The 72,089-nt window shown below is 31.9% G+C and overlaps 1 protein-coding gene across 1 annotated transcript; it reads right to left on the bottom strand.

Annotated features, from left to right (window-relative positions):
* Window positions 1–43,119: 43,119 nt before the first annotated feature.
* LOC127737602 (uncharacterized) lies at window positions 43,120–71,773 on the bottom strand. The gene is made up of 11 exons (XM_052248441.1): window positions 71,723–71,773; window positions 67,867–67,922; window positions 64,264–64,444; window positions 63,556–63,861; window positions 62,158–62,221; window positions 61,863–61,933; window positions 60,729–60,776; window positions 56,046–56,078; window positions 54,263–54,307; window positions 50,175–50,195; window positions 43,120–46,386 (listed from the first exon to the last, which is right to left on the bottom strand). The coding sequence occupies exons 2-11, from the start codon at window positions 67,891–67,893 to the stop codon at window positions 44,303–44,305; spliced, it is 2,880 nt and encodes a 959-aa protein (XP_052104401.1). The 5' UTR covers window positions 67,894–67,922; window positions 71,723–71,773; the 3' UTR covers window positions 43,120–44,302.
* Between the last annotated feature and the right edge of the window lie 316 nt (window positions 71,774–72,089).

The following is a 72,089-nucleotide window of genomic DNA, read 5'->3' as shown; positions in this document are numbered from 1 at the left end:
TTTGCGTCCATGTCAGAATAACCGTGACGAATAATAAAAAGTTTACTCTTACTCCTCAATGCAGCATGCGTTTAGCAAGAACTATGTAGAAAAAAATAGCGGACGTCTTTTAGTTATACACGAGTTGCTGTTCATTTACATAAGTCACATATAACATTTTATTCATAGATGGCTAAAATGACTTTCCAATTTACCTCGACGTCAAATGGCAAAGAATAAAACGAATAATAACTGGAGTTGAAAAACATCGCATGACCATTTACATTGAGGGCATACGATACAGAAAAGATCTCTCGTTGAATTCTCCTTAACATTTAGACACACAATCAATTTTAATAAGCATTCTTGAAAAATGCAAAGTACAATACACCTTAATGACTTACTTTTCGAGATACTTGCATACTTCATGTAACGAAACACTATTTTATGCTTCAATACTTACACCAAGATGTACTTAAATGAAATTGGATAACCCGGCACTAATCATGCTTTTAAATAACATATGGTAAAAAAAAACAAAAAACATATAGTCAAATCGCTGAAAGACCCCCTCCTAAATTATTGAAAACTATCATTCTGCATTGACAATAATATCTTGGTGTAAATAAGATACACCGATAACACGTTCGTTTTCCTTTGCAAATACTTTTAAATTCACGTAACCGATTTGATGACGTTTGGTCATTTTTCAGTGGATTATGGATGCTTATCATTAGCAACGTTGCGAAAACAACGCGTTAAATTTGGATGCATTATCATCATTCTTTCCTTACAATTGTATTGAATTCCCTTATATTTAAGCAGTGGCTTTGAATTGTTCTCATATGACAAGCAACTTTTTTGTCATTATTGTTATACTTCTTTGTTAGTAAGAGTGTTGTCTTGAATTTTTTTAGAGATGGCCGTTTGTAAATAAACATTAGCTGAATTCCAATATTTTTTAAACGTTCTTTTCCATCTTGTCAAGACTGCTGTATTTTAATCAAAATCCTTGTTAACCAAAACTTACCTTCATTATGGATGGTTGACCAGGATTCTATTGAGTAATAGGTAACATATGCATGTACAGCGAGAGAAAAAAAACTTCTAATCCAAGCAAGACACAAGTCTAAAAACAAGTACAACAATAAATAAGATAGTTAATAAACATTTAAACTAAAATATAACAATTTATTTTCTGATTAAGCCTAAATATCAATCACATAAATATGTCAACTAAATTGATATGAACCAGATTTCTTTCCCCGTGCCTACAGTTTGTTAGAAATCTTTCAATGTTGAAAGTATGATGATCTCCATGATAATAACATGGTATTGCATAGTTGCTTTTCCAGAAATGGTTTAGACGTTTGTGTGAGTATAATTTTGGATATACGAAATCCTACCAGAGTCAGTTTCTCATGAAGTGGATATGATGGTTTGATGAATATATTGTTAATAAATTATCTTTTGCTTAAGTTCTAACTAGATAATATACCACTACTTAAATACATGTAAATAACAGATCTGGGTTAACCACATTGGTACTATCAGAATGTTTTCTCTTCAAATAATTAATCAATGTATTTATGCAGCGAACAATTAACCTGAAAGGAAGATAACTCAAAATCTTATCTTATTCATATAACAACGACTATCTTGATTATTAAAAATTAGTTCATCTTGTAGACCGTCTTTCAAATCTTTAGATTTTAAATATCGAGGAAAGCTCTCACATTTTGATTTGTTCGTATATCCTTGTATTTCATGAAATTTTTATCAGACGTTTATCAGCTAAATATATTTTGTTGTTTTCTTTTAATATGAAAAAAGGTATAAACTCCCCCCTCCCCATTCACACACTATAAAACAAATTTGTATTCACAAATACAGTAATGACTATATAATGTTATGAGATTACTGTTAAAAGTTTATTCACAGAGGAAATTTTTAACACGAATATAACAGTTGTTTTCCATTCGTTAGATGTGTTTGAGCTTTTGATTTTGCCATTTTATAAAGAACTTTCCGTTTTGAATTTCCCTTGGAGTTCGGTATTTTTGTTATTTTACCTTTTAAAACATTAGAATTGTTGTTTATTTGTATTTAATGCCACTGTCAGCAACACTGGCTATTACATGATGACCAATTTTATTGGTGGAGGAGGTCGTAGTGCCTGAGAATCACTGACTTCGACAGAAAAACTAACAATCCTTAAGATCGGATAAGAACACCCCTCGACACGACCGTGGTCCGAACTCACATTATCAGAGCTAGTGATCACTATAGATAAACTACTTGGATCACTCAGCCGCCGAGGCCTTTTACGCAGGTCAGTATACTTGATATAACATATTTGATTGATTATTATTGTCGAAGTCATAGCCATTCTTTCTTCAAGGTTGTGTTTCGCAGTTTTAAAACCAACAAAAAAAGTGTTGATGCCAATATAATTTTTTAAACATTTATCATGATAAAAGATAGTTATATGATCAATGTGTCAAATATAATAATGTCTTTCAAGAAATCCTTTTTTATGTGAATGTTTTTTGTTTATTCTGTGATGTAAAAGTTTGAAATAAATTAGCCTCACCAAAACATTTGAATGTGGGAACGTTAGAATAACGGAGACGAACAATATGTTTTTAAATCTTACCCCTCAGTGCAGCATGTATTTAGGAGCAATTATGTAGAAAGAAGAACAAGAATGTTTTTTTGGTTATTCACGAGTTGCTGTTCCATTTACATAAATCACATATAACACTTAATTCATGGATGGCTAAAATCATTTTTCCTTTTGTTTTGGAATCAAATGGCACATAATAAATCAAATAGTTAGAAATCAAAGTGCGCCTTTAACCTATGATGGTGCAAAAAATAATTTTACGAAAACAAAACATGACTTTTGAATAGAATGAAATATTTTCACCCTGTTAAAGTGTTCCTTAATTTATGGGCCATTTAGAAAGTCCCTACATGAAGGGCAAACTCGATGAAATTTTATAAAATCATAAAACTATTGGTAATAAAAAGCCTTAATATAGACAAAACTGCCTTTCCAATATAAACATTTGTAAGGGTTCCGTGGAACCCAGTGTCTCGCCTACTTTTGCTGTTAATCGCAGGCTCAACAAAAATGAGGAAGCAAATTAATAAAAATATTCCTCTCTATACTATCTTTTGATTGTAAGTAGCTTCTGTCTAAGTTTGGTAAAAATCCAGGATAGTTTATGAATCTAATAAATGTTTTAAAAACTTAAACTGCAGACTGTATATAATGTTAACTGGAAGAAAAACTAAGTCCATTTATAAGTAAAATACGGAAAAAATGGAACAAAATTTAAAAAAATTTCCTTCTAGATACTAGCTTTTAATCATAAACAAGCTACTGTCCAAGTTTGGTACAAATCCAGGATAGTTTAAGAAAGTTGTTAAAATTTAAAAAACAACTTTAACCACAGAGTGAATGTAATGAAAACTGGCAGAAAAACTAAGTCCATTTATAAGTTAAATACGGATAAACTGGATCTTTTTTACAAAATATACTTCTGGATACTATCTTATGATCATAAACAAGCTTCTGTCCAAGTTTGGTAGAAATCCAGGATAGTTTAAGAAAGTTGTTAAAATTTTAAAAACTTTAACCACAGAGTGAATGTAATGTTAACTGGCAGAAAAACTAAGTCCATTTATAAGTAAAATACGGAAAAAATGGAATTTTTTTTTTACAAAATTTACTTCTGGATACTATCTTATGATCATAAACAAGCTTCTTTCCAAGTTTGGTAGAAATCCAGGATAGTTTAAGAAAGTTATTAAAATTTCAAAAACTTTAACCACAGAGTGAATGTAATGTTTCCTTGCAGAAAAACTAAGTCCATTTATAAGTAAAATACGGAAAAAATGGATTTTTTTTTTACAAAATTTACTTTTGAATATTATCTTATGATCATAAACAAGCTTCTGTCCAAGTTTGGTAGAAATCCAGGATAGTTTAAGAAAGTTGATAAAATTTCAAAAACTTTAACCACAGAGTGAATGTAATGTTTCCTTGCAGAAAAACTAAGTCCATTTATAAGTAAAATACGGAAAAAATGGATTTTTTTTTTCAAAATTTACTTTTGAATATTATCTTATGATCATAAACAAGCTTCTGTCCAAGTTTGGTAGAAATCCAGGATAGTTTAAGAAAGTTATTAAAATTTCAAAAACTTTAACCACAGAGTGAATATTTGTGGACGCCGCCGACGACGACGACGACGCCGACGGAATGTAGGATCGCTATGTCTCGCTTTTTCGACAAAAGTCGAAGGCTCGACAAAAACAGAAATAATTCCACCGCTGTTTTTTTTTCTTACAATTTCAATAACATTATTGAAGGAGTACATAGTCAACTGTAAAGAAATAGGGGTCCATGTGCTCATTGTTTAGCTACAAATAGAAAACCTAATTTTGTTAATGCTGGAAATATAATTCCCCTTTTTTTTTGACTCATTAAAAGGTCAGTTTATTCTAAATAGAACATCGTCAAGCAGCTTTTTTACGAATTACTGTCATATACGAATTTATTGATGATAGAAAACCTATTGCCACGAATTTTATGCCCCGCAGTAGATTTCGCGTGATTTAATATACATCATGTTCGTTTCCCTTAGCTAATACTTTTAAACTCACGTAACAAATTTGACTGTTTGGTCATTTTTTAGTGGATTATGAATGCTTATTATTAGCAACGTTGCAAAAACAAGGCGATTTGAATGCATTATTATCTGTCCTTGCAACTGTATTGTATGCCAGTAAGCAGTGACTTTGAATTGTTCTCAGTATTACAAACAACTTTGTTAGAGATTGCCTTTTGAGCATCTTATTCATTCTTCTAAATAAACATTAGAATAATTAAAATATTTTGTGACATTCTTTTTTCATCTCGTCAAGACTGCTCGACTTTTAATCAAAATCCTAGTTTAACCGAAACTTACCTTCATTGTCGATGGTTGAACTAGATTCTATTGAGCAAAGCGAGAAAAACTTCGAAACAAAACAAGAAACAAGTCCAAAAACAAACGTGCTTAAATGAATAATAATATTAATAGTAAATAAACAATAAAACTAAAATATAATTTTGTCTCGCCTGCGACGAAACTCGCATTATGCGAGACAAAGGTATGACTATCCGGCGCATGCGGCGGTGGCGATATAAACTTTTTGTATAAAGCTTTATATTTCAGAAAGTAGAAGACATTGATGTTTTGTACCTTGTATGCAGATACCTTATGTTACGAAGTTTCTGGCTCTCATTTGCCCATTGTCCTTGACCTCATTTTCATGGTTCAGCAACTTCTTGAAAAAAAATTGCAGTTTTTTTGTCATGTGTATTTTTCACTTATTATGAGTAATATGATAGCTAAAATTGGTATATATGTTCCTTGCAACGACCACATGTCCGTCAGACAGGGATCACCTGACCTCGACATCATTTCATTGATCCGTGATCAAGGTTAAAGTTACGTGATTAGGTCCACATTTCTCAGATACTATAAGCAGTAGGTCAACTATATGTAGTGTATAGAATGCTTGTAAGGATACATCCCAGTCTGGCAGGTTTCATCTGACCTTTACCTCATTTTCATGGTTCATTGGTTAATGTTAATTTTTTGTGTTTTGGTCTGTTTTTCACGTCTGTTTTTCAAGTACTATAAGCAATAGGTCAACTATATGTGGTATATTGAATGATTGTAAGGTGAACATGTCTGTCTGGCAGGTATTATCTGACCTTGACCTCATTTTCATGGTTTGTTGGTCAATGGTACGTTTTCATAATTTTGTCAGTTTCTCCGATACTATTAGCAATAGATCAACTATATTTGGTGTATGGAATGATTGTAAGGTGTACATGTGTGTCTGGCCTGGTTCATCTGACCATACCATCATTATCATAGAACATTGATAATGTTAAATGTGTGTGATTCTTGTAGTAAAACCTTAATGTTACAGACTTTCAACATAAATTCAATGATAAGTAAAACAGGCGAGACAGGCGTCGGGGTTAAACATGTTTAGTGAGATCTCAACCCTCCCCATATCTCTAGCCAATGTAGAATAAACAAACACACAGCAATACGCACAGCAAAACTCAGTTTAAAAGAAGTCCGAGTCCGGTGTCAGAATAGGTAACAAAAGAAACTAAGCAAAATGACAATGATACATAAATTAACAAAGGACTACTATCAGTTACTGACATGCCAGCTTCAGAACTCAATTAAAATGATTGAAAGATTGTGTCTTCATCATATGAAAATCAAGCATAATCCCTCCCGTTAGGGGTTTAGTATTATACCATTATAAAATATATGAGAAGAACATAACCCGTATTATGCCAACAACTGGTTTTAGAATAAATGTGTTTATTTCCGATGCAAAGACCCTATGAGTGAATCAATATTAATACCTTAATATGCAATCTTAAATGACCTGAAAACATTATCGTAACTATATCCCTTCTGAATAAGTCTGTTTAAAGGTTTGGTTAGCTTTTGAGGTGAATCTCGACATTTTTGTGCTTTGTATAGAATATTACCATAAAAGATTGGATGTGAAATACCTGAACGTATAAGATGTCTGCATGTTGATTTATATTTACGAATGATATCCTTGTATCGATGATAAAATTTAGTAAATGTTTTGACTAGTTTGTGATATCGAAAACCCTGGTGTACTAATTTTTCAGTAATACAGAGGTTTCTTTTGTTAAAATAAAATACGTTATTACATACACGAGAGAATCGAACAAGTTGAGATATATAAACATCATAAGATGGTGACATGGGAACGTCACCATCTAAAAATAGATAATTAACAATAGGAAATGAAAAATCTCTTTTATCATAAATTTTGGTATTAAGCTTCCCGTTAAAGATATAGATATCATGATCCAGGAAAGGGCAGTGTTCATTGTTAGTATTAGCTTTATTTAAAGTCAGTTCAGCAGGATAAATCTATTTGGTGTGCATACTGAAGTCGTCATTATTGAGAGCCAATATATCATCCAAATATCTAAAAGTGTTATCAAATTTTTGTATCAGATGCTGTTTCGATAGGCCTTTGCTGATTTTAGTCATAAATTGTAACTCATAACAATACAGAAACAGGTCCGCAATAAGTGGTGCACAGTTAGTTCCCATTGGAATTCTGATAATTTGACAATATACGCAATCTCCATAGCGAACAAAAATGTTATCTAGTAAAATTTTAAGGGCAGTTATCGTATTAAAGCAGGTCCAATTGATATACTTCTTTTGTCTGTTGTTACTATAAATGACCTAAAAGAATTAGAACATATATATTTGCATTCTGACTTTTTAAATGTCCATCTAATTAGGTGTGTGAATTTTTTCTTAATAAGATTATGAGGCAAATTGGTATATAGGGTAGAAAAATCAAAACTTTGAACAGATTCGAAATCACCAATATAAGCATGCAATTTTTTAAGTACTTCCAACGAATTTTTAACACACCAAAAGTAATTAATTCCACTATTTTCAAAGGCCTTATTTGAACAATTTATTACCAGGTTTTTGATAATACCAAGTGTACTATTAAGTAGAATAGACAGTTGAGTAGTGGAACAATGGCTTGAAGACGAAATAAATATATATGTTTAAGGTGTTTTGTGCAGCTTCGGAAGCCAGTTAATAGTTGAAACTTTCATTGTATTTGGTTCTGCTTGTAAAGAGGTAGCTAAAAGTTTATGTTTGTTACAGATGTAATTTTCCGAAAATGGAGTCAGTTTGAATGTTGGTGAATTCGTGATTTCCTTTTGCAGAACCTCAATGTAAAATTTACGTCTAACAGTGATTATTATTAGCAACTTTATCAGACGGGACAAAAACAAATTCCTTGGCGAGTTCTTTTAGCTTATGTTTGATCGAGAAATAGGGCTATTATGGTTGTTGTTAGGAGTAAAATGTTGTATACGAATATCAACTATATTCATTACTGAATTAAAAAAAGAATCTGAGGATTTTTTGTCAGCTTTTTCTCGTTTTATCCATTTCAAGCAGTAAGTACGGAGTGAGCCTTTGATGTTACGACTCTCATTGCAATTAATAATTGACGGGGAACGATATTTAGGTCCTTAACTGAGGAATGATTTCAACTCTCGGTGATGAACGATGTTAATGTCTCCTGTTATAACATTGGAACTGGGGTCATAAGTGTATTCGGAATTACTGCAATTTCATGACGTAGGTTTATTGTCACTGGTATTAACATCTTTACACACTTTGCTATAATTAAACACATATTTCCGGGTAGATTTTTTGTAAACATAACAAAAGAGGGAGATCAGTATTATAGAATAGCCAGGAATTAGTTCTTTAACAGAATTATCATTAAAAATACCGGCCATATATACAAAAACAAAACTTTATTGACATATTTGATTTTAATAAAATGTTTTTTATGATCTTCAAGGCGATCAATTTTGTGAAACAGTTTAGAATAACAATATGCAATTATAATTTGGACGATTTAATACTTAGGACTGCAATATGGAATTGTGCTGCAATTCTCTAAAATTTGATGTAATTTATTAACAGATTAATAACAGAGCTTGGTTATTATATAAATGACACATAGCTGAGAGGGTGATAGAGCAGACTGTTACCCCGAAAAAACATTGTCAACTGAGACGAAGCCAAGGTTGACAATGTCTTTTCGAGGGGGAAAAAGTAAAATCACAAAAATACTGAACTCTGAGGAAAATTCAAAAAGGAAAGTCCCTAATCAAATGGCAAAATCAAAAGCTCAAACACATCAAACGAATGGATAACAACTGTCATATCCTTGACTTGGTACAGGCATTTTCTTATGTAGAAAATGGTGGATTGAACCTGGTTTTATAGCTAGCTAAACCTCTCACTTGGATGACAGTCACATCAAATTCCATTGTATTGACAACGATGCGTGAACAAAACAAACAGACACAAGAGGTAAAAATGTCAAAAATAGGGGTACAGCAGTCAATATTGTGTTATCATCTTAATCACAATAACAATCGGCTCTATCACCCTCTCAGACAATGTGTTATTTAATTTATTATACTGAATGTTCTTTTATTACTGTCTATTAAATTTCAAATTCATACTGTCTATTAAATTTCAAATTCAAAGTAAGAAACTATGTCGTCTTGTATATAACAATAATCAGTATTTATTAAAGCGCACACTTGAGCAAGCGTCTCCGTGAAGGGTAATAGAGTATTTGTCATAGGATAGAATAAATTGTCTCCCACGTATTAACCAATCAAAATCTGGCATTTTGACATGAAGTATAATAACAGATAATGTCTGCCGTTATTTTTTGAAATAGGAATTAGGTCCGAAATATTTGTATTGTTGGTACAAAATTTCTCTGATTGCGATTTATTCTACGTCCATGAGAACGGTTTTTACGAAAAGTTTTAGAAACTATATCCATAATGTTAACAGAATCGGTTCTTGATATATTACCAATTCCCATGATATTATCATAAAGACCGAGAGGTTAGACTGTCGGTAATTTTTTAATCTAATTTAATTCAATTATTTTCCGTGATCTTACAAACTTTGAATGAGATTCCGCAGACTGCTTATTTACTACTTCTGAAGGTTAAACTGTTAAATATTCAATAGGATGATTGTGCTTTTTAATGTGTTGATAAGTGATACTTTTGAATTTATGGGGTTTTTAAAACGATAAAGGTGTTCTTGCGTGAGTGCAGATAAATAGCGTCCAGTTTCACCTACGTACTGAATACCGCATCCAGGTTTGTTTCATGTGAGTAAATAGATAATACTGTTAGTTTTTGAAATGTGCGACCATTAAACGTAGACCTTACCGTATTATTGGTGGAAAGACGCCGGGGACATATAGATTGTTTTATGCTTGAATTATAACTAGATAAGCTACCACAACTTAAATAGTTGTGAATATCAGATCTGGGTTTGCCACAAAATAATTTGGCCAAAAATGAGATTTTCAAAACAAAGAATGCCTCTAGGAATTGGGCAGAAAGTTTGCAGCATCAAGACATAATCAATGCAACTGCAGAGGGATGTTTCATACTTGCATAAATATTGATTTATCATGGATTTTATATCAACTCGATAAGTTGTTACGGAGAATCATTTCTACATCATTGCGTCAAACATAATCTTGCGAAAATGAAGAAAACCTGTGTTTTGCGCGTTTTCTGTTAAATGAAGGAGTGTATGTTCTTTATAAAAATTTGGAAGAACGGCATTATATTATGCTGAACGAAATGGATTACAGAAAAAAGCAAAAGAAATAAAGCATGTTCTACAAAACAGTGGTTTAAGAAAAAAATGTTTTACATAATATTGAGACAAATGAGCGTCATTTTCTACAAAAGTAGATTCGAAAGAACTGCTTTTAATTATGATGTAGAAAAATATTGAATAAAGTACTAAAACACTTGGATTAGAAAATAATAATTGGATTAGAAACCACCGTTGGTGAACATAAATGTACTCAATGATTGTACAAAGTACTAAAACAAATATAGCATATTAAATGAATAAAAATTCTTAAATTTAGATATCTTCTTACAACAATATAATCCAAGCGCTTTAATTTATCTCAAATGCATTACCACTCACCAAACATCTAAAAAGGTATTTTTTAAAGCAATGATAGTTTTTTCAAAAACAAAAATAAGGAGATGAAATTTGATTGCCAATCAGAAACTATACACATTATTAACTATGAATATAAACAACACTCAGAAGCTAACCGTTTAAGTCCCTTTAGATTATATAGCTCCTAACGTTCCACGTATTTATACATCACTGGCTTTCAAATGATAAGGTTTTTTTGAGCCCATCAAAGTTAGATCTGAAATTAGCAGAACTATATTCTATTCGATTTCGTAGCTGAATTTGAAACCAAGCTTCTATGACATGGTTTTAACTCGGCAAAAAAAGCTTCATTTAAAGAAGGCTTTTAAAACAAGTAGCCGAGTTTATGTATTTTCGCATCGGATTTATCTACGGTAGCAACACAGTATCAGATGTATTGTGACATGTAGATGGAATGCCTTGCTGATGTTTTTCCTTGTAGTAAAGGATGATGAACTGTGTGTAGATATAACACTATACATTACATATACTTAAAAGTTGTCTAGACAGAAGGCTAGATCAGTAAATTATAATTAGCGGTTCGTGTTATTCAAGTTCAAATGTGTGACAACTTTACGACAGACGGTTTCTATCAGACAATCCCTGGCTATGCAGGGCTAACATGCCAAAAGAGGGGCAAAAGATACCAGGGGTACAGTCAAACTCATAGATCGAAAATAAACTGACAACGCCATGGCTAAAAAATAAAAAGACAAACAGACAAATGATAGTACACAAGACACAACATAGAAAACTAAAGACTAAGCAAAACGAACCCCACCAAAAACTGGGGGTGATCTCACGTGCTCCGGAAGAGTAAGCAGATCCTGCTCCACATGTGGCACGCGTCGTATTGCTCATGTTATCACAAATCCGGTAAATAGTCTTATTCGGTAGGTCACATTCGTGGTGAAAAAGGAAGTGGATTGTACTTACGACATAAGGAACATATCCGATATCATCTGTGAAACGGTTATTCCATAACGGTCAACCAACTCGTATGGTGTCCGTAAAATTTACGAAGAGATGATTTAAAATTCCCCATTTGGAACTCTTAGTTTCATAGCTTCCTTGTGAGCAGCAACCCTCTACCAAGGAAATCATGAAAGGTCTGTGCCAGTTCTAATATAGTGTTACCTTGTCGATATCTATCCGTCTTACTTTATAATTATTCCACGAAAACCCGAAAGCATCAACACCACGTGTATCAGGACACCAATATGCCGAAAAGAAAATAGGTAATTTGTGATTGTTGTAGTCGGCGAAAACATCGCAATCGAACGGACCCCATAAAGAATTAAAATACTTGAAATACACATCATTCACAAACCAGTCATCAAAGTCAAACAATTTGCTGTAAAAATCAGCAGAGGTGTTAAGCTCCCGGGGAACCCATTCTACTTCAAGGGATATGCAATTGTGAATACACAAATTTAATATTTTCAAAGCGATTTCTTGTAATTCTGATCTCATGCTCCCAGCCTGCACAATTTCAACTACATTTTGATTGTCTGTATAAATTTTCACCAAATGATTTTGAAAGTCAGGCAATAAGGAAAATAGGATTATAAATACTGCTGAAAGTTCTCTGAATGTAGAGCTTTTCTTCGCCTCGTCGGGAGTCCACATTTTATGCACAATTGTATTTGACGTTTGAACAGCAAACCCCTCACAAGCGAAGCCGCTTGCATCAGTAAAGACAATTCTATCCGTCAAAAATGAGACGGGAAAGAGACTTCCCGGGAAGTGATCTGCAATTATTCTTCCAAAAATTTAATTCTAGGATTGCTTCGTTGGTTAACTGAATACGAAAATCCCAATAATCGCTAACGGCGATAAGGATGAGCATATTCCTGTAAATTATCCTGCAAATTTTGCCAAAACTGGGAATAAAAGAAATTATCTTGCCAGTAACTCGTGCTAATTGTCTAGCGGTGATATTATTGATGTTGCTAAAAATATCATCTATAGAAATGTTAAAGCGCTCAATCTTATCTTCAGGTATCTCCAAATTAAAAGTGTCCAAATGCCAACGGAACCCAAGCCAAGTTAAAACTTTTGTGGGGTACCAAATACTTTTTTCATGATTCGGGAAAAAACCCGCCGAAAATAAATCACGCTTTACGACCTTAGAAAGCTTCACACAATCCTCAAAAGAGGACTCAATCCCCCAACCATCATCTAAATATATGATCATACGGTAACCTTGTGATCTCCAGTGCTTAACTAGTGGCCTCAAAACTTTAGAAAACACATGACCAGCTGTAGATAAACCAAACGGTAAACATCTAAAAACGAAATACCGAATGCCGGTTTGAAAAACCCAACAAAAACCTAAAAACTCTTAATGATCTTCATGTATAATAATATGATGATATCCACATTTTATATCAAATTTTATCATAAATCCTGGATTTGATACAAATTGGAAAGCCTCAGTAACACCTTCGTATTTAAATTTCCTTTTTTCATTAAACTTATTAACGTGCCTCAAGTCCAAAATCAATCTCTTTTTATCTGAGTCGTTAACTGACACCGATAACGGATTAACAATAAAAGGAATGTGATCTTTCACCTCACGAATCACACCTGTTGACAATAATTCTATAATTGACGACTCAACAAAAGATGTGTGTTTTATAGCTGAACTGTTGTTCTTTAAAAAAGCTGACGTAGACAATTTGTAAAAAGGTATAAGGTATCCAAATTCGACAACGTTAAGAACAAAAGTATTAGCATTTAAAGTATATTTCCAAAAGTCTAAATTTCTTCGTAAGTTATCTACTCTAAACGAGCTAGCTGAGGAGCACTCAAATTCAAAATCTTGATCGTGACTTATAAAAGGAGATAAATTGTACTTAACTGCTTCATCACTTTGCTCCTGAAGAACCACTGGTCTCGGCTGGTTGGAACCTACGTCTCTTTGGGCAGTGATAGGCCCAGTGATCCTCGCCATTGCAGTAGTAGCACCTGTCTGTTGGTTGTGAACTGGTGAAGTAGTCATTCTGGTTGTAGATACCGGTGCGAGGTCTTGTGCGGGTTTGTGTTCCTTGTCCAATCGGGTATTTGTAGTTTCTAGGTACTTCTCTTGTAGATGCTGATGAAGTTTTACGAAAAGGCTCATCTTGAGTCACTTGAGGGCTCTCTGGTTCTGGAATATAAGGAGCAGGACGGGTCCTTACTTTGTCACGTCTCTTAGCTTTAGTCCGGTAGTCGGCTTGTCTTAACTTAGTTGCGTCGTCGGTCCCCTCTGTAATTGGGTCGTCTATGTATTCGTCCACGACGTCCCAACCGTATTTGTCGGCTATTCGAAGAATCTTATTTCTTTCCTTTAGGGCTTTGATGCTTTTTTCTAAGTACTGAATGGCTAAAGCCGGAGAGTCTTTCTCTATGAGTTTAAGGGTCTTTTCAAGTTCTACTAAACGTTCACCGTTAAAACTAAATTGTTTTTCATTACCGTCGTACCTGAATTTAGGAGTCTGTTTTACTGGAGGTTCACTTTCAGCTTCTTTAACACCAATTATCGTGTCAATCTGCTTGAATAGCTCTTCTTTGTGCTTTCTCAAAGTCAAATCAAGGCTCTGGGTAAACAGCGATAAAGCATCCTCAGGTGAAAATCGAGTAGACCCTTCACGTTCTTCACTGCTTTCAATTCGTATATGCGATACCGGTTCAGGTTCACTCATATTAACAAGGTCAGTATACGTGTCGATCTGATCAGTGAATTTTCTCGACAAGAGAAAAGGCGCGAAATCAAGATATATATGTATGAAAACCGAATTACCGAGTCTAAGCGTATGCGAATATTTATACGCCAAATTAAGAAATGAATTTATAGAGACTCCGCCTAACTTATCTTGATTGACAATATGAACAGTTACACGTGCTTAAAGTTCATTGACTTTATCTATATATAACACACTGTGGTTTTATATCATGCGCAGTTCTATATCATGTAGTCTTACAATAAACATGTATTAATTATATGGATTAACACTATTGGCCTCTAACGAAGGTAACATAACAATGGCATTGTCAGTATATTTTCGACATGAGTTTGAATGTTCCTTTTTCCTCTCTTCTATACTACTGAACGACACATTTTGGCGGAAATGCGCAGATACAGCACTGTCAAAGTCGTTAAAGTACTTTTTGTGTATAGGATTTTTGTTTCTATTATTACTTTATTTGAACTTTTGTGTAACGTAAATGCATTACTAAGTCACACTGTAACCTGGCGAAATATTGTGTATTCAGTCGGAAAAACCTAGGCGCTACTCAAAAAGTTCTAATATTTTATTTTTAAAATTATTTGTTCTTTTCAAACAAACGTTTTTTTTTTTCACATGTTTTATCTTTTCAACATCTGACTATTTTGCACAGCCTGTTGCTTGAAGAAAAATGCTCCATAACCAATATCTGTCATGATGATATAAACAATATTCAGGCAATGTAAAACAAAATATATAGTTTTCATTATGACTCTTTTAATTGTAAAGTTGTAAACTGTAAATGTATTTCTCACTCGTAGCTAGTTTTAACAGAAAATATAAAAAAAACAACGGAACAATTTAAGGATTGTAAATGCTAATATCCATATAACTGTTTGTTTTGTCTCGTAAATTGCAATCGTAATTTTATTCCAAAATGTGTTAATATATTAAATTAATGAACAAATAAACTGAAGGTCGCCAATGCACCTTTGACCACTGTATATTCACTGTGGAACATGTAGGATGTGTTAATTGGAAGTCATTACTACTGTGTATAATAACTAAGACTCTAGATTATTTTATTTAAAAAAGGCTACTAACAAAATGCCTTTCCTGAAATATTTTCGCAACAAAATGAGAGCTTCAAAACAGAATAATGCATCTAGGAATCGGGCAGAAAGTTTGCAGCATCAAGACATATTCAATGCTGTTGCGGAGGGATGTTTCATGCTGGCAAAAATATTGATTAATCATGGATTTGATATCAACTCGATAAGTTGTTACGGAGAACCTTTACTTACTACATTGTGTCGAACATCATCTTGCGAAAATGAAGAAAACCTGTGTTTTGCGCGTTTTTTGTTGAATGAAGGAGCGTGTGTTCTTTATAAAGACAAATTTGGAAGAACTGCATTATATTATGCTGAACGAAATGGATTACAGAAGATAGCAAAAGAAATAATGCATGCTTTACAAAGCAGTGGTATAAGAATAAATAGTATACTTAATATTGGAACAAAGGAGCGTCCGTTTTCCACAAATATTGATTCGAAAGAACTGTCTTAAATTAAGCTGTACAAAACAATAAAACATTTGGATTAGAAAGCAGTGATGTAATGACATAAATGTACTTAATGGTTGTACAATGTAGTGAAAATATTTATAACATATTAAATGATTAAAATTCAAAACTTTAGATGTCTTCTAACAACAATAAGGTAAATTTGAAATGTAAGCTACGGACTTCAATTTATCTCAAATGTATTGCCTCTGACCAAACTTTTCAAAAGGCATCACTCATAGCAATGATAGTTTTTGAAATATAAGATTAAAGATATGTGGTGTGATTGCCAATTAGACAACTATCCACGTGTAAGCATGCTCTAGTATAACAATAAACAACAATCAGAAGCTAACCTTTTAAGTCCCTTTAGATTATATAGCTTATATCGTTGCTACGTATTTATACATCCCTGGCTTTCAAATATAAAGGTTTTTGCCTATCAAATATATCAGCAAATTAGCAGTAGTCAACTCTAGTCATTTTCGTAGCTGTATTTGAATCCATGCTTCTATTACATGCTTTAAATTTGGCCAACAAGGCTATTTTCAAAGAAGGCTGTTAAAACTAGTAGTTGAGTTTATTTATTTTCTCATCGACTTTGTCAAGGGTTGCAACATAGTAACTGATGTATTGTGGTATAAATATGAAATGCCGTGCAGATGTTTTTGCCTGTAGTAAAGGATGATGAAACTTTCGTAGGGATAACACAATAAATAACATATAGTGAAATTTCGACAAAACATAATGCTAGATCTGTAAATTATAATCAGCGGTTTGCGTTATGCAAGTCTAAATGTGTGACAACTTAACGACAGACGTTCTCCATCAGACAATCCCGGGCTATACAGGGCTTACATGACAACTTTTACATACTTCGTCTGAAATTTGGTCCATAAATATTGGATCTGCAAACTTGCAGAAGCATATTTCTGTCCTCAGGGGGAGTTGAACACTTGCTTTTCTTACATCGCGGCAACTCCATATAAACTATATAAAGAACCCTCGCCTACTTTGCCAATTATGCTATATTAAAATATAGCTGTTGAAAATCGAGTAATTCTTTTCCTCTTCGGTTCAGTTTAGGCGTGTACCATAGTACATGATAAAATGTGATATATAGATGGAATACCTTGCACATCATCTGCGTTTAGTCTGTCGTAAAGGATGATAAAACTAGACATGAAGTATATAAATCGTTTGTTGCTGTTGGTCATATGTGTTTTTCATTAATTGTGTTGTAGTGTTTTGCTGTTGTGCCATTGTCCCAGGTGTTGGGCGCCCGCTAACATGCTTAGCCCCGCCACATTCTGTATGTGTCATGAATCCTGTATTTCAGTGGTTGTCGTTTGTTGTTGTAAATCATATTTGCTTTTCGTTTAGTGCTTTGTACAAATATCATGCCGTTATCTTTCTCATTTCAATTGTTTCACATTTGTCTTTTCGGAGCTTCGGTATGAGTTTTGCTCATTGTTGAAGACCGTTCGGTGACTTATAGTTGCTTACTTCTACGTCCTTTGGCCTCTGGTGGAGAGTTGTCTCATTGGCAATCATACCACATTTTTTTATTTTTATACTTCCTTTCGTTTTAATATAAAAGTATTAGAGGAAATTTAATTTGGATTTCGAACGCTATGGTATTTTGTAACGTAATCTATTTTTGTTCAAACCTACAGCGATTTTTTTTACTGATTGAGATTTGACTGTTTTCAAAAGACATTATCCATTGCTGTTATCAACAAAGTTATTATTGATTTCGGAATTGCAAACAATATTACGTCTTTACCAAATCACATAAGGTCCTTCACCTTTCTTGTATACTGTAGGAAGTTTTAAATTGATACCAACGCAATTGATTAACAGCGTGAAGGTCAAAATATCTTCATTGGCCAAGATAGTATTAAGATATGTAATTTCAAAAATATCGTCTTTAAAAAGATTGTAAAAAGAAAAAGAAATCAGAGCATTGCATTGCATATAAAGACACACAAATACTCCATTGGACATAATTGTTTAACTGCCTATTTGATACATGTACAATGATAACACAATACTTTAAATCAACTTTGCGAAACTTTTTTTTTCTAACCCTTCCTAATGAATTTCCCTGCGATTAATTTCGCGAATTTCAAACTTTGATGAAGGACCTATATAAGATAAGATCAAAGAAGTTTGAAAATGCCAGATAAAGAATCTTTTTGTATTTCATTTGAAGATGACTTTTAAAGCCCTTAAATATATGTCCATGGAATACACTGCTAATAGATCAGCACAATAAATTTGGAGCAGACAAAATGTGGCTGATGACCCCTGAGGGTTTTCAAGAGATTCTACATTTAGTAGCTTTTGGAAAGACATTTGTCTTAACTAGAATTTTTAGCATAGTGTTTATCTACTACTTATGAGTTTTTAATGCTCACTTTTGATCTTCCGTCTCTTTTCTATAGACCTGGGACGATTTATAGCTTGATACGTTGTATAGACACAACTTTCTATTAGTAATGACTATTTGTTGTTCACTAAGTGTTTGTTTTTTAAATAATTTATGTCGTTGGGTTATTGTTTTATTGACTTATTCCTTACATTTCTTATTATTCATAGCTAAGTATCAGTGAATACTTCAACAAGAAAAGCGATAAACTAAACTTTGAAGGAACATGGATGTCATGCCATGCAAATATTAACTTATGATTTTAAACTTAGTCTAGTATCGTTACGCATATGTATAAACGAGATATGAACATCGATAAAACTCATAAATGTAACTGTTCTTACTAGTGAATTGTTGTGCCGAAATTTTGGACAGCAAAATGCATGTGGTTTAACTGTTTAATTTTCAATAGCATGTCTATATCTAATTACTACAAAGACGACTGGTTGCCAGCAAGAGTTGGTCAATGAATATTTTAAATGATGTAGTGAATAAAAAACTGTAATACATCATGGTCATAAATAAGTACCAAAAAGGGCCTATAGAGGTTAGAGAATTTGTGTGCCAACTATACTGTTCTATGAAATATGTCATATCTGTTAGGAGAAACGTTTACATGACAAAATAATATTTCATCTTAGATCAACTATATATTTGTCTTGGTGTAAAATTTTATATTAAAGTTAATATTATGAACAGTAAATTGCTGACAAAGCGTACATTATTCACAAATCTAAATACGAGACACAGACATTAGAGGAATGTTTTAATAAAATTAAACAATATGCAAAGTCAACATACTTTTAATCGATTAATAGATTATCGTTTGTTGAGTTACTTGTAGCATTTGTGTAATTTTATTGTTGTAAGTTTTACTGATGGATGGGATAGGAGATAATGAATTAACTACCAAGATTCTGATAAATAGGTCCCTTTTAGTCATCATATAGCTCAAACGTTGCTACGAATTTAAACATCCTTGGCTTTCAAATGTTTAGGTTTGAGTGTTCCTGATGAAGATAAATCTGGCATTTCGGACGCACGAATTTATAAAGTGTTATTTTGAAGAAAACTGTCCCATTCATTATCTATACCACAAAATGGAACACAATTTTCTCTTTTATACAGGAGTAAGATCATAATGTTGGTTGCTTCGCTGAGGTTATTGTTTGAAAAATTTATACTTGTTAGACGTCCTGCACACTTTTTATTAATTAATCCAAATAAACCATTTTACTAGTAGTTCGGAATTATACAACAATATCGATATTTTCTATAACAGTTTTGATAAATTCGTGCTGTGAAAATTCTATAAAAAATGGAGATACCAAGTTTTCAGTAAAATTGGGACAGACATGACCAAACGAAAATAAAACACAAACAGACACAATCAACCAATTCCACTTAACATCCCGATAAAACTTTAAGCAGAACATTCCCAACAAAACAGTTGGCGAATTATTTCGCCACACCAAAATTATAATAGTACAGCAAGGAACAATTTTCAAATGCTATAAAAATCTATGTATGAGGATTATAAAATAAATTTAAATTAAATGTCGGATTTAGTTCTACAAAATGTCAAGGATTGAATGTAGCTTATTATAACCAATACTTATATGTATATTAGGAACATCCTTAACACTTACAAAAGCAAACATCAAACCAACGCACTAACAGACTAATTTTGATAAAGAGTTTCAACTAGAAAAAACGTTCGTTACGTAGAATGATGGGTAATTGGTAATCAGTTTTGAGTAGTTTGAGTGGGCTCAAAACGTGACATTTTACCAAAAAATGTACATCGTTCTTGAGCAGTTGTGAAACATTGGATTATTCGATATGAATGTAAAGATGTCAATCTGTCCGAATTTTTTATCTGATTGTCGTCCGTATATAAAACATAGAATTTCAAAACCTTCAATCAAAATGTAATTCAAATATTTTAAACATAAAAATATAATAAATGAACACCCTTACAATGATATTGACCTCACAGATGCATTTTACTTCATAAAAGGCAAACTGATTTTTCCTTATGGGGCATTATAATGACTAATATTAAAAATCCTAACATTTGTAAAAACAAAATGAAGGAAATCAAATTTTTAATAACATACACAATGTGAATATATGTAGAAAAACTCTGCATGATATTAAAGTTATAGCTTGAACATTGTAGGATAACTCAGTCTGACAAACTACATACCACGTATATATACTTTCACCAAAAAATGACCAAGTTGACCTTCTTGTCATTTGCAGAAAAATTACTAATATAAAAATCATGATTATAAGCGTTAATGTGGTAAACAGTATGTTGTGAGCTAGAATAGCCATTTAACAAACATATGACCGGTCATCGAAGTGACTATGACTGTAAGCAAGACCATCCTCTCAGTCGACATTAAAATCTCCTCACTATACTAAGGCAGATCTCAATCGACAGACTATTAAAATAATTGACAACAACATAGCTAGGTCTAGGAAGAAAATAATCACTCGGGTTGATTTTTTGATAAGAAAGTTAGAAACGTTGGCACCAAATGTAATCAATAAAAAGGTGTAGATCAAATCGTGCAGTGTCGACCACAAAAGCTGGATGTGATGTTTTATTTTGAATTGATGCATACTCAGCCCTGTGTATTGTAAATACTTAGTTTGCATGAGCTTCCATGTTATAGAATGATACAAGTAACATGTTTTCAAGCGTATGTTGGTCTTTACTTTGTATTACGTTGAAGATTGTTGTGATGATCATCATGGTTTAATAAGGCTGCATTCAACATCTGGCTATTCACACTGATGAAGAATCTATGTTTTTATAATTTTATTTTGGTGTTGTACATTCGAAAAAATTGCCTTATATTATGCTGTAGGAAACAAATCGCAAAAAGAAATAAGTGACAAAACAAAAAGTTTTAGAAACCAGTGATGTTGAACATAAATGTACTTAATAGATGCACAATGCACTGAAAATAATGATATCATTCAAAACATTAGATGTCTTCTTACAACAATAAGGTAAATTTGAAATGTAATCTTAGGGCTTCAATTTATCTCAAATTCATTGCCACTGACCAAACTTTTCAAAAGGCATCACTCATAGCAATGATAAATATTAAAATAAGGAGATGTGGTGTGGTTGTCAATTAGACAAGTATCCACTTGTAAGCGTGCTATACTATAACTATAAACAGCAATCAAAAGCTAACCTTATAAATCCTTTCAGATTATATAGTGTTCATAACGTTGCTACGTATTTATACATCCCTAGCATGTACATGGAATGCCTTTAAGATGTTTTGCCTGTAGTGAAGGAATAACACCATAAATTATAATACTGAAAATTTAACAAAACATAATGCTAGATCTGCATGTAATTTAGCGGTCCGTGTTATGCAAGCCTAAATGTGTAACAATTTTACGACAGACGTTCTCCATCGGACAATATGTCCTTCTCCAAGCGAGAGTTGAACACTTGCTTCGTTGACATCGTGACAACTCCGTTTACAATGTATAAAGTGCCTTCGACCACTTTGCAAATTAGGCTATATTAAAATATAGCTGTCGAAAGTACTACCTTTCTTCTTCGGCTTAATCAAGGGTTGTAGCATAGTACATGACGAAATGTGATATGTAGATGGAATATCTTGCACATTATCTGCTTTTAGTCTGTCGTAAAGGATGATAAAACTTGCAATGCAGTCACATCCTTTCATTTGGTTATAAACATATGAAAGGAAATTTAATTTGGACCTCGGAAGTGATGTGATTTTGTAATGTAAACCTGTTTTTCCTGATGAATAATACAAACGAAACAAAGACTGTACCTAGGCATTCCATGCAAGGTCCGCGGAAATTGAGTGCAATTTTAACACAGCTGCAATGTTCAGCCTCATCTAAATAACGACCTTTTTTAATCAAATATAATACCCATATTGTGCTTATGGCGCACGACATGAGGATGCATTTCATTTCTTCTTTGATTTCAATAAATACACCAATATAAGGAACAATCTATTAAGTAACATTCATCGCGACAACTGAGGGTAGCTGAAACTTAACATACGAGGAAAACTGTAAAGTCTTATAAGAAGTCTTTCGATTAAAAAAATGAATAAAAAGATTCCTCGTAGTATAATCAAATAAGATAAAAAAAAAACAAAAAAAACAAAAAAAAACCAACGTGTCCACAGAATTTCATTTATTGATTATCACTTATTTATTTTTTCTTATTCTATCTTTTTTTTCATTTTGTTAATTGTGTTTGTTTGTTTTTTTGTTTTTTTTAGACTGTGTGCAGTGCAAAAGCCTCATTTTACTAATACTTTTAAGATGGATTTACTGAAATGTGCATGCTCTGTATAATTGTAATTGTTATATTATGTAACGGAAAAGACTTCATAAGTTTGTTAAACTTGACTGTGTCCAATCCTATTTGTCTCTGAGCAAATAAAATAGTTATAAATTAAACTAAACATTTTTTCTAGTCAATATTTAATTGTTTTCCACATACATTATTCTTAACAAAATCATTTTGAACTTCCGAGTTGAGAACCATGTTGAATCTCTACTAAAACACATAAGGTTTTTCACCTTTCTGGTAACCTGTAGCTAGATGTGTGAAGTGTTAAATTGAAACCCACGCATTTAATCAACGGCGTGTAGGGTCAAACTATCTTCCGAGGCCAAAGATGTCATAATAATAATAAGTATTTTAGATATCTTTGTTGGAAAATTGTAAAAAGAAAAAGAAATCGGATGATTGAACTCACATGAAGACATAACGAATAACTAAAAAATACACTACTGGATACTAATGTTCTACTGGTTTATTGATACATGTACAATGATAACACAATACTGTAAATCAACTTATTGTCGCAGCAACTTTTTTTCGCGTTCACCACGTCCAAATATATTTCCCTGCGATTAATCATGGCGATTGTTAAACTTTGATAAAGTATCTACATAAGATAATATCAAAGAAGTTTGAAAAAGTGCTACAATTGATATTCTTAATGTGGTTCTATTCACAAAAGTCACGACAATAAATCTCTCGCGGAAATAATTTGGTTTACAGTATATTAACAAGCTATATACATATAGGTAACAGAAATTCCTTTGCTGAATATAATCAATTTTATGTCACCCTACGACCCTCAACAACGAACAAAACCATACCGTGTAGTCAGTTATGAAAGATCCCGACATTACAAAATGTAAACATTTTAAACGAGAAAACAAATGACATGAGTTATGACAAACAATAGTTAAAAATAAAATATGAGAGACAGCAACCAACGACTGATCTAATATGGCGGGATGAAACATGTTTGTGACCGTTCAACTCTCCCCTCGACCCGAGTCAGTACTGTAAGAGCATAACAAAAGAATAAACTGTAAAATTCAGTTGGAATGTCTTGACTCGTCAGATTGGCAAAAAACTTAAAAAACACAAAAGACATACCGATCTAAAGTATACTCAGTACGGAAATCTAGTCCGAAGCTAATAAGACTAAAATCAATCGGTAAACTTCCAACTGATTTAGTCTAAAAAATCATAAACAGTCTGAGATAATCATGCCCTGTGCAATGTCAAAACACATTGCAACGACGGGATGTAGGACCATACGTTTCCATAATTGTATAGCAATTGACACCTAGTTATTTTTTCTATTTATTTAAAAAAAAAATGTTACAACCGATAAAAACACTATTCCAAGAGGTCAATTAGAGTAGACCTTTGTTATGTTTTATATATGTTCCGGACCATATGAGTATTTGGACCATACACGTGTAGTCATGACCATATGCGTATATACTCATATGGACCGACCTAACGCGTTTGGTCCGGGTAATTAATACGATGAACAGTAATTGCGTAAGCCATAACTCTTCAAGGTGTTATAAATTAAGACTTTCTAAAAATGAAACTTTGACTTAGAAAATAATTTGGTAACCATTGTTACGTGAAATGAAAAGAATTTTACTTACAAGCTAAAATTAGAAGCATTTTTGCATGATCATTTATATTAATTTGTCTTTACGAAACACAATATGTCGACTCCGAAAATAACTAATTTAAAATGAACTGTTAAGCAAGAAGTCGAATGTTTTTTTCTCATTAGCAATTAGGGTATTGAACCCTCCTTTTTTCTTTATTTTGGTGTTTCAATTTGATTTTTTTTTTAATTAAAATTTCTAAAACATTTCAGATCATTTTTAGTTATTTAATTTGTCCATGTTCCTCTTTATACGATTTACAATTACAGTTTATACGTGCTGCCTCTCTATTTTATGTAGAAACCACTGTTATTGTAAGATCGTATGAACACACCAGTTACGTCAACATAAGTGGAAATTAAAAGAAATTAAAAAAAATCTAATCTAAACGCTGGGGAAAAAGGAAAAAAAATTGTCCATGCCCCAAACACCTGTGGTTTCACGCGTACGGACGAAACTGTCGACAGGATAAAGGTTCTTAAAATTGACTCTAGACAGCGAAGGCAAAACAACAAATATACCAAGATTCAGACAATATGTAACACAGATAAAGTATTTCAGTTAATAACTTGTGCTGATTTTGGTTCAGAAAACGAGCTGTGTTTGTTAAGGAAATTTGAATTTATTCGAAAAATACCTATATGGTCTAAATACTCATATGGTCCGGCCCGTTAATAACCAAACAAGTATATACTCATATGGTCCAACCATACGCGTATGGTCGGACCATATGAGTATACCCATATGGTCATGACCATACGCGTACGGTCCAAATACTCATATGGTCCGGGAACATATATATTATCTGTTGCACTGTTATTTAATCACTATCTTTACCTATTCTAATTCAGTCAGTGACAGTTCTGCCAAACCCACCTGTGGATAAGATCAAACAAATTCACAATATTTCATTTGTCTGTGGTCAGAAAAACCAGGTAAGGTTAAACGAAAAACGAAAAGTTATGATAGGGTTGTCCAAAAAGGGAGGGGGGGGGGGGGAGGGTTAAATGCCAGATAAAGAGTCTTTTTTTTCCATTGAAGATGACTTGGATGAAAAAAAAACTTTTATACCCCTTGAAACTATCTCCATGGAAAAAACTGGTAATAGATCAGTACAACACATTTGGAGCAGACGAAATGTGGCTGATGACCTCTGATGGCATCAAAAAGATTTCTACAAAATTTAATAGCTTTTGGACAGACATTTTACTTAACTGGAATTTTTACCATTGCGTTTATCTTACATGCATACTTATGAGTTTTGAATGCTCATTTGTTATCTTCGTCTCTTTTCTATAGACTCGGTACAATCTATAGCTTGATACGTTGTATAGACACAATTTTCTTTTCGTAACGACCATTATTTTTTTGTCTTTGGGCGTGTCAACATTTTATACCTCGCAAACGCTTGGTCTAATTCAAAGATATTAACGAATATAATGCCTACCCATGTTAAAATGAGCATAGAGCATGGCATGAAAGAATTATTTCTTAAATAAAAGTTGGTTTGCAACATAATAACGTCCCTATATCTACGTCTTATTTAGAACAATCTAACCTTTCCATCAGAGACCAAATGACGTAAAAGTTAGCAAATATAGGCCACCGTATGGCATACAACAATGAGAAACACCCATACGGCATAGCAAGCTATAAAAGCCCCGGAATGAAAAATTAAAAAAAAATTCAAACTAAAAAACTAACGACCTGATTTATGTACAAAACAAAAAACGAAAAAACAAATATGATATAAAGCAACAAAAGACAACCACTGAATTACAGGCTCCTAGATTCGGTACTGGCACATAAAGAATGGCGTGATTGAACGTGTCATCGCAACCTCCCCCCCCCCCCCCCTCCCCACCTGCACCCCCGACCAAAAGTGGTATAGCACCACAACATAGTCATAGAAAACCATTGGTAGACCTCCTTATTTTTATAACACAGACCCACCTATTATTTCGTAGACATACATAAAACCCAGCAGTAGTTTATTTTTTAATATTTTCAGTACCATCAGTCGTCAGTGTAGAAAATAATACTCCCCTTACTTGAGACTGAACCGCCGAATTTTAGATATGATCTCTATGGCCATGGTATTACGGGGGCCTCAATATCGTTCAAAACCGAGAGGTTAAAAAGTTTTTGAAAAAAAAACATTAAACACATCGTTCTGCATCTAAGATAGATTGGAAACAGTTTCGTCAAGTCATAAAAGACGCTCTTTTATCGTATTGTTAGAATTTGTGTAAACGGGAAAAATCTGATAAAAAATCTCCTGAGTACATAATACGCCTTATTAATAGAATAAGAAACAAACTTCAATTACTAGCAAAGCGGTTTGTGTTTGTACCGGCCGACAAAGCAGCCAACAATGTGGTGGTGGTTTGACGTAAATGCTACACGGAAGTTCTTAAGAATGAAATTATGAATTCTTCTACATTCCGGTTCGTGCGAACCACAGAGAGTCACATATTTAACAGTAATATCATAACCTTAAGGCATTTTTTGAACATTTGAAGGTCCCTACTCTGTATTGATTACCTAAACTACACAAAAACCCATAAAATATCGTTTCATCTCGGCCTCTAGTATGTGTTCTACAAGTAATCTTTCAATGCTTTTAACTAGTTCCTTAACTACTATTAAAGAACTTATCATTAACTTTTGTAATAAAACATATTGGAATTAACTAATTTTGGAGTGTAAAAAAATATTTGGATCGTTTAAATAGAGTTCATGCTTTTGATGGTCCGTTTGACTCTGGTTTTTTTCTGTTTTGACCTTTCAACTCTTTTCACTACACTTCCACACAATCTAATCAAACGAACATTTTCCTATTTGATTAAATGGTCGGTTGAAAAATCTGATTGGAAATAGATTTGCTGCCACTCATTTAAAGCCTTCTTCTCTAATGAAAAAGGTAAATATGCTAGATATTTTTACTGAAGATATGATGAGATGATTGATGCTTTTATTTTCTCCTTGCCAACTTTTATGTTCGTTTCGGCAATAAAGTTTGTCGACAGGTTGTAGGTATTCCTAAGGGCACCAACTACGCCCCTTTAATAGCAGACTGTTTCTTGTATTGTTATGAATCTCAGTTTATGGCCAAACGTAGTAAAGACCCGTCTAAATTTCATTTAAATGATAAATTCAACAACACTTACCGTTAACAATCAAAAATGTTTCTAAATACACTGCCAATATTTTCCCAAAGGATCTTACTTGAAATAAATCAAATATAAGCTTTAATAATTGTCTTTCCTAGATTTAGATATTTCAGTTTTACATGGGAAATTCTACAAAAAAAATTACGACAAAAGGGACGATTTTTATTTCCCTATTGTTAATTTTCCTTTTTTGGATGGTAATGGTCTTTTGGCACCATATTACGGTAATTATATCACAACTCATTAGCTATGCCCGTGTCTGTATAGTGACATTCTGGATTTCAATGAATCAGGAAGGAAAATTATTAAGACAGGGATTTCGTTACCACAAGTTACATAAAACCATTTTTTAAATTCTTCCATAGATACAAGGATTTGGTTTGGAAGTTTGGCTGTACCTGTAGAAAACTTATTTCAAACGGGATAGCACATCCTGAATTCTAAGGAGATGTTGTTTAGGTTACGAAACACCAATTAACTCCCTCCAATTTAGAACGTAAGCCCTACTCTGACAAAAAATGGTGCTTTTGGTGTCATGTTTACTTAAAAACTAACAAACAAATTTGCAGAAATGAAACTTTTGGTTACAGAGAAATATATTTAGACCATTTTGAGCTAAAATTTACTTGTCTATGAGTTTGCATTAAAAATTGAGGATAAATGCGCTCCACTGTATACTAATTAAAGATTTCCATAAATCCAGGGGTTATTTTTAGTAGTACTTGACTTCCGATTGTCAGTTCTTCACTTAAAGAATTTAAACATAGGTTGAAAATTGGCATGTAGAAAGGCGATACATTTACAATTCAGGATATATGGTTTCTTTGAAGTCAAACTTAAGGTAAAATATTTAGAAAGCTGTGAAAATTGCAAAATTTGGTTGAACAGATAGGGATTTTGAATTGGTGGTCTGACACCTAAAACGCGAAATCGCACGTGCAGCCTTGACATTGAAAAAGTATTGTCTACCTTTTTTTTAAATTTAAATAAAAAATGAATGCAAATGAATGGATTGAAAAGAAAAATAGAGACATTCCTTGAATTCTGAGGCCTATGGGGCTTTCAGCTGCTTATTGTGCAAATTGGGGGGAGGGAAGGCACATTATTCAAAACTGACAGTGACTTTTCAATGGAATAAACAAACAAAAAGACTATCGGTGCGAGTCAAGGCTCCGTGTTGACCTATAATTGTTATTCATATTATTTTAATACATTGTGACTTGGATGGAGAGTTGTCTCATTGGCACTCATACCACATTTTCTTATTTATATGTACAGCCATAGAGTTGCTTTCATGCTGCAAACAAACAATTTTGAAGTCAGATTTTTTACCCCTTGTAGAATTTTGTAAAATTAAACCTGCTGTTATTCGGTCCACTGATCACCAAAGTATATTTCTCAAATTTAAGCCAGGGGTAGCAGAAATGGTCAATGGGTATTGGAAAATAAATAATTCAGTTTTGCAAGATAAAAATTACCAAGAACTGATAAATAATTTGATAGATAAATATGTTTTCGAACAAGAAACATTAGATTGTAGAATATTATGGGATGGTTTTAAAATCGCGGTAAGGGAAGTAGCCACAATTTTTTGTTAAAGTACAGCAAAGTTAAGGGAGCTACCATTTGATTTTTATGGGGGGCTAGGATGAAATTTTAAAAAAAAAGGCAGGACAGGAGTTTTGAGTAAAAAAAGGCAGGATGAGCAACTTGGCAACAAAAAAAACGGCAGGATCACAATTTATTTTAAAAAAGTTAGGATAAACTATTAAAGGCAGGACCGAATAGAGAAAAGAATAAAAAGGCAGGACAGAGATTACAACAACAAAAAAATGCAGGACAAAATTTTTCATCCTAGCCCCCCTCAAAATTTGATAAAAATCAAATGGTAGCTCCATAACTATGGGGCGAAGACGTACTTTGGAAAAAGACTGGAAGAAAAAATGAAATTAAAGGACGAAACGCACATATATGACAATGAAATAGAAAAAGAAATAAATTATATTGAAGAAGAGATAAATAAGATATATATGAAGAAAAGGCGAAAGGAGCTCATGTGAGATCTAGAGAAAAATGGGTAGAGTTTGGTGAAAAAAATTATTCTTGTTTCTTTAGGTAAGAAAAAAGAAGACAAGTAAAAAATTGATAAGTAAGCTAAAAGGAGATAATGGGGAAATAATAATGGATCAAGAGAAACTTCTAAACAAAATAAAAGATTATTATGAAAATTTGTATAATAAAAAAAGTTTAAACAAAGATTGAACAGAAAGATATATCAGTGATACAAAATTAGAATATAAAGTTGATAAAATGATAAACTTATATGCGATGGGACAATTGCAGCGGAGGAATGCACACAAGGCATCTATAAAATGAAATTAAATAAATCTCCAGGTCTTGATGGACTTACGGTAGAATTTTATAGAATTTTTTGGAATAAGCTTAAATTACTACTGCTAAATGTCTTAAATACAGGATACGATAGAAACAGTCTTTCATATTCATAACGTACTAGTATATTAACTTTGATATTCAAAAAGGGGGACCCTTTACTTTTGGAAAACTATCGTCCAATATCTCTTCTAAATATAGATTTTAGAATTTTGTCAAATGTTCTTGGTCAACGTTTGAAAATGGTACTTCCAAAAATTTATATAAAAAGATTTATTGGGTTTAATCTGAGACAAATCCTAAATGTTATAGACTACTCAGATACATACAAAATTGAGGGGGCAATTGTTTTTATAAGATTTTACGAAAGCATTTGATTCGTTAGAATGGGATTTTATGCTTGGAACTTTGAAACATTTTGGTTTTAATGAATCATTTATTAAATGGGTTAAAACTATGTATACAAACGTTCAAGCATGTGTCATGAATAATGGTTGGGTATCTTTATCAGCTCTATTGTTTGTTTTGGCTGTTGAAATTATGGCTCTAAAATTGAGAAATAGCAACGAAGTAAAAGGAATCCCTGTTAAATTAGATGGGAGAAGTCACAGCATTAAGATTTCGCAATTATCAGATGACACAACATTATTTTGTAAAGATAGAAACGATGTAATATCTGCAATGAATGTAATTTTGGTTCGTTTTCAGGTTTATTGATAAATAGAAATAAAACAAAAGGATTATGGATCGGGAAATTGAAATCATGTAAAGATAAAATTGCCGGGATTAATTGGAGAGATAAGTAAAATAGAAAAAAGTGATAAAAATGTTCAAGACATGGGAAAAAAGAAATCTTTCAATTTTAGGGAAAATACTTATTATAAAAGCATTAATCTTGCCTTTTATTTAAATTCTTGGGAAGCGTTTGCTTATTTCCCGAAAGTTATCTTAAAGAACTAGAAACACGAAGCTTTAAATATATTTGGGATGGGAAGCCCGACAAAGTAAAAAGAAACCTGATAATAAATCCATATGAAAAAGGGGGCTTACAAAGTGTCGATTTTAAAAGTTATCTTATGTCGCTAAAGGCATCATGGGTATATAGACATGTTAATGGTAATCTTGCCAACTGGAAGCTTAATTATACCTTTTAAATATCTAAGGCGTCTAATAATATTTTGTTTATATTCAACATGAATTTAAATGATATAAAACATTTCAAATATTTCAAATGCGTTCCAGAATTTTATACAGAAGTAATAAAGTCTTGGATTTTGACGGGGATGGGCAAACAAAACAAACATTTGTTGATATAAGAAAGCAAATAATATGGGGGCATAAATTTATTACATTTCATAATAAACCAATTATCTTTGAAAACTGGATTAAAAGTGATATAATATCCTTAAATGACATTCTGGATGACACTATTTCATTATCAAACTATATTTCAAACAAATTGAAGTGTAAGGTAAACTTGATTGTTGAATTTCATAAATTGAAACAATCTGAGCAGAAAACAAAAAGTCATCTTTAAAAAATGAGCAAATAAAATATGTTACATTTTGTACAAGCATCCATTTCTTCAAAAATGAATAGTAAGCATGGACTAATGTCAAATTGTTCTAAATATTTGAAGAAATAAAACAAAACATCTGTTATTCGATTTTTAAGGATGTGAATTTAAGCATGGATGCAATTTGGGTACTCCTCATTACAGAATCATGGATCGTTTGGAGGTCTGTTCAAACCCATGTTTATATGATTCAATATGGATTCAAAATTAAATTGGTGAAACCATATAGTAAATAATGATACATCTACAAAATAAACACAGAACGGAAACTTTTGTCTGGATCATAAATAAACGTAGGTGAAAAAAAACTGTCAAAATAGGTGCGATTTGGGTATCCTCACGTTATATATATATATATATATAGATTCTACCACTGCATCGAGTGTGATACGATATTTATCCACTCGAGACAGTTAAATTTTCAAATTTAAAACGCGAGGCTCGCCGAGCGTTTTAAATATTTAAAATTTAACTGTCGAGAGTGGATAAATATCGTATTACACGAGATTTGGTGGTGGAATCTGTTTCTCTAATGATTTTCAAACAATATGCAGGCAAACTTATTCCTTCTTTTTGAATGATCTGCAAAAAGATGTGTTCTTTCTATGTGACGTCATCAGGCATGGTCGCCATTTTTCATGCCGTCACAATAGGAAATTCAGAGGAAAGCAAGAAAATTCGACGTCATAATCGGATTTTAACCAATGAAGAACTGAGATCAAACGAACCACACGTTGATTAAATTTTTTTTATACAATGGGTGCAGAAAGGGATAAATTGACGAAGAATTAGAGAAATATATATATATATATATGACGTCTAGATATTAGTCAACGATCTTTCTTACGAATTACGAGTAACGATACATGTACACAATAAATAAATTATATAAACGCCTAAAAAGTGTACAAATCAACACCAATATAAAAAAATTAAAACATTAAATGTAATTATCTATAAATATTTCGGATAACAGATATCCTTCATCAGTATGATTATGATGTAAAATGAATCATATCAATCTATTCTGATTTAACTATAACAATCTTGAAATTTATACAATTAAAACCGAACACAAAAACGCTTGTTATATAGCTATTTACAACAGAGACTGCATAGATATGCTTCAAATAAAAATAGTAATGTGCGATATGAACTGATATTCTAAAATTTCAAAGGTGACGACAGTAAAGATGTTACAACAACGACTGTGTGGAAATGCATTCCCAATGAACAGCACTGACCAATAGGTCTAGGGAGGATAGACTCACTCGGGAAAGATTTTGGATAAGAAAATTAAAAACTCTGGCACCAAATGGGATAAATGAAAAGATGTAGTTCTAATTCGCGCAGTGCTTTTCATTTGGGTTATATTACATATTACTACACAGTCTCTGTTGCTATTTCTTTACCTTTGTCAACTCTAAAATTCTTGTAGTATACCAGTTTAAATCGCAGAGTTCCAATTATTTGTGATGTACAAGTACACAGTCACATTCAATTACTCAACCTTTGTCAAAATTTATTATCATTTTTTTTTAATCATTATCAAACTGATATTCATTTGGGATGTTAAAGTACGCAGCCTCTGTTGTAATTACTTTATCGTTGTCAAATTTGAAATATACCAGCTTAAATTGCTTCCGCAAATTTACAGATCTAACATTGTTGGGCTGTTGTTTAGACGAATTATATATACAGAATGTATTTTCAGCCTTGTATCACCATCACTGCTGGTGATCCGATGGACAAAATCTGTCGTAGAGTCGTCACTGGTTCAGACGTACTTATATATAAATATATATTTACAAGTCTAAATTGAAAACAACATTCAAACCTATGATTGCGTTGGATAAAAGCCGCAATTTTTATACGTGTGCATGCAAAACAAATTTCTTGTTAGAGGGGTATAAATACAGCACAAACAACATTTTTCAAAAGACCAAAAAAGTGAAAAAGTATATTTTAACAAAACGCATTTGACTAACAGGTCGAACAACACATGTTCTTAAACCTTGCTGACTGCCATTTGCGATTGCCAAATAAACGGATCACCGATGTAATAAATGGATCTTAATTTTGAATTTAATACTAAACAGAAAACAATGAACTTGCGGAAAAGATGATATACCGCAAACAAAAGGTGCAAAGGTTTTTGTACACCATATCCGGATTTCGACAAATATTGTCTCTTCAGTGGTGTTAGGAATCGAAACGGTATTTGGAAAGCCCAACAATTTACCTCAATTTAGGATAGACACTTGAATTTTGAGGAGTCAAAATAGGATGAACGGATCATATAAACCCTAAGGCAAATATAATTCAAGCCCAAACTAAAAAATAAATACAAGTCTAAATTGAAAACAACGTTCAAACCTATGATTGCGTTGGATAAAAACCGCAATTTTTATACGTGTGCATGCAAAACAAAGGAGTAGGTCCGGTAAGGGCCGATTTTGGCCTCAAAATTCAGGTTCATCTGATGAAAGATTTTGGACACTTTTTAAACACTTAAGTGTCTACTTCAGTCGATTCAATTAGTTTATAAGAAAGATTTGAACTGATTTAGTCATTAAAGACGCTCAAATTCAAGCTTAAATATGAAAAATCTATCAAATATGCCATAATATGTCACTTTTCAAATGGTTTTTGTCAAAAATGAAAGTGGCCGCATCCGTGTTCATTCTCAACCTTTATATATGTTATGTATTATCATCAAATACATCTTACATTTAAATATTAAGAATGAACACAAATGTTGCCACTTCCATTTCAGACGAAAACCGTCTAAAAATTAATCAAAATGCTCAAATTTCGAAGATTTCAGTAATTTAGCATGACTTAATGATGCTAGTACCAGATACATGTGCATTGTATTGTCAAAAACAGCCCATATTTATGTAACAGAAGTAAAAGTGAATCTTCTTTCCAATAAATAGCTAAAAAATTTACATTTTAACCATTTTGTAAAACTGCTATATTTTGGGGCCATAAAGGGGTCTTACTGGGCCTACATTGTACTCCTTTCTTGTTAGAGGGGTCTTAATACAGCACAAACAACATTTTCCAAAAGACAAAACAAGTGAAAAAGTATATTTTAATAAAACGCATTTGACTAACAGGTCGAACAACTGATGTTCTTAAACCCTGCTGACTGTCATTGGCGATTGCCAAATAAACGTATCATCAGATGTAACAAAATGGATCTTAAAAATTATTAATTTAATACCAAACAGAAAACAATAAACTTGAGGTACAGATGGTTTACCGCAAATATGAGGTGCAAAAATTTGTACACCATATCCGGATTTCGACAATTAATGTCTCTTCAGTGATGTTAGGAATCGAAACGGTATTTGGAAGGCCATATAATTTACCTCAATTTAGGATAGACTCTTGAATTTTGAGTCGAAAAAGGATGAACGGATCATATAAACCAGAAGAAAAATATAATACAAGCCCAAACGAAAAAATATAAACATGTCTAAATTCAAAACAACGTTCAAACCTATGATTGCGTTGGATAAAAACCGCATTTTTTATACGTGTGCATGCAAAACAAATTTCTTGTTAGAGGGGTCTAAATACAGAACAAACAACATTTTCCAAAAGACCAAACAAGTGAAAAAGTATATTTTAACAAAACGCATTTAACTAACAGGTCGAACAACTGATGTTCTTAAACCCTGCTGACTGCCATTGGCGATTGCCAAATAAACGTATCACCAGATGTAACAAAATCGATAAAATTATTACTTTAATACCAAACAGAAAACAATAAACTTGCGGAAAAGATGGTATACCGCAAATATGAGGTGCAAAAATTTGTACACCATATCCGGATTTCGACAATTAATGTCTCTTCAGTGATGTTAAGAATCGAAACGGTATTTGGAAGGCCATATAATTTACCTCAATTTAGGATAGACTCTTGAATATTGAGTCGAAATAGGTTGAACGGATCATATAAACCAGAAGAAAAATATAATACAAGCCCAAACGAAAAAATATAAACATGTCTAAATTCAAAACAACGTTCAAACCTATGATTGCGTTGGATAAAAACCGCGATTTGTATACGTGTGCATGCAAAACAAATTTCTTGTTAGAGGGGTCTAGATATAGCACAAACAACCATTTCCAAAAGACCAAATAAGTGAATAAGTATATTTTAACAATATTAAACAATATTTACACTCATAAAGTACAGCAACATTCAAAGGGAGATAATCACAATGAAAACCACAGATGTAAACTTTGTATTTTATCTTCTCAGACTGAGGTACCTTTGCGATTATGACTTTTATAATGTTTTGCAGCATGCAGGTCATATATATCTCTGACGTGTTGTAGACCTCAGACATTTTGTCTCTTTTAACATTTTCCTTTTGCTAGGGGGGAGGGGAGGGGTTAGAAGTTAAAAAGTGTATTAGCTCTAAACCTTTTGGACCTAACAGCACATTAAAACAAAAAAATAAATAAAAAAACCGAGTCTAACAGTTATTGTAAATCTTTTGATACTTAATGACCGCTCACAATGACTGCAAAATTTCAATTGAATGGTGTAATGAGATTTAATGAAACCTACCGTGAATGTTGTTTCTTACTTTTGAAAAAAGTTTAATCTTTAATTTCAGCTTCCATCAATATATACGATGATAATGACAAGAACATGAATCACTATGAGACGTCGCAAGATACTGGTGTCATTTACTGTAACACGCTTACGCCGTTTTATATTTTTATGTAACGTTAAAAACAGATTTTCTGGAAAATATTTGTTTAACGTTTCTTTCTCTTAATAAAGTAATTGTATAATATTTTAGTTATGATGTGTTTTTACAGGCTTTCGGTTATGATCTACATGTATATATTCATTGAAACTTTCTAAAGTGTCTAAACGTAATGATTCTGGTAGAAAAAAATCTCATGGTTTGCTTTTATTTCGGAACAGATAAAAGCAACAGATGCAGGTATAATTTCCGTTTTACTTGTTACAAGTTTGCATTTAAGGCAAACTCGTCAGTAAACTCGGAAACCAAAGAACCGATGGACACTCGAAATTTCAACCATGGAGCTGCTACTTCTATTTGTTCATCTTCCGGGTCAGCTTCATTGCTTACCGGCATTCCCATCGTATCAATACTAAATATACATACTTTGAATTGATTTAAGCATACTCCGCGGTTGTTTCGACAGAAACATCACATGTAAAACATGAAAATGGTTTTACAAGTGGAGTCATTGTTTTAATTTTCCTGAACTTAGGAAGTTTTCTGTAAGTCATTTATTTGTATTAACACCGATGAGTTATGTATATTCATGAGTCTCGCCGTTCAAAACGTTAAAATGAGCCCGAGGGACATTTGATCGGACACAACTGTTTATAGATATCTTTTTAATTTTGTAGCGCACTATCAACATACATGTACCAATATTAACTTGAGGATTTGTACTTTTCAAATCTTGTGCAAATTTGAATCATAAATCTTGTTGAATGCAAGTTTTCTGGCACTGAGTATACACATGTAATGCATCAACGTACATTTTGTGTTAAGGGGACAATTCTTTGGACATCTATATATTTTTCATACAAATTTCTTAACTAGAGCTTCGTTTGAATTTTTTAAGTGAGAAAAAGTACAGAAAAATGTACATTTTTTTTTGGTATAAATACATCATACTTGCGATAATTTTCTGAATAGCAATTTTATCTTTAAATCTGATATAACGTTAAATGTCGCAACATTAACTGATACGGGACACACTTCATGCGTCATCTGATTCCCATATTTTTCGACTCCAACCGCTTTTGAAGGGAAAGCGAATATTGCGTTATGAAGGTGTTATGACGTCCATGAACGGGGAAACAAAATAAGCAATTTTTCTGAAAAAAGAATCCACTACACTCGTTTCATGTCGAACAGCATCATGCAAAATATTACGCGGGAGATGACACAAATTAATATTTAACGAGCTTTCTACTATTCTTCTCATTAATTTATCATCGCACTGCATAATGCTTGCAATATTCAAATATAAAATAAGATAAGCTTTCTTTTGATATATCGCATGCTAGCAGTACATTGTTATATCAATACTGAAACATGTTTTAGAATAGGAAGAGCACGTTTTTTCGAAGTAATTTTAGTATCTTGCGACGTCCCTATAAAAAAACTTCGAGATATTAGTTATGATGAATGCACTTACTTGACTTAATATAAACTAACCTTATAACACGCGTATCACAATTTATTTACCTCTGAAGAGCTTGTCACTCTCAAATCACTACGAAAGAAAATCAATAGTACGCTGCACGAGTTGGTCAATCGTTTTATATGTGAGTATATACGGTAAGTCATTTACTGTTGTACATTTGTACATCATTGCCAGATATAATGCAAGGGCAAATAGTGGTGAAAAATCTTTACGATTCTTTATAAAAGGACATATTTAGGATGCGTGATATTTACTAAGGTACAAACAAAATCAAACGTAAAGTCAAAAAATGAAATATTTGATCGCCTCGTTCACTTCTTATCTTTTCATATGCAAGTTCTCAAGTATTGCAGTTAATTGTTTTCATTAACTTTTGGTTACAACAATATTTGATGAACATTATTTCAGACACATTTAAAAGACACGTGTCGTCCGCACTGAATTTGGTATAATTCGTTTATTTCAATTTAAGTGTTACCAAATAAATTGGACCAAATGAAATATCGAACTTATTTAGTCCATCGTTTGTCTATTATTGGTAATATTTATACATTCATGCAATATACAGGTTGAAACTTGATGCATTTTTGCAGCCTTTTGTATCTAAAGCAACTTTATTGAATGTTGTGAATATTCCGTAATGTGTGAAGATTGTTTTTGCCAATTTGTTTGAACAAATCACCGATGATTTTTTTTTTTTAAATTAGATAAATATACAGCAAGAAATGCCGTTTTTTACTAAAACTAGGAAAATGTGATAAAAATGAATTATTTCCAAAGAATTATTACCCAAATTCAAAGCACACTTATGATGAGAAGATATTCCAAATATTTTAACAAAAACCCGCTTGCGTTTATCTTGTAAAAAAATGTTAGGTATGTCTTTTCAAAGGATAGAAATTCAAAGAAACCAAAATTTCCAGTAAATGTCAAAAATTTTGACCCACTTATCTCTAAAAGTAGCGCATGAAAGTATATATTTTTATTACATAATTGAATTGACTACGTGAAAAATAGCTTCAATCAAACTTTCGTCAAAAATTCACCGTGGGATCAAAATTGTAACGTACGATACAGTTACAGGGAGATAATGACGTCGCTAACGTAAAATGTTATTTTGCGCGACAGCAAACTGTGACATATTAGGAAAAGATGCATTTTTAGACTCATTTAAATCATTTGCTTGAAACGAATGCATTGGCCCCTGTTGTTTTAAAATGTCATTTGGCTTAATTATGCATGAAGATTATTTGTACCATTTTATATATATAGAATTTTTTTAAATTAGATAAATATACCATAAAAAATGCCCCTTTTATCTTAAATAATGAAAAGTTAATAAAAAATAATTATTCCCTAAGAATTGTTGCACTAATTCAGAGCATACTTATGTAGATAGGATATTCCAAATGCTTTTACAAAAATCCTTTAAAAAATGTGGATCTTTTGAAACAAAAAAAGTGGTAACCGTAAATGTATGTCTATCCAATGGATAGAAATATCCGAGAAACCGAAACTTTTAGTAAATGATTCAAATTGCGACCCCTTTTATCTCTAAAAGTAGCACATTAAGGTATATTTATTTTACATATTTGAATTAACTAGGTGAAAACTAGCTTGTTTGCAAATTTTCGTAAAAAAATCACCGTGGGATCAAAACTGTATCGTATGCCCTTAAGCGTACTGTCTGTGGACTATTAATGACGGTGTTACACAATAAAGACTTATAACGAAGTTGGAGAGCATTAAAATCCAACAATTCCAATGTGGTTTCATCGAATTAGACTTATCACCGAGTTAGTACTTATATAAGCAACACGAGGGGTGCAACATGTGGAGCAGGATCTGTTTATCTTTCCGGTTAACCCCGTTTTTTGTGGGGTCCGTGTTGCTCAGTCTTAAGTTTCTATATTGTATCTTGTGTACTGTTGGTTGTCTTTTGGTCGTTTTTTTTTTTTTTTTTTTTTTTTTTTTTTTTGTCATGTCGTTGCCAGTTTGGCATCTACTTATGAGTTTCAATATATATTACTTTAGTATTAACCACCTCTCTTCCAAGAAGACGTGAAATAATTTGAAGACCAGCTATACCATGGGATAAGAAAACCTTAGTATTTTAAATAATAAACACGGTTTAATGACAATAAATGTACAAAATAACCGTATCAATCAATAAATGATACTAAATGTCATCACCATAAAACACTTTCTATTCGACTGGATATATTTTCAGAGAAGAAGCGTCTACCAGCCAAGTAATCGACCCACTGGTAATGAACACTCATAAAAAGTCTTATAATTTGATACACAAGATGTGCGTTCATTCTACATAAGACTTATCAAAGGTGGTCGAATAAAAACAGTTGAAAGGTCAAACCAGTAACAAAGATAAAGAGTATGTTGTGCCAAATCCGGCTAAGGCCATGTACGTATCGGTGTAGAACAACTTAAGTCATTTGAATTGAATTGTTTTTTGATTTCATAACAGTAATTTGAGATAAAATGACCTTACCAATGATTAACGATGGTACTATGATGTCTTCTGTTTTTATAATTTTATAACTTACTGCATTGGTTTTTATCCCGTCGAACTTGAAATAAGGGATAACACACATACAGATTAGTCTGTCTCATAATTTGACTTGCATCAAGAAATTGAGAACAAGGATCGATCGAGAACATATCTTTTGATCTAAGCGAATGTTTTAAGCTTTCCAAATATGAACTGTCCATTCTATGTAGCGACATTTCAGCTGCACCTGCATATGGAGTATGTGTATCTCAATTGATAAGATATTCCAACGCGTGCGTTTTATATCATTATTTACGTGATAGATGGCTGCTGCTTACAAGGATGCTATTGCATCAAGTGTTCTAAGTGGTAAAGTTGAATTCATCTCTTGAAGTTCTTAAGTATAACGGACGCCATCACTAGTGCATGACCGTTATGGTTTATCTGTGTCCTCCTTTTCGCGAGTGTGACATTACCGAAGGAATGATACTAATCACCGAATTGATACTTACCATTAGTAGTACGAAAGGTTCTGTTAGTTGAGCAAGATATTATTACCCTTCTGGAGTACATGAAGAATATGAAACAATTCAATTGAGAAAACTTACGTTTATAACAGTTATAGTCTGGTTATTTTACTTTTTTGTTGCATTTAAATGGATACCGCGATTTTAATCTCTAAATTTCTTACTCATGGTAATATTTTTCTTAATATTGAAAAATATTTACCCTGATTTAGTGTTAACTTCAACTCAGCCGTTAAAACATTACAAAATCAAAACGGAATGACGAATTGTGCATACAGTGACAAGAAAAGAAAAATAAAACGACAAAAAGCAATTAGATGTGAAGAAATGACATGCATGCAAGTTCGAACGAGAAAATGTACGTCGGCAGAATGAACATGTTCTCTTGGCAAAATATTCATAACCATATAATCTGTTGTCGGTAATGTGGGTAGCACGTTATTATTTACCCCCCCTTTCACTGTGTTTTAGAGCTTTTTCCTTTGGAATAAGTTGCTGCCCCTTTTTCTGTCTTTTTTTTTTCACTGATCATCTCAATTATGTTATGTTTTTTTTTATGATTTGAAATGTTATCATGTAAGTTAAAATTATACGAAGACAAAAAGACACATCCTAAAAAATGACCGAAAAAAAAGAGTCGAACTGGGAATAAATTACCAATTCATACTGAGCACCGATTAGGTCACTCCGATACTCCAATTGACACCAGTTTTTGGTAATAAACGATTATTCAAGGACGTCAATGATCTGTTGAACGGAAGTTGTATGATTAGAGGAGGGACAGTAATTTGAGGCATATATGTATGGATAATTGACGTGGTACAATGGCGTATACAGCAGCACAAAAATAAATTTAGGTTTGAAAGTAATTTATTTTATAAGCAACAGTATAAAAACTTCTGTAACCTACTATTCTCATCACTTGCCACATCAAGCAGGAAGTTCTGGTAATTCTGTTTTTCTTTTCTCTCATTTTCATTATTTTCTATAGTGTGTTCTTTTTTTTTTATCTTAACAATAATCAATACGGTCCACGCAGAAAATGTACCAATAACTTTAACGATGCTCATTTTACTGCACCAGATGCACAGGTTGACAATTGCTGTCTCTTCAGATATGCTCGAAGCCAAAATTTTTGAAAACCCCAAAGCGTAGAACACACGTTGCAGAGCTGATAAACATTGACGATTTTCACTTCTCAGTGTTTGAAGAGGGAATATGTGTTTGCCACTGGAATTGCAACTGAATAAAGCCCTTAGTTTAAAAAAAAATTCCAGATTCTGTGTAGGTTCCTTTAATCCACTTAGCTCGTCAAGTATTTATACGTCATTAGCTTTCAATTTTAGGTGTTTGGGCGTGTCTTATAACGGTTAATTCTGAAAAGCTCTCGGAAGAACCAAAATCGTACTGTTATTCGACTTCCCAAGAACGACTTCTTTCTTATGGTTTTCCAATAAATGTCTTCCAATCATGTCCATATTTAGCTAAACTTCTTTCCTTGAAACTCATCTTTTCTGAAGAAGCAAGTAAGCTATTTTCATCACTTGGCCGTCCATCAACTTTACAAGAATCTTCCGCTCTGAACCTACTGGACCAATCCTTAAGTATCTAGTTTAAAATTGTGTCCGTTGATTTAGCCGGCTACACACATGTCTAAATTAGAACATAGGGGTAAAATTCTAGGTTTGTCTGTTACTTTGACATGCTTTAATACCGCTTTAGATGGAGAAAATCCGACAGAAGCAGAAATGTTTAGAATGTTCAGATCTTCTTACAGTTTATTTACATTAAAACTATTAAACGACTTCTAACAGGAGTTATTGTCCTTAAATGACGAATTTTACACTTTTTTTTTATTTTGCTTTTTATCTTGAAAACTATAAAAGATAACAAGAAAGTCTAAATGGTAAAGTGATCAGCTACCAAAGATCTACAAATAAGTCAGATGTGCCAAAATCGTCAGTTGTATTAATCTAGGAGTTATTGCTATTAAATGACGACTTTTAAAAATGTTTCTTTTTATTGTGTATTATTTTGAGACTACAATAGAAAAAGAAAATATATATATATAGCAAAAATCGTCAACAAGACATGATCTACAAATAAGCTGATATTGTTGATATCGTTGGATGACTCTCTATGGAAGTGAATGCCCTAAATCAACAATTGTTACCAATTATTTGCGTGTTTTACTTATCATCTTGAAAACTATTATAGATAAATAGAAATTCCAATAGAAAAACAAATCAGCAGGACAAGATCTACAAAAAAATAAACATGACCGAAATTATCAGACAATTTTTTAAAGGAGTTATTGTCCTTTAATTTAGATTTTTTTTTTTTTTTTTTTTTGTAAAAATTTAGTGGATAAAGAAAACCTGTAAACAGCAAAATCGGTAGAAGTAGCTGAATTGTCAGTTGACTCCATATTGGAGTTATTGCCCTTAAAATAAGATGGAGAGAAACTGTATTGAGTATAAAGGATCAACAGAAAACGATCAACCGATTTGAAAAGATAATAAAGTCATGAATTATTTTCTTGTCTACAATGTTGGAGAGTATGCATTGTTGAAGATGCACTTAAATCTAGGTAAACGACACATGTTTTTAAGAGCTTTTAGTTTGGTTTTGCTTAAAGTTTGTACTTGGTTTTAGATTTTCAAATCGTTTGGCCTCGAGCATTACTAAAGATACGGTTATTGTCGAAATACGTATTGGTGTAGTGAAATTGGTACCATTAATGTTATTATATGATATGTTCATCGTATCTGAGATATGAACTGCAAAGAAAAAATTAAATGAAGTCATTGAAGCGTAATATATAAGTTACAGTAATTTTTTTATAGTTTTGAGGTTGCTTTTTTTCTTTTCATTTTTTTTTCAAAATAAATCAACTATACCATACAATTCAACAACATTTGTATTCATGTTGTATTTGATAAAGATATTCATCAACGATATACAATCTATTATGATATGAAGTCAAGTCATTTATAAAAAAATAATATACTATTCTCAATTTCCATAAGCATGTTTGTCTTTCATTTGGCACCATCTGCTATCTTTATATGTTTGTTCAGCCTTATGAATGGGGTCCAAACATCACGACTATTTTCACTTGTAGGCTCTTTATTCGTGAACTTGGATATAACAATCAAATATCGCACAAGAATGAATTAAGATCATCCTGAAAGCAAAGTTTGTAATTTTAGCTCAAAATTTATATGCTATCTGACCTCGGACATTAAACTTAAACGTAGTCAGTGACACTATGACGATGTGTAAATGGCAATGCATGCACAATAATGTTTACTATGGAGACGCACATAGCACATGTCCAAGCATTTAAAGATCTTAGATTCCGATTGTTTTTTCTCCCAACTTCTGTGTATTTGTACCTAGGCTTTGCAACTGATACCGGTATGCTACCTTTGTGTCAATAGTAATGACGGTAATTTTTGATGACCATGGGAAGACATGACTTATTCCAAAGGAGCAGGTTTTCGCAAAACATGGGAGAAAATGAGTTGAAATACAATTAAACACAGATATACACAATTTCAAAATCCTCGGACATTTTTTTGTCTTCACGTGGTGCATTCTTCTTTTCAGCAATACTTTTCGGGTTATGTTCTTTTAGACGCATCTCTACAATACACTGGCCTATCTGTATTTTTTCTGGGAGATGGTTTTTAAATGGCTCACATATCACTATTCGATCACCGGTTTCAATGTTTGTTATTCTACGTTTCTGTCGATATCGCTCACGATAATGTTTAATGATTACACATTGAAACGTTTCCAAAACGTTTGCTATTTGTGTGTCCTCGACCTTCGGTGGGAGCTTTTTAATCCTTATCATCACCATACTTTCATTTTTTATCTTCAGTAACATATCTTTGACGGAATTAAAATCTTGTTTAGTACCAAATTTCGCTCTATGTAATACGTCTGATTGAAGATCCATCTGACCAATAACGTCAAGATGTTTTGTTTCAATTATTCTTCCAAAATTTCTTTCTCCCACATGGTAAAGTTTATTCAGCTTAGAGTAATATTCATATTTTCTTGGAATACAATGGATATGTTTTTCTATCAACTCCTTTCTACCGAAATAAAATTCCAAGTGACAGGGTGAATAATGTTTCCTATTCAAAACATTGCAAAAAGTGGCAATGACATTGTTTGGCATGTCAGAAAGCATACCCTCATAGTCTTGTAATACACAATAATGCAATAAGCAGTTACCAAATGGGTCCATATTACAATAAAAAAGCATATCCTTTGCAACTAAACATTTTTTGAACACTTCAAAACTAGTTCCCACTTTTGAAAATGCACTGCAGAGATTCAAATAAACATCACATTTCGCAGTTTCTTTTTTCATGTAGTGCTGACAAAAAGTGTTTATAAATTCGAAGCAAGAGGGATAACATTTTAGAAGATATTGACTCACGGACCATGAACTTCCGCCAAGAAGTTCCATCTCTAATCTTTCGATGATCAGAGAGTTTTTTACTGGACGTATACATACGTCGTATTTATGAAAAGGCCATTCGCAGGGTCTAATATAATCCTCGATGTAACTCCAGTTACAATTTAACAAACAATAGTCTTCATCGGCATCTATATAAGACATCCAAACAGCTTTTAACATCGTTGTGTGATTAAATTCAAAAACATTGCCTGAACATTTCAAAAAAGTTCTTTCTAAATCTTTGGCGGCATCTTTTAGTTGGAAAAATTTCAGGTCCGAATAACTTAAACGAATCTTTTTACAAATAAGATGTAATGTTTTGTCTTCTTTTTGAAGATTTGGTAGGATTGTACGTTCTTTCATCATAATATACACTAATACCGCATATTTGATTTTTTCAAACGAGTCAGTTTTGTTACGTAACATATTAATTTGAGAAATGACAGAATCTGAAGGCGTATTAAAATAACGATGTTCAAGGTGTAATAGTGAACGATTACTAAAGAATTTCTGGCATGCTGAAGGAAAACCTGTAAATGTATTTGTATCAACAATGTTATCCAATATTCTCTTGTACATTTTTATAGGCTTTTCAGGGTTTTCTATCACATCTGGATCTTCATAATTTGATTCATACGTGTAATCACATCTGTTTATTTTAGTTTTAGACATATGCTTTTCCAATATGCCAACTTTGTCTTTTCGGCATAGTGGATCTAATCGGAGATGCTGTTTGACCTCAAATTTATCTAGAAATAACTCTTCACTTCCGTAATGTGATGTTGTCGTAATTATAAACTTTAACTTAGGACTTTTGCAATAGTTTTTGCATATCTTCAACAAATCTTCATTTTCTCCATGTTTTAAATTGACATCAAGGATATATAATTCAGTATGTGAAGTATTTGGTCGGATAAAATGGATTGCGTTTTTCATATCACTGAATGAAATAATCAAAACTGTAGATCTATTGCCTTTGTAATGATTTGCAATTTCAAGGCAAAGACTTGATTTTCCAGATCCTTCAAGTCCCACAATAATCAACGTGTTAAATAAACGCAGTGTTTCTAGTGCAATATTTACTGTTGATGTATTATAATATGTGTCATCTTGTCGGTGATTTTCTACCTGTTGCATAGTGTTACCTTTAAAAAAAAAAAAAATTAACTAGCCTATGTGAGGTTCGTTAATCATCAAAACATAAATTCAGATATCAAATATCACAAAGACATAAGGGCAATAAGTTATCTTGTATGATAAGACTATTTTCTTGGCCCTTTGAATGGCTAATTTAAAACAACTTTTATACTTTTCCAAATAATATCCTTCATATTTTCATACGTTTTATATTAGTTAATGCGTTTGTCAGATTGCAGTATTTATAGTTTTGAATATTGTCTTGAATATTTGTTTTAGGGCTTCAAACTAAACTAAAACAAAAAAATAAACACAAATAAAAGGTCTCATTTTGAGACCTTGTCATCAATATTTAGATATGAATCAAGGTATATTTTACATAGATGCTAAAAACGTCGCATAAGAAACCAAGGGATATTAAAAACTCAACTCGAAGTTTTTATGGAATTCCTCTTTTTGAAATTGCCTTTGAGTTCGGTATTTTTGTTATACTTTTTTTAATAAACACTGACTACACCATGGCAAAAACAATTAATGCTCTGCGGGGCCCAGCTTGATACGACCGCAGAGGTCGAACCATGGACAGTTGGGGCAAGGATGGGCAATACATTCAAGCTTGAAACAGCTCTGAATGTGGATTGTGATTAAACATTTGACAAAGAACTGAAAAATTTAAGATTGGACTTTTACCTATTATGGTCCAATATCGAATATCCAAAATCTAAATGGATTAATCTTTTTTTTTGTGTTTGCATATTGATTAAAGTGGGGTACAGATGGATATGTATGGAAGTTGAGGTATATTTGTTATCAGGTAATGATTGAAGTTTTAAACATATTGAAACTTTGGGTGATGGGAAAGGTGAGGAAATTCATTTTTGTTGACATAGTTAAACTGTTAGCATTTAGAAATTAATATTGATAAATAAGCAATTTTACGAATAAATGATGTAGTGGAAATAAAATGCAGAGTAAAATCATAACTAAGTTTAGAGTATAATAGAATAATATTATAATGAACTGAAGATTGGTTTACCTCTTATGCAAAATAGGATAATAATATGGGATAAAATTGTGCCATGCGATTGGGCATGAATTGGAAATTGTGGTTTATGGAGGAGGTAATTTTTCATTGTTAACAATCTTGAAATAGAACAATGCATGAACAATTATCACTAAAACTAATATATCTCAATCAGCAAAATTCTTAGTAACATTTAATAAATGCCCCGCTGGGCGCAGCTTGATATGACCACAGAGTGAGATATATTTGCCACAGCACAGGTTTCTGACACAGAATTAATGTGGTCAAAGAACAAGAAAATTTGAAATTAGACTCTTACCTATTATGGTCTAATATACATGGTTAGATTCAGCTTATCCAAATACAGCAAGAATTTCATTTATTTATTTATTAATGGACAATATTAGCTAAGTTTTTAAAGGGGTTCGCTTCATCAAAAATTAATATATATATATATACATGTATAAAGCATTCTGAAAGTTAATTTATACAGAATAACAAACAAACCTACCACAAAGGTCTTCAAAAAATTTAACAAAAAAAATGAAAATAACAATTTTAAATATATTATTCATCATTAATACAATGTCTTTAAAAAATCTATAAAACTTACCTGTAAATATTTATCAAAATATCTAATTTATAACAGTAAATTTCAAACTAAATTTATACATAATTTCTAAAATAAGAATTTGATGCTGTATCTATTTTTGACTATGCGTCTACTAACAATTTCTATTAATTGTGCAATACAGCTCTTGATTTAGATTGTGATTTTGTGATGTACAAATTTTTGACATAGCATAGGTTTTTGACACAGAATGAATGCTGTCTTAGAACTTTGAAATTTGAAATTTGACATTTACATATTATTGTCCAATATCCCAATTCTAAATACATGGTTTTATTCAGCATATCAACGAACGACAAGAATTGAATTTTTGATGAAATCAAACAAAGATTAATTTTGGACCCTATGGACCGCAATGTAAACCAATTTGATAACAAGGCCCAAAATCCAAAAATCTAAATACACAGTTAGATGCAGAATATAATAAAAAAAAACATTAATTATTTTTTTGTTGATATCAAACATAGTTTAATTTTGGACCCCGAATTGAACCATCTTAAAAACTGGGCCCAAAATCTAAAATCTAAATACATATATAGATTCAACATATCAAAACACCTCTTGAATTCAATTTTTGGTAAAACTCTTTAAACCTTAATGTGGACCAATTTGAAAACCGGGCCCAAAATCAAAAATCTAGATTCGAAATCTAACAAAGTTTAATATTGGACCACTTGGACCTCAATGTGAACAAATTATAAACGGGGCCCAAAATCCAAAATCTAAACGCGCTGTTAGTTAGATTCAGCATATTAAAGAACCCCAAAAATTCAAGACTTTGAATTGAACACCATTGAAATTGGTAAAGAAATAAGTAATTCATATAAAGTATTAGAAAAGTATTGTTTTGGCCCCTTTTCCTAAATGGTTAGGGCCTTAACCCCCACGTCCGGAAACATGAAAATCCTAGTTTTTGGGCCCCCTTTTTGGCCCTTAATTCCTACACGGTGTGGGCCATAACCCCCAAAATCAATCACAACATTCCTTTTCAGCCTTTTCAGCCTTTAATTCCTTATTAGTTAGGACAATAATCCCCAAAATCAATCCCAACCTTCCTTTTCCAATTTCAAAAAGATCCATACACTTATACTCAAGTTATTGTCTGGAAACCAAATGTCTTCGGACGACAACGATGACGACGATATCGTCATTCCATTATTCGGCCGCAAATATTTTGTGGTTGCATAACGAGAGACGACAAAAAACAAACAAGTGCACAATACGAAAATAAAGCTCCTCCATTAAAAGAACATCTTTGATCTGAACTTTGCCTTAACATGACTAACGTAAAATACATTAAGATTATAAAAATAAATGTCACCTTATAATACATTTGCCTTGGAATTCAGTATTTTTGTATTGCTTATTTCACATTTGACGAGAATATTAAAAACTAGTTTTCACATTTGACCTTTATATAAAATCAAATTTCACATTTGACCTTTATATAAAATCAAATTTCACATTTGACCTTTTTATAAAATCTAATTTCACATTTGACCTGGATATAAGAACAAATTTCACATTTGACGAGGATATATAAAAAAAACAAATTTCATATTTGACGGAATACATAAAAAAAAACATTTGCTTTTACTAAAATACAAAAACCAATTTCCTATTTGAGGAGGATATTAAAACGATTTCACATTTTGGCGAGTAACGATAGCAACAAACCATTACAAAATTATATATTTGATCAAATAAGAAAATTTCTCGATATCCTGTATTTTGTAAAACCGTTTGCGTACATTTTGTTTTGGGAAAATATGCACGTATCAAAATAACAACATTATATTTGGTGAGATGATGTAAATACTGTATCTGTATTTACACTTTTTCCGAAATTGTTTTGTTGTTTTTTCTGTACACGATAATATGTTTTGGAAACTGCATGAAATTCGCAGTTTCTTTGTTATAGCGAAACATGCACTCATTATAAACACTACAGACCAATAAAAGTCTGAAATGGCCTACATCTGTACTCGACTGTACTGATTTTTACTCGACCAGTCTGAATTGGTCTTTAAAAAGACTATCGGATGAGGAAATATAAGATTTCAAAAAATATATATTCTTATTTTACGTTTTCAACTTACACTTATTTCTATGGTACAAATACTTAACACACAAATACTTACTAACTATCGTCACTCGTGAATCTAAAATAAAAAAATGTTTAAATGAAATTGATACAAATTGAATATCGAACGGCATATTAAAAAAAGAATTTAAAAACACTTGAATTATGCCAAGCAGGTTAAATGACGTGTATAAAGAAAATCATTACATTAACAATCGATGTTGCAAATAAAATGATTAAGACAATGTAAGCTGTAATCCCTAATGGTTATAACTTGTACACATTGATACAAGTCAGCCTTGTGTCTTATTATGTACAATTGTCTCTCATATATATCGAACCTTTCTTTTCTTCTTTATTTAACTTGAAGGGAAGAACAATATATTTTTTAAGATCGCAATGAAAATGTGCATATAATATATGTATCATGCAGGAAATTGATTTTTTAAATGTGGTCAAAATTTGCTCGAAGGGGGAAAAAACAACAGCTTAATATGGATTGAAATTGAAATAATTGTTATAATTTACCCAACGTTACTTTTTCCAATATAAACATTCAAATTTTTTTTTTATTTATAACATTTTTTAAAGACCACATTGTTACTTCGTGATTAAAAACAACCACGAAAGCATTTTCCTTTGCTGTTATTTTAACTCAGTTATTTTGTGTCATGAATTGGTATTGATGTCATCTCGTATGTTTTTGAATATGAAGAAAAGGGGATCCGGTTGTATGTCAATAAGACACAAACAAACGACAAAAAAATAAAAAAACGGGCAACATTCATTCTTCAACAATAAAATACGTTACAAGAAAATAAGTTTTGTAAGTAAAAGACCCAAATTTGTGAGATACAAGAATGATATATAGACGAGTACTGCAATTTAGTTTATGACTACCTTTCTTTGGTCAAAGAGACAAAAAGGATCACACACACGCGTAACAGTTCCCTTTACATGATAGCATTATATAAACAGATTTACATATAGATATAAACATAAATAGAGGCAATTGAGTTGGTTGTGTAGTACTGGAATATCCAAAGCAAAGTAATCATATGAGTTCTCTGTATGATTGAATGATTCAAACGATGATCCATGTGAAAAATAACCAGTTAAAAAATGATTTTTTTTTCATTGTCCGGAACTCTTTTCAGAAACAAATCATATGCATTGAATAAATGGTTGGTTACTCTTGAATGATCCCAACGTGGAAGTATTTTTTCTCTTAAGATATTTTGTGAATTAACCCCATCGACTTAAAAATTTTACAACGAAAATCTAAATGTGTAAATGTATTTTTCGATTATTTAATGAAAGAAGCTCTGAACATTTATTATTTTCTAAAATGAAACTGTTCTGTGTGCTGATATAAAGAATATTTCAAACAAATTCCTTTAAAGTTTTATGTATCAAAATGTGTAACAAATGATTACTTAAATCCCCACTGGACGGCCTCTGACAGACGGAGTGAGCGTAAAATCATTGCTATCGATAGCCGATGACAAACAAGTTAAAGGTAAATGATTCAGTATTATTAACAACAAAAGTACTACGGTTTTCCACACCGTTACGATAATACCTCAAAGTTCTGAGCGTAATTTGTGCTTTAAATGAAGAAAAAAAAATTGAACGTTATTTACATTTGCTACCACTAGTTATCATTAAAATATGGAGTAGTGGTATAATTACCAATGAGACAACTCTCTACAAGAGACAAAATGACACAGTAATTAACTATAGGTCACCGTAAGGCCTTCAACAATGAGTAGAACCCATACCGCATAGTCAGCTATAAAAGGCCCCGAAATGACAAATGTAAATCAATTCAAACGACAAAACTAACGGCCTGATTTATGTACAAAATAATAAGCGAAAAACAAATATGATATACAGTGTTTATTCTAATCGCTCATAGTGCTGGCCAGGAGTCAGTGCTTCGCAACCCTATCACATGATTTAACACAACTGTCTTTTCTCAGTTTATGGTTTTGGTCATACAGTTTTGGAACTATTTATGCAACGTTGACAGTGGCGTATGTCTTTCATTGAGGACCGATATATATTATGTCTTTTTGTTTTTTGTCGTTTGGTTGCTGTCTATTTAACGTTAAGCATACACGTGCTTACCGTGTCATCGAATATAGTCTTACTTCAATTTGATTTCACGCTATCATTTTCCCTTTTGTCTGGATAATTACATTGAATTCAGTATGTTATATATTTACATGTACAATGCATTCTACAAACTGTCACATAACCGTGTACATTAATTTTGTCTTATTTATTCTGTCTAACAAGTGTAACTAAAGATTGGCTGAATAGTAGAACAAACAGACTCATTTTGTTGTAAATGTATGAGTCTTGAACTATTGACAAATGGTCAAGTTTGAACTATATTAACTGCTTTTAAATGTTACTGTTCAAAAGTCAACAACTCCGATTAAAATACTTTTTAAACAATTATTATTACTTTTGCTTCTTAACTTCATTTTCAAAGGCAAAAAAAAAATCACTAACATTGTCAAAAACGTCAATAAAGGACAATATGAAAATAAGGAGATGTGGTATGATTGCCAATGAAACAACTATCCACCAAAGCGGCTGTAAGCAATTATAGGCAACTGTAAAATAATTGGGTTTATAACACTAATAACAAAATATGCTGTATGGTATCCCAAAGTAATACGTTTATAGCGTATGCTACCATTTTAATATTGAAAAATATTGTCGATTATTTCACTTAGACGATTTTTGAATTTCACATGGGGAATGGTGGTATAAAGGGTTGAAAAATCAAAGGTTTTGACAGAATTAATTTTTAGAGAAAGATCGAGATTTAGAATTATCCAGAAGTTTTTTAGAGTTTTTTTAGAATCCACATATAGTTAATACCACTACGCGAGTTAACAGTGTCACAGTATTTCTGAAGACCTTCCTTCACTGCGGACAGAATATTTGTTAATCTAATGGAAAATTCCTTTGTAGAAAATGCAGATGAAACCGTTGTTTGTACGGAATTTTGTGAAGCTTAGGTACTTAAAACCAACAAGGTAAGTCCTCAGATTTGCTGTTCAATGTAATATTCATTGAAGCCATGAAGGACTTATGATTTGCAAAAATCTCATCCTTTTCAAATGATATGTGTTTGTATGTGGGATTAACCTGAATTCTCATTTATTCATAATTCTTTTACAAGACACTCGTAGTAGTACGATTTACATACAGAAACAATATTATATGAAGCTTTGTCCGCAGGAACAACAACATATTTATCGTGAAGTGATGATAGACATTTCACGGCTTCTTTGTCTCTGAACACGGATTTTGGTCAATCATTCTCACAGTTTTTCAACTTTTGGATTCGACGTTTGATCAGAGACCTGATTGCTTTAACTCTGAGTCTGACAAAGTGTCCAGTTCATATACTTTAGGTGCAATGGTTTTGGTGTAACTGTAGGATACAATAAGAACAGACTAATTTTGAAAATAAAGTGGAATTTAAGATGTTACCTCTTTGTGATGAAGAACGTTGCTGATGTAGATAGCATCGATTCCTTTACTAGAAAACTGAACTCGAATAAAATTTCCTAATTTCATCATGTAATGGTTCCGATCTTACTGGTTTAAAAAGACGCAAAAGAGTTACATCACAAATTAAACTGACCAGTATGTATATTGGAGAAAATGTATGTATGCATCCCTTGTCAAGTGTATAATCTTTCAAACATTTTAGAAAATTAACAGGCAGTGAAAACAGAATAGTTATAATGTAATGTAACCCTAACGGATGACGAAGATGTGAAAGATGGTCATCAAAGCTCCCAGATTGCGATCTAGATTTGGAAGACTTTTTTACATTGGGCCGATGGTAATGTTTTTGCCCATGACTACGCAGGAGTCTTAAGTTAGTTATAAATAAGCTCATTACATTTACATCACACCAGGCAGGACCTGACAAATTTCCTACTCCTTTAGTGTTATCATTGCAACCATATGGCATTGCAGTACCTAGTTCTCTTATCCAGATATTTCTCTATCTTTTCGGAAAGGAGTACCTAGTATAGGGCTATTGGTGTGGTGATGAATTTTCTCGATGATGAATTGTTCCTTTCCATAAAGTATTCATATACTAGAAGTACTTACATGAATTACTGATAATTGTTTTGCATCTTCTGGCACAGAATGTTCCTATAACAAAATATAATTTTAAATTAGTTTTAAAAAAGTAAAACGATTGAAAGTGGGTATAATGCCACATATTTGTTACATGTTACATACTTGAATATAAAGGATGTCCTCAACAACACTGTACCGAATTTATAAAAAATGAAGCAATCAATAAAACAATCACATAATTTCATGCTTAGGGTTTATAAAATGTAGAATCGAGAGGCTAAGGGACATAAAAAGAATATTCCAATTCATCAAAATAGAAAAAAAGTAACTAGTTAGAGTTGTTAAAATTGAATTTGATCCTTTTGAAAGAAGCTTCTTTCGTAATGCGGTAGTGATACTAAGCATTATAGCAAATATAATGTTGTAGTCAAATGACTAAAGTATCTTTTCATATGTAGGTAAGAATTACCAGACTTAACCAAGATATTAAGTCAGACTTTTCACATCATTTAATTTTTTGTGCCTGTAGTATATTAAACTCGCTAAAGTTCAGTTTGTAAGCTCTTCTCCAGAAATTATCTGCCAAAATAATTTTAGTATTTACATATTTTGTCATCATTAAATGCAAAATTCGGAGAGCGAGCATAATTTGAATTTAGTTATTAACTATCTTTAATTATGACACAACGTTGCACAAAATTTCCAAATAGAAGTATTTTTCTCGCATGTTAATTTGTATAGTATCTTTTCAGTGGAAATTAATGAGAACTTGGTGAGAAACGTATTCAATCAAACACTTGCTTTAAGAACAAAGATAACAAATCTGAAAATGTCCCATATAGTTACCATCTTTAAACATAACATTTGATATCGTGCAGATGTGTATTACACGACACTTTTATGAAGTATGTCGTCACTTGTATTGCTTGTATTGCTCGGTATTTATACATCCCGCCATTGTCTTATTGTGCTTTGGTTATTTTTGTATTCTTGTCTTTCATTTTTGCTTATGTGTGAGCCAAGGCTCCGTGTTGAAGACCGTACTGTGACCTATAATGGTTTACTTTTATAAATTTTGACTTGGATGGAGAGTTGTCTCATTGGCACTCATACCACATCTTCTTATATCTATTTGTCTATAGAGTGTCTATATGGCACTTTGTTTTTCTTTGTTTTATAACACAATGTTGTACCCTACTTTTTGTCATTTTTACCTATTATGTCTGTTTGTTTTGCTCACACATTGTTGTCAGTATAATGGAATTCTATGCGACTGTCATACAACTTAGTGGTTTAGCTAGCTATAAAACCAGATTCAATCCACCATTTTCTACATAAGGAAATGTCTGTACCAAGTCAGGAAAATGACAGTTGTTTTCCATTTGTTTGTGTTTGAGCTTTTGAGTTGGTCATTTCATAAGGGACTTTCCGTTTGAATTTTCCTTGGAGTTTGGTATTTTTGTTATTTTACTTTTTACCAATACTATGTTAGATGATGGAAATTGTTTTTCAAAGAGTTTAAAAAGTTACACCTTTCAGAATGATCAAGACTTAAGACGGTACTTTTGATTTCCGTCGTTACTTCTGAGCCTGTCTGTAAGGACATATATGCAACTTCGATATATATCGTTATATGAAAACAGCTGATCGCCGAACCAAGTTTTTAGTAATAAATTTAAAAATAAGAGACACATAAATTTATTAATAATAAAAAAGAATATACTTAAAAGAATAAAAGGTACAAAACTTTTCAAAATATATGTTTCTTTCACTGTACATGAATGATTGTGTCTGCCTTTATGATACCTACCGAATTTAAGAATACCCAATACCAATAATATTGCTGAAAATAAAAAAAAATATTATTACAAAGTTATAAAGCCTCTTCTGGATCTATGCATTCTTTTCATTATTAGTTATCTACGTTTATATCCGTAGATATGGGTATTTTAACACCTTGAAGTACCCCGACTACACCCTGAGGAGGAGTCAAATGTTGTTAAAATACCCATATCTTCACATACGAATGTAGATAACGAATTTTTCCCCGTCAGAATCGGTCGATTTTGGGGGAAATTCGGAGTTATATTGAAATTTGGAAATTTTGCGTATTTTTTTTAGGGTACTACTACCTTTGGTAGAATCATACAGGAAGTCAAATATGAGACTTTTATAATCCAGAGACAGAGAAACTAGAATAAATCAAATTTGGTGCTAAATGTCGCCACCGTATTGTCATTGATGGTGTGACGTCAACGTGGGTCATTTGCATAACTAGATCAGTAGTCCCATTCATTAACTAAGTGGCAGCTATGTGGTAAATTTCCTAAAATGAATGTCAATGATCGGCATAATAGGATTACATCGTTAGTGGATTGTATATCTAATTACAGACATCATGGATTATCTCCAGAATTCCATTTTTCGCTGGGAACAACCACGGAACGAAGGAAAACGCGCGTGAAGTTCCCCGGGTTAATGAGTAGCAATGCCCGGGTATATGGGTTAGCAACAACCGGGCCTATCAGTTTTTAAAGACAATCATCAGCCAATCAAAATCCCAGAAATATACCGAAACTGGGATAATGGTGTTTAAAGTTTGGCTCATGGCGTTTCCCTAAGAAAACGTATTAATGTTGACTTGTTTGGTGTACATATTTTGATTGCTATGAGACAAAAAATTAGTTAAAAGAATGCGACACAACAACTGGTGGATTCGATTTCGTGTGTTATAATGGACAATGGCTATTCTACCGGCAGGTTTTGGGAATTATTTGATTAAGTTATACTCAGATATCTGTTTTGGGTATATTTTTCAAAACTATACGGTCTTCAACAATGAACTCAATCCATACCGTATAGTCAGCTATAAATTACTCCGAAATGACAAATGTAAAACAATTCAAACGAAGGTCAACTCTGCCCGAGTATCTTACAACATTCTATAGTTAACAAGCGATTATTTAAGGTTTATAGCTCATGTCGGTACCGAATCACTTACTACTGAGCTGATGATGCCATCGGGAGTAATAGGCATTCAGCAGCGGTAACGAATAAGAATGTATAAATACTTAATTGAAGAGATAAAATGTAGACTGTGTAAAACAATATACAAATCTTAGTATTGCTATAGACATTACTGTGAGGTTTATCATGGCAAAAACAAAAACCGTTATCCAAGAAATAAATGAAACCCAAATTATACAGATATATGAAATCTTCAAATTCATATATCAAAATTATTTTGTAATATATTTGGTCACTGCAGTAACATTATTCATTTTCAAGTATCAATGATAAAAATTAGATGTTATAACAAAACACCTATTAGAAACACTTTCTCTTTGATATGTTTAATAAATGTTCATTGAAACACTTAATCTAAGCCTTTGTAAATGTATATATCTTCAATGAATAATTATAAGGATGTCTACATCCTATTTTTAAAATACGATTAATATCAGAGATGCATATTCAGACGAAACAAAAGAAATCATAATGTGACGTTATTGGCTTCATAATATAGAGAGAAGATATAAACTAAAATGTGGTTTAACGTTATGTACACTATCAACTATCTTTAGGCGGTTAATATAGACAGAGAAGACTTCAATTTTAAGGAAGATGACAACGGATGTGTTCCACTTGTCGTAGTCATAATGCTGTCTTTTTTTCCTTAGATAGTAATATTCCAGAAAGCGACTTCACATCACATGTTTACTAACCGTGGGCAATAATATGGGTATTTGTACACAATATCTAAGACTCTCTATTAAAACGATTAATCATTTATAAATAGGTATCGGATCGTTTGAAAATGACGATACAGCATAAATAGGAAAATGCATACGACTATAGAGATTTTTGCATGGATACCGGTAAAATATAGTTAGGTACGAATAAGATGATATAACACAGTATAAAAAAATATTTTACCACAACAGGTGGCCTTTGTCAGTGTGAATTGTTTTTTTTTTAAATGCAATTATACATTACAGTAGTCCTTTGCATGTGAAAACAGCTCACTCATACAGATATTTTTGGATTTTTTCGTAATTATAAGCATCCTCGATTAATCAAAACTCCATTCTATAGGTTGCACTTTGTAAATACAGCTGTTTCACAAAACACGTTTTTTTTGGGGGAGATATATAATATACATAGATATTTTGTTTTGTTTACGTACTGGTTCCTAGATATGATCTCAATGTTTCATCTAATAGAGAAATAACTTGGGAATGTTACCAGTATAGATACACATCGATAGCGGCAAAATTGAATTTTGAGGAGAACCAAAAGTGAAGGCAAGGGAAGTACAGAATTTTAGTATAAGTTTAAACTCTTAGAAGTTCGGGGCAAATAAATGTTGAAAATATGCCACGCAGCCCTATATTTTGACCTTTGAAAAAAATTTAGCACATATGAACTTTCCATTCTAGGATGTATTTTTTTACGAGACTTCACAGTAAAAGTGGCACAGTTTTAGCCGTAAAAGGAGTTGCATTGTCTATATTTACAGAAGTGCAACCTATATGCTTAAAATTGTACTTCTACATCCAGGCATGTCAAGAGGTAATATTGCATGCACAACTATGATTGATCAACACATCTTTAAAACATTGCTATTTCTTTTTGTTCATGCCATTTGTATGGAACATATTAAGTTCCTTTATTCAGAATCTTTTCTAATTTTCCTACAGACCACTAAATATATATCTGCGTAAATTTGTCTAGATTCTCGTCATTTCGGGAGAGATTCTATATGAAGGAACTTATGTTCTTATATTATGTTAACATAAAAAGCTGTTATTTGTCAAGATGTATATATGTGACAACTCTACGACTGACATTATCCGTCGGATATACAAAAGTTAAACAGGACATAGCCTTCAAATAACGTATACAATGTACTTCGTTTGAAATTAAGCAAAACATTGTTATATCTACAAATTAGCTAATTTCCGTCCCTCCATTAGTCAGATTTGAACCCATGCTTCTGTGGACATCGTTGCAACAGTCCCAAAGATCACTGGTCAAATTAGGCTGAATAGTATTTCTATTTATACGTTAAAAAAAATGAAAAACCAGAAACATTTTCAAGAAGATTAAAAATAAAATAATATTCAGGTTAACAAATATCCTTTATCAATAGTAATCAGATACTTTTCTGGATTCAATATATCGATTAGCAATCCTGTTCTATCCATATAAGATTCGTTATTTGTTTTCTGTTAACTTGTTGCAACACCAGCACATTTATGAAATGGGAAAATTCGGAATTGTTGGTCTTCATTGGTATTTGCAAGTATTTTTATTAATTTAAGCTTGTCATCTCAAGATAAGGTAATCAGATTTCGGGTGGCTTTTTTTTTTTAAATTTGTCAATTGATACACATCGATATATGACATTCATACATTTTCAAGTTTTTTTTATGTAGATATGTGCGGTACTACATTTAAAAAAATCACCTTAATTTTGCTTGATTAAAAATAAGAATGGATCAAATACGTGTGGATTCCGAAAATCAAAAAACAAAGGACCAATTACTCTGTACAAACCATATGCACACTGCTTATAAGTGATCAATAGTTTAACAAGTTTTATACCGATGAATATTAATCGAACTTGGTGTGTCGTTACAGTTATACGCATTTAAATTTTTCAGGACGTTCATTTCTGTTTGCTGTTAAGAAACCATTCTGTGAATTCAACTTCAATCTGTACGGTAAGCAACACCTATTGTGTTTTTCGTGCAAATAATCAAATTGTTTCGAGTCAGTAGGTTTGTAATTTATATGTGTTTATATTGAGGTATTTAGCTTCATCAATAAAACATCTAAACAGGGATGAACATTTGCATTTCATAGTGTTTGGATTCGTTTGCTGATATTGTTGATTAATGTTTCAATTTATACAGGCCTATCAAATCTTCGGCCCATCGATTGCCCATGAATATTTTGCTTCAAAAGTTGGAATAAGTTGATATCACTTTGGTTTATATCACTTTCTCGCGCAGTTGCCTATACATTTGACCATCAAAACTAGAACTATTGTTCTTCAGAACAAAATTGATTCCTACAATTATGTTTTTCTTAATTGGATCTGGTTGTTCTCTATGAAATTTTCATAACCAAATTTCACAAGCATTTCATCAGTTATCATGCATAATATTTGCGCATTAGTTGACTTTATCACTATATTCCAACATGGTTTCCTGGTTTAAGGTAGCTAAGCATGTCTAGGCCATTATTAATGACATTTGTGATATGGTTAAAAAACAATTTGATAATAAATTGAGAAATGTGCTTAGTCGGTCAATTTAAAATATTGGACATAGGATACATTCGATCTTGATAAAGGCATTTGTTTTCAGTCCATTAATTCTTTTTCAAAGGAATACTCCGTTAATTTTTAATTAAATCCCTGTTAAAGAAAATATTTAATACTGTAGACAGCTGACATAATTTAATTGAAATAAATTAGTGTACTTACCAAAGATGGTTAACAAAAACACTGCTACTCTCGCATTGACACGATACCCTGTAAGATTGATGTTAATTGTCTTATTACAATAATTAAACATACAAATAATTATAAGCATTGAAATGTGGGTTAAGATATTCTCATTAATAGACATTATAAACATGACACCTACGAAAGTAAAAGGCCGTTTGATTGTTGATTGGTGTACATTATAAGAGGAAAATAAAATAATTTTCTTGTTTGATGGCAGTCAAATTGCAGTACATTGATTTCAAACATTATTTGCTTTCTGTTTGATCTAATGACTTGCTCAGCCTTCATAATATCAAGTTCTTCGATCTGATTTTGATGTTTAAATGATCAAATGCATTGGACTTTCAATATTATTTTAGAATATGCTAACAGCCTTCCACTTGTCTTACTTCGTAAAGAATTGACCACTGTTCTAATGCATACTTTCATCATAAGCTATGTTACATTTTTGGTTAAATTAGAATCAAGTACTTCATCGTGTTTTGTCGTAGATTAAATACGACAGTAGCTACTTTGGGTGGTTATTCTCAATACACAATTCAGTGCACTTTTACTTTGGCGGATATCATGAACCCAGTCTTATTTTGTTGTTTTGTTACCAGCGTGCAATGATGTAAATGTTGTTAAATGTAATGGTATGCATACATACTGTTTGTTTGTTAGTTTGTTTGTCATGCAGCAAGGTATCTTTATTAGACTTATTATTTTTGCTTTATTGCTCCCTGGTGTCTTCTTCCTTATTGTGAACATAAACATCACTGCATATAATGTGATTTTATGATTTAAGAGTAATAAAGTGTTAAATATATTAACTGTTGAGTTACAATTTTTTTTTTATCGTAATTGATTTTTTATCCAGGAAAATTATTTAAAACAGCGTCAAAGTAATATCATTTTCTACATAAATTTTGAACGACGTCTCTATGCGACTGTGCTTAATGCAAATGACAAAACAGAACTGCTTCTTCGTGAAAGCTGCTTGTTTGCGAGAACAGCAGTATTACAGGTACGGTATGTAAGGAAGCATATACGTATCAAAGATATATGATCGAATGTGTTATTGCACTATCAATTCATTTTGTTACATTAAATTTATAACCATAACCATACCTGAAACGGAGATATGTTTGACAGCAAGATGAGAGGAAACAGTATTCATCTTTGGCGTTGTTACAGGCGATCTTTAAAAAAGACAAACACATATAATTAAACATAACAGTTTTTTGTTGTCAACAATTTCAAACTTGTGAGCAGAAAGATAAAAATTTAAATTTATTCTGTAGAACTTTAATAACATGCAAATGAACAAGTGTTAAAACGTAATATTTTTTTTAAAAAGAGTCCAAGCCGAAAAAAACGTTGAACTATTATAATTCGTATCTTAACCATATTTGAATTTACTTACTTGTCTGTGATTAGGCAAGTGCCTGCAAAGCCAAACGTGTTGTTTGAATCTACACATTCATATTCTACAATAAATTAAAATAAAATCATACTGAAAAGCAAAATATATAGCGGTAAAGATAGATATTTCAAAATAAATAACACATTTGTAAAATGTACAATGCAGTTTAACAAGCCCTGTAAAAGCATTTTTGTTTTTGACATGATATTTTTTCTAGCTCAACTGGCCCAAAGGAGCAGTGTGAGCGTTTCACATCACTTTTCGTCCGTCGCCTGTGGTCGGCGTCCGTCGTCGTCCGTTAACTTTATAAAAAAATCTTCTCCTCTGAAACTACTCGGCCAAGTTTAACCATACTTAGCCAGAATCATCATTCGTGTATCTAGTTTAAAAATAATATTTTCGATGATTCCGCCTTCCAACCAGCATGGCCGACATTGGTAAACATAGAACATATGGGTAAAATGCAAGTGTTGTCTATTATCTTGAAAACAGATCTAGAAAGAGAAAATCTGATATGGGCAAAAATATTAAGAACGTTTAGATTTACCTACTGTCTATTTACATTGAAACGATCAGACGACTTCTAATAGGAATTATTGCCCTTAAAAGATTTTTTGGGGTTCTTTTATCTTGAAATATATGATAGATAGATTGAAACTTTAAATTGCAAAATGATTAACAAGACAAGATACAAAATAGTCAACATAACTGAAACGACGATTTCTACCATTATTTTGTATTTTTGCTTATTATCTTGAAATAGATAGATAGAAACTTAGAACAGCAAAAATGCAAAAAATATGTCAACATGGCCGAAATCTACCGACGACTCATACTTGAGTCATTGCTCTTGATTGACGATTTGAACCCATTTTTAGTGTTTTGCCTATTATCTTAAACATCTTAATAGATATATAGATATTTAAATAGCAAAAATGATCAGCAAGATAAGTTAAATGGTTGAAATCGTCAGTTGTCTCATTATTGGAAGCCTTGCTCTTGAATGACCATTTTAATCATTTTGTTTACGTTTTGTCAATTACCTTGCAACTAGACCGATAGAAACTTTTACAAGAAGAAATTATCAGCAAGACAAGATCTGCAAACAGGTCTTCTTATAGGAGTTATTGCGCTTAAATGAGGATTGTTTTACCCTTTTAGTGTGTTAAGCAATAGAAGATAGAAAGAATATGAAAACAGAAAAAACTTATTTATAAGCAAAACAAGATTAACAAAAAGATTTAGTCATGAATTATATTCTAGTCTGGAGATTATCTATAGTTGAAGATGAACATAGACGTAGTTGGGTCGGCAGGTAGGCAATTGCTTGTAGCATTTATCATAATGAAAATTTACAATGCCTTGAAGTAACAACACAAACATAAAGAGACTCTTTACCTGGGTTTAAACTGTGGTTTTCATTTCTACATATTTTTTTGTAACAGGAACAATCTTCCTCCGATGGTATACAGGAAAAGTTATTTTTGGGCGACTGTACAAAGGCGTATCCTTGAGTATAGTCACATCGACAAGTTCTGTCTAGATCACCAATCCTGTTATCACAAAGAACCTGGCCTTCCTCCATGCAATTATTTTTGAGGTACCAACAGTCTACAGTGCGATTCGATACGATATGGAATGGTTGGTATCGATCTTCACTACAAGGTCCGTAATGCAATCCTCCTTGAATCGTTGGTCGGTTGCCTACAATAGGTACATTAGAGGCTTTTCGTCATTTTACATACAATTAAAGTTGAAACATTTAGTTTCCAGTGTGTTGCCAAATTTTTGATAATTAAATGTGCGTTTTACTCTTTCATCTTAATATATATCAATATCTAAAAGTTTTATGTCTGAAGTAATGACTTACATCTCTGCATTAATACCCCATATAATTGTACAAATAAAGCCATAAAAACATGTATGTTTTTCATTGTGGTTTATTTGTTTGGGTATTTTTTGTGGCTGTCTAGTCCTTAATTAATTCACCATATGATTTGTTCAGGATTGTGATTTTCCTATAATTGTTTTCGAAAACATCTTGGTACAACCTTGAAAGGAAAAAAAATACAACATTGTTTTACAGATCCTGCTTATACTACTTACCTATTCTTATCAAAATTGGCTTTCGTAGGCATTTCATTTCATACTGTTTGCTAAAGAGATCCCAAGCACAATGGAATATTGGGGTTGATGCATTGCATACAACTTTTTCCTTCTCCCAGAACTGTAATTTTGAACAGTCAAAGTAAATACTGATGTTCGATTCTGCGAATACAGCTGATATCTACAACAAAATATTTTTCATCTAAACAAAATGAATAAGAAAAATTGGCATTTAGTCGGTTGTTATGAGGTAGGTCAACGTGTGCATTAAATCCTAACCAGATTATATTAATGTTATAACTGTCTTTGAAATCAATTCAAAATATCCTGTAATAGTTCCTGTGTGTCTTCATGATAGGTTAAGAGAAAGAGAGATAACTACTGTTCATTTTAAAACGAAAATTATTGGTTCAGCTTGCTCTAATAACATGTTTAAAGTAGAACATAATCAGTCAATAACATTTAAGGTAAAAATTATATTGCACCAGATGCGCATTTCAACATTTTATGTCCCTTCAGTAATACTCGAGCCAAAATATTTGAAAGTAAAAAAATTAATACAAACGTCAAAGAGCTGATAAAACCAAAAAGGACCAAAAGTATAGCTTAACCCAAACAAGTAATAGAGCAATGCAAGGGGGACACTTTCCTAAATTTAAAAGGATTTTAAAATTTAATAACAGACAATTCAAATAGAACAATATCCGTAATTTCATACTAGTACCGGGCTAACACTGAACCAACAGAAGTATCGACCCAATGGTAGTAATTACGTATACATTAACGGTACCAATTTTACTGCACCAGATGAGCATTTCGACAATTAATGTCTCTTTGTTGATGATCAAGGCCAAAATATTTTAAAGTTAAAAACATAATACAAACGTTGAAGATGGATAAAGCCAAACCCAGACAAGACATCAGAGTTATGTATGAGGGAGATACATTCCTATTTCAAACAAAATTATAACAAAAAAATTAGATATAATAATATCCGTATGTTCATGGCGGCATGCCAGTTTTGATGTACTGAATAAGATATGTTTTCGAAAATTACTATTTTATTACTTTTAGAGGAGATTTTATTAAAAACAGAAATTAAGCAAACACAACTGATTGGTTGATGTGTGCTTGATGTATAGTGATAAGTATTTAACGCTAATCAAATTGTATACTGTAAACATATTTTATTAAAGAAATCGTTATAATACATAGCTACAAGGGTAAACACATAAATACGCAATATACAAAAGATTCAATAATTGGGATTAGGAAACAAGAGCACTGCTCATATATAAATCCGTCTCCCTAAATTCGAAAATAAAATTACAAGCTATGAATACATGCTGAATAGCAAACGAATAAATATGTAACAAAATACAGTCAATGATTACAATAACAAAAGGAAAATTCATAAGAAAAAAATATATGGCAAAGGAAGGGGGTGAAAGGTGTTTTTAAAAAAATGAGAGTGTTATTAAAGAATGAAACAATATTTTTTATATAGGGGAGGAGTGATTAATAAGAATTATTTGATTGTGGATGTGAATCGATTGCTACTTATAATAAAGTTTTGCACAGCTGTGAATATCAGTATGTTTTGTTCTACTGTGAGTCTATCGGAGCCAAAAAGTAAGACATTAGTGGAAATTTTGATTGGAATCTGTAGGTTGTGAATGTGTCTTTGGCGAGGTACATTGAATATTTTGCATTTTAATAAATAGTGTTCCGTTGTTTCAGGGTCTACACAAACACACTTCGGGGATTGTATCAAGTTTCTGTCACAGAGGTGTTTGTTGAGTCCACTACAGTTCATTCTTATTCTCGCATGATATATTTGACCGGATCTGGAACCACAATAAGAAAATACCGACTTAATTTCACGGTTACTTTTAAAATTATTTTTGAAGGCGAGAAGGGACGGACTATTTTGTAGTTCAATTGTCTGCAAATTGTATATATGATGAGTTTATTGACAATACATCCAAAAGGTAAGATTTGTCATTACTGCTGGTGGTAATGGTAAGATAAATAAAGGCAACAGTAGTATACCGCTGTTCAAAAGTCATAAATCGATTTAGAGAAAACACATCCGGGTTAAAAATTAAAACCGAGGGAAACACATCAACTATAAAAGGAAAACAACGGAACAACAGAACCACTGAAGTGCAACAAAAACAAACGCCAACATACATAGAAACAAACTATTTGATAACAAGTGCCATATTCCTGACTTGCTACAGGACATTTTAAGAACAAATTTTGGGTTGAACCTGGTTTTATGGCCAACCAAACCTCCCGCTTCTATGGCAATGTTAAAAAAAATCGCTAAAATGACAACACTACATTTCAGAAATACAGCACATACAAACACAAGAACACTCAGCACAGAGAAACGCACAAACAAATAATATAATAGTCGTTACAACACGTAAACCGCAGAATAACAACGAACATCTTCTATTAACGACAGCACAAACAGTGACGTATTTTTTGTAACGAATATATAATCTTGAAATTCATACAATTATTTTCACAATACTAGTCCAAACAATTATCATGACTATGACGGTATTGAAAGGCTATTTTAAATAAATGCTGTGACGACGTCATAATTATTTGGACTAACGCAATACTTTATCCATGGAAAATGGAAATTAACTCGACTATATTGGCAAATAAGACACATGTGAAATGTACCGAAAACACAGAACTCAAACCACAAACAATAAGACATAACACAATATCCAACCGAAACCACAACATTATTTATATATATATATTAGCTATATATTGCTAATTCTTTACAATGAAAAGTATTGTAATCCTGACATCAATATTTACACTTCAAACGTACTATCGCAAGAACTAAATTGGTTGACCTCATTTGTTAAAATTTAGAAATAACTTTGATGGTGAACTTAAATCAGCTTCTCCTTGCACGTCTGAACAACAGTAACATATGAATATATGTTGCAAGAAACTGCTCGTTAAATACTGCCATTTTTGCTGATTTAAATAACAATTTTGAATTGATATTCATAATCATAAATATTCAATTAATTGTAAGCTATTAAATACTAAAATCTACTCCTCCATCTATTGCAATAGTTATAGCGACAGATCATTATAATAAGAAAAGTTCCCAAATAAATCAATACAGATGAAGCGGTTTATTCCGTACGTTCGTAGCAAATTTAAGTTTAAATTCCGAAAAAAAGCACAGTGTCCTTATCGACACATAAAAATAAGAATTTATACCGACATTCTGAGTCATATATTAGTTAAAGAGGAAGGATGATGTGTCTCAATTATTTTTACACTGCGGTAAATTAAAAAATAATTATATTCTTTTTTACATCCATACTGCTGTTTGGTTTGCTTTGACTAATGTGACAGCCACTGTATTAGATCTGACAAAGCAAGTACCATATGGATAATCTGTAAATGTAACTTTTTGTCTAAAATGATCTCTCCCGCGTTCATACAAAATGTTCTTTTGTCAACGCATTCAGACACAAATAAAATTATAAAAAAACATTCGATTCTTAATTATTTTAATAGTTATGGTACTTATAACTTTTCTAATCGATAGTTACTTACAAACGTAAGGATAGGAATACTTTGCATAATCTTGTGTTTACCATTCAATGATGATCCTGTAACGGTAAGTAATTGTATAATGTATCACTTATATATATATATATATATATATATATATATATATATATATATATATATATATATATATGTGTATTTATTTACTTATACTTAAAACATATTTAACTAGAAGAATTTCTTATCCCTTAAGTCATGCAATCATTCAATTAGAAATAATTGTAAACATTAATGAACTGAATGACATACGTAAATTTGTTGCATCTCAAAATAATACACACTATCAGTTACAAAATCACAAAAAGCCTCAAACATGAAAGAGGAAGAAAAACATTACGAGAATATTGTGTAACTATATGAGTTTAACCATCGTTCGGTTTACTGTCCTCTAAACATGTCGTTTTTCATTAGCTTAAGAGTTTTCTTCAAATATTTATATATACATACAACAATAATTTGCCATTAAACGGCAGTCTTGAACATTATCCTTAATTTGAAGCATCAGCATTTTACTGTTGTTACTTTTGTTATTTACTATAATTCAATGTAGTGTGTTTGATATAAAAACTATTAAATAAGGCTTATAATTTGTTACGTCAGACGCGCGTTTCGTCCACATAATACTCATGAGTAGCGCTAGATTCACAAATGTTGGAAGGCCAAATGAAATACGACGTTGAAGAGCATATATGTGATTATGTTGATTTAGTTTATCGGTTGTGATACCAAGTGTTTGGATTCCTTGTGTGTTCGTTTATATGGTTGTAGATGTAATTTTGAGAGCAATAGTTTGTTTGTTTTGAAGATCCGTTAACTGATGTTCCCTTTTTAAAGTAAAGCCTGGCTGGACTTAAACTGCATTTTGTGTTTTTTTTTTATTCTCGTTTTTAAAGATGATATCAAAATAAGTTTGGAAAATGTTTATGATGTTTAATCATGTAATATTTGTATTGTATTAACTGACACGGATAATACAGCTACTCAATAATAAGTGATTTAAACAGTGTCACTGAGGGGGGTAAATGTTCTCAAAATCCCCCAAAATATGAAAATTGGTTCAATCATGCATTAGAAATTTTCTAGGTACACAGATGTTTCAGTACTCTTAATAGATTGAGTTCTAAAAAATGGCTATATTCTCCAAAAGGATACAATGAACCTTGAACACAGTTTCAGTACATTGAACATTATGACTGTACTATTGGACGGTGTACATTGTGTGAACATAACTGGTGCATTAAAAATCTATGTGAACTTGATGGTACATGTCAAATATATCATCATACCATCTAAATTGGTGTACTTTAAACACCTTTAAAAACGTCCTGATAACTTATAAATACTCCACCTTGTTATACATCATTCCAGCTTAAAATATAATTGTGCATAAATATCTCTTAATGCAGAGGGCTTACCGAAACGTTAAACAGCATGTCTGATCTATATAAACAGGGTGTTGCTTGTCACTTTCTTTGAGTTCGGATGTAGATAACTTATTAAAATTAATAGACTATTGTTTAACGTAAATTTCAATACATTTGATTATAACTGATTTAAGCTTTTCAGTTAAAAATTGCCTTGTGACCTATAGTACCCTAAATCTACGTCACTTGGTCTCTGTTGGATAGTTGTCTTATTGGAAATCATACCACAATCTTCTTATTTTGATCTTGTAAGTGGGCATGGATTTACCTAAAATTTTAAAACAATTCATTTTGCATGTACGTTTTAAAATTCTTCAGGAATTTTTTATTTCAAACACATTAATTTGTTTGACCGAACTTCTATATGTGTTAATAGTTTATTGAGTGTCACTTTTCAATGAAAATATGTGATTTTTTTTTTATTCCCCACCTAGGGCATTATGATTTTCGGTCTGTGCGTCCGTTCGTCCGTTCGTCCGTCCATTCGTCTGTCCCGCTTCAGGTTAAAGTTTTTGGTCAAGGTAGTTTTTGAAGAAGTTGAAGTTCAATCAACTTGAAACTTAGTACACATGTTTCCTATGATATGATCTTTCTAATTTTAATGCCAAATTAGAATTTTGTCCCCAATTTCACGGTCCACTTAACATAGAAAATGATAGTGCGAGTGAGGCATCCGTGTACTATGGACACATTCTTGTTGGTAATTAATTGGTTATAAGTAAGTCCTCGATGTTCTATATTCTAAAAGACTAAAAAATGTAAATATTATATTTTTGGTTCATAATCTGGATCTGATGGAGTTGTCTTCCAGTGTCTTTTCAATTTTTCATGTTCCTTAAGTTTATTACAAGAATTATAGATATGAATCGTTTAATCCTTTGTTTCATATATAAATTTGTGTTTGTTATGTTATGAATGATGACAACTTCTTGGCTGTTGGATCCTTGATTGGTAACACATAAGGCATTGGTGATGTTAAATCTTCTTCGCCCTAAGGTGTTTACTTAATTGGCACACTTTATGATTTTTATGATTGAAGCGTTTTTATGATTTTTCTTTTATTAACAATAAGGTCAAAATTGATATACTGATTCAGAAATAGCTGCTGTTAAGCTATTAGTTGATTAGCATTGGTTTCTTTTTGAAAGATTTGAAAGAAACAGACTATAGTCAATACTTACACTTCACTGTTCCATAGTTATCTTCCATCGTAAATAGAATTCACCGTAAAATGAAATAATGACCCCTATGAAATATTGTCCGCAAACAAAATTTCATTGACAATATTGTCTGCAGACAATATTTTATGATGAAATACTGTCCAGGACAATACTTTTTTATGAAATAGCGTCCTTCTTTATACAATTTTGTCAGGTTTCAGTGTGAATTTATGTCCATGACAATATTTCCTAATCAAAGTATGTCTTCCCTGAGGATTTATAAGCCATGAAATTGCGAGAGTGTATGAAATCTTGAAAAGTAAGTGTATGATCGTGAACTGCTGCAGTCAATTATTTCTCATCTGTTGTGCACAAGCATGAAGCATGCACACATTTATATTCATAATTGAAAATATTTTGTAAAGCAAGTATTTAACATTAGGAACAAACATAAATTATATCATAAGCTAATTTCAAATTTGAAATTTATAAATTATTAAAGTAAAATATGTTAATTTTACCATATCATACAGTTTAAATATTTGTAAAGTACTGACAATCATTTATAATATATGTTTGTTATTATCGATAATATAAAACATTTTATTAATACCATTGTCCGAAATATTAATTTTGATAACCTCCCATTCATAACACAAAATTTCATGCCACTCCATTCATGAAATATTATCTCAATATACATAAAATATAACTTTGGATAACCTCACTTTATGAAATATCGTCCAATAAGACATTTCATAAATTTCATATGAAATTTTGTCCTTCTCTGGACATTTTTTCAAAGATTGGGACAAAATATCATGATACTTGATCATGAAATATTATCTTAGGGGACAATATTTCATTGGAAAATATTTTGCTTTAAACTTGAGTTTCCCTCGTTGAATATAAACGTTTGAGTCTTAAGCGAAATTATTTGCAAGCTATTTTGTCACTTGAAATCACTATTAACAAATGGTAAACCATGTTTAATATTCCATTCATGTAACAGGAACTGTTGATACCAATATTTGAATCAAATATAAAAAGTAAAGAAATAAAAGAATAAGGTATAGTTGAATTAATCAATTATGTGAACTTTCCATTTTTTTTTTTTATTTATATTTCATGACCTTCGAATTCATCGACCTTCTTTATTTTTGTTATTCCACTTCTAGTATCATTAAGGATATAAAGTATACATGATCATACATGGGCGATTGATATATATCTATATGTACAACACGAATTACTTACATTTAACCAAATTTCAAAAGCTTTCGTGACCTATTTGTGGGATTGTAAAAGGAAGTAATATGTCGGAGTGAGTGTAAAACCAGTATGGTGGGACTGGATGTGGGATAAAGTTTGTGGGAAGAAATGAAAGGAATAGATATTTCATATTCTTCTTCCATTAATTTGCATTCTACTTCTGGTGTATTATCAAAATAGATATTTAAAAAGCGTGTACAAACCATTATAGAAATGGAGAATATGTTTATGGATATTTCTTGCAAAATATTTGTATATAATTTATCCTATTTGAATTCGAATGCAAAGTAATGTCACTGTTAATCAACTATACGGACAAACTTATATTATGGGAATTTAACTCTCCGACAAT

The sequence above is a fragment of the Mytilus californianus genome, unplaced genomic scaffold (genome assembly GCF_021869535.1).
Source record: "Mytilus californianus isolate M0D057914Y unplaced genomic scaffold, xbMytCali1.0.p SCAF_4, whole genome shotgun sequence".
Lineage (NCBI taxonomy): Eukaryota > Metazoa > Mollusca > Bivalvia > Mytilida > Mytilidae > Mytilus > Mytilus californianus.
This window is presented reverse-complemented; position numbering and strand designations above follow the sequence as displayed.

Bases quoted from the DNA above. Each gene is read 5' to 3' on its own strand.
- LOC127737602 (XM_052248441.1), bottom strand. From the start codon at position 67,893: ATGCAAAGTATTCCTATCCTTACGTTT. The intron at 54,308-56,045 runs GTAGGTATCATA...ATTTTGTTATAG, and splicing joins ATTGGGTATTCTTAAATTCG to GAACATTCTGTGCCAGAAGA. The intron at 46,387-50,174 runs GTAAGTATTTGT...TTTTTTTTAAAG, and splicing joins TTCACGAGTGACGATAGTTA to GTAACACTATGCAACAGGTA.